This window comes from Phascolarctos cinereus, unplaced genomic scaffold, assembly GCF_003287225.1.
Source record: "Phascolarctos cinereus isolate Bilbo 61053 unplaced genomic scaffold, phaCin_HiC Scaffold_726;HRSCAF=1367, whole genome shotgun sequence".
NCBI lineage: Eukaryota > Metazoa > Chordata > Mammalia > Diprotodontia > Phascolarctidae > Phascolarctos > Phascolarctos cinereus.
This window is the reverse complement of record NW_027556098.1, coordinates 356009481-356081569: the sequence shown is the minus strand read 5'-3', so window position 1 is coordinate 356081569 and position 72089 is coordinate 356009481. Positions and strand designations below refer to the sequence as shown.

The window sequence follows — 72089 nt, the reverse complement described above, 5'->3', positions numbered from 1 at the left end:
TGCTATGATGTACCAGGCACTGTGCTAAATGCTTCACAAATATCTCATTTGATCCTCACGACAACTCTGAGAGGCAGGTACCATTATTATCCTCATTTTACAGCTATGGCAGCTGAGGCAGACAGAGGTTAAGTGACTTGCCTAGGGTCACACAACTAGGAAGTGTCTGAGGCTGGATTTATTATATTATTTTATTATATTCATATAATATAAGTGTAGTAGCACACGTATATCCTTTATAAATAGGTAGGTGAGGGTAAGGGTATGCCAGACTTGATTCATGGAATCACAGAAAGCCTAGACATTTTGATTGAATCAATCAAAAGCAAACTAGGTCTGAACAAATCCTTAATAAATCTGAAGGAATCATAGGGCCTTTGAAGCAAACTAGGGATTCTAAGAAGCACAGAAATGGAAGAGGGAATGTTGTGTGTAAGGAAGAAGGCTGCAGGACAGCTAGGTGGAGCAGTGGATAGAGCACCAGAGTCAGGAAGACCCGAGTTCAAATCTGGCCTCAGACACTTACTAGCTGTGTGAATCTGGGCAAGTCACTTACCCCCAATTGTGTCTCCCTCAAAAAATAAATAAATCCAGGAAGAAGGCCACTTTGGCTGGACTATAGAGTGAGTGAAGGCTACTAATGTATGAAAAGGCTGAAAAGGTAGGTCAAGTATAGCCTGTAAACAGTTTCAGATACCAGAGTGGAGTGGTGCTATAGATAGAATACTGGGCTGCAGTAGGAAGCTTGGCCTTAGATGCCTATTAATTTTATGGCCTTAGTCAAGTCATTTAATCTGAATCTGACTCAGTTTCCTCATTTATAAAATGGAGATAATAATAGCATTTACCTTGTAGATAAGGATAAAATGCGATAATATTTGTAAAGTACTTTGCAAACCTTAAAATGCTAAATGTGTGCAATAATAATGATGATGACAATTACTATCATTATCCTACAAGGAAAAAAGCCACTTTGGGTAGACTATAAAGTGAGTCAAGGGAACAAATGTATAATAAGGTTGAAAAAGACCTCAAGTGTATGTCGTAAAGGACTTTAAAAATACCAAACAGATGAGATTGTACTTGATCCTAGAGGTTATAGGAAACTTCTAGAGGTTACTGAATAAAAGAGTGATGGGTTGAGAAAAATACTTTAGGAAAAATTCCTTTGGGAGCTGAAGAGGGGGTGGATTGGAAAGGGGAGATGTGTTGGGGCAGCTAGGTGGTGCAGTGCATAGAGCACCGGCCCTGAAATCAGGAGGACCTGAGTTCAAATCTGGCCTCAGACCAAACACTTGACACGTACTAGCTGTGTGACCCTGGGCAAGTCACTTAATCCCAATTGCCTAAAAATAAAAAAAAAAATTAAATTATTAAAAAAAAAAAGGAAATGGGAGATGTGTGAGGCAGGAAAACCAATTCAGAAGCTCTATCAGTAGTCCCATTGAGAGATGATGAGGCCATAAACTTGGATGGGAATTGTGTAAGTGGGGAGAAGGGGTCAACTGTGAGATGTGATGGAAGGAGAGAGGACAAAACTTCTAAACTTCTTGGAAATGGAAGCTGGATGAGGCTGAGGAGTCAAGGAGGACTCCAAACTTGTGAATCTAGGTGACTGGAAGGTTGGTGATACCTTTGGTAGAAATAGTGAAAATTCAGAAAATGGATGGATTTGGGGGAAATATGGGTCCTGTTTTAGATATGTCAAGTTTGAGATGTCTCTGAAATGTCCATGTCCAAGTGGCAGTTGGTGCTAGGGGAGCTGGGAGAGTGTCTAGGGATGGATATATAGACCTAGAAGTTATCTGCATTTCAACTGGGCTCAATCAGCATATCAGTGTATTTGTTCCAGGAAAACCTTTCTGAATTTGAGCCTACATTGTGTCATTGATGAATCCAAGGTTGAGATCAAGGTCTTTCTGATTCTCAGATGACCTCTGGTGCCTCATCAGAACCTTATCACTGAAGTGTGTCTGTCTTTGAGCAAGAGGTCTGAGAAATAGGAACCTTTTTCCATTCTCTGTAATAAGCCAGGGAACTGTTTCTGTTGAAACAGTTTTGAAGTTGGAATCAGGAGACCTGCAATCAAAACCTAAACCTGCTATTAGCTATCTGTGTGACCTTTGGAAAGTCCCCTCATTTTTCTGGGACCTTTGTCAATCTGAAGGGCCCCCATACCAGTTTTTCTCTGATATCTCACCATGGCCTTGGAGATAGATTGGCATTATGAGAAAGGTCTGCCCAAATCCTCTTTATACATTTCCACTATAATCATATCTTAACAAACAGGAAGCTACTGGTTCTTATTGGCACAGGAGCCATTTGTGATTCTGAAGACTGTAAAGTGAAGCAGGATCTACCAAGTAGAAAGAACTTTGAGTATGATCTCTATGACAGGTTGTGCTTACTGTGTGTGAACTAAGTTGGCTTGGTTTTCAAAAAGGGGAAGAGAATAGAATCTGATCTGTAAACTATAGGCCAGTGGTCTTGACTCCAGTGGTCTTGATTTCAGTTCCTGGCAAAACCTTAGAACAGATTGTTAAAAGAGCTGGCTAGTTAAAGAGAAAGTGATGATAGCCAAGAAACAGAGTGGCTTCATTAAGAACAGGCCATGCCAGACTAAATTAATCTGCCTTTTTCCAGTTACAAAATTGGATGACTAGATATATGGCATATATGTAGTTTACCCAGATTTTTAGCAAAGTATTTGGTAATGGCACTCATGTGATTCTTGGGAAAGAACATGGAGAGATGTGGGCTACGAGATAGTTCAAAATGGATTTGCAACTGGTTGAGTGGCCAGATTCAGAAAGTAGTCATTACTGATTTGATGTTGACTTGGAAAGAGGTCTCCAGTGGTGCATCCCAGGAATCTGTACTTAACATTTTTATCAGCAATTTGGATAAAGTCACAGATGGCAAGCTCATCAACTTTGCAGATGATATAAACCTGAGAGAACTACCCAACATAATGGATGAATGAGTTAGAGTCCAAAAGAATCTTTCCAGGCTAGAACATTGGACAGAATTCAATATCATGTCTAGAAGCAATAAGAAATATCATTTCACTGGGTTCTTGCTCATCTCACATGAGGAGAGGGGGGGCTTGTAATGAACAAAGCAAAAAAAAAAAAGAAAAATAAAGAGAAGAAAAGGGGAAAATCATAATAGTGATTGCCATTTGAGTTCCAACATCTGTTGTGAAGAGAAATTCTATGAAGAACTTGACAAAATTGTCTAAACTAAGTTAATATATGCAGATACTCAGTTCCTTCAACACAAAGGTGGCCACTTACGAGATGGCTGAAATTGTATTGGAAAATATAGTTTGGGATTAGGAAATGAAATACATCAAAATAAATCGTGTCTGTGTAAGATGGATACCTTATTCAAGAAGACTCAGAGGGCATAGGACATAACTGAAGAATGAACAACAAAACAAAAAAATGAAATTGATAATTGATCCTCTGGCTCAGGACCATAGTTCTGAGCTCACATGAACCAGGTCCAATATTGATGGCTTCTCAATAATGGCTCAGCCCACTTACTCTCTCATGCTCATGGGCTTAGTACCTGAAGTCATCTGAATTTGACTCATTTCTAGTTTTCCAATAAGGAGGTCTTCAGTTCCCCTGGAAGCATCAGACTAACAATCAGCACCTACACATAGAAAATGTTTCTTAAAAAGCATTTCAGGAATAGAAAAGGGATTCACATCTAATCCTTGTTACCAAGGAAATAGTTATGGTTTACTTTCTAATTATTTACTTCCTTCCTGACACCAGAGGTTTAATTACCATGCCTGTGAAAAAAAAAGATTATTTCTTTCCTATGTTAATAACCAATTATTGAATTAGGACTAAAGGGTTTTCCACTTCCTCATCCAGAAATCAACTATTGTGGGAAATCTTGAACAAGACTTACCCAGCCAGGAAGGATAAGATCTAATCAAAGACAGTAAAACAATTCTAAGTTTAGGTGAATTGGTGGATTTCTGCTCATTATGTTTACTCAGACAGATCTGGGAAAATGTGGATTCTTCCTTAGGGATAGCAAAGTCTCTTTGACCAAGACTAGGTGTTCAGTGCCACTTACACCAAGACTTTCACTGGAATAAGCCTATTTCTCATTATAAAATTCATTCTCTTATTTCTTGTTAACCAATGAGAGTTGCTTTCTACCCTCAGGTACACTCCTTTTTCTTTTCTTTTTTCTTTTCTTTTGTTTTTGCAAGATAATCGGGAGTAAATGACTTGCTCAGGGTCACACAGCTAGTAAGTGTCAAGTGTCTGAGGCTGAATTTGACCTCAGATCCTCCTGACCCCAGGGCCAGTGCTCTATCCACTACACCATCTAGCTGTCCCCCTTTTCAAAAAGACTTTATATGTATTGAAGGCTTGACAGGCTCTGCCTCTTTGCTCGCTGAGGGGAACAATGAAACTATTTTGTTGACTGCTTTCTAGACGTAGTTAATAAAATTGATTACAATTTGCCCAGAAACGCTGTCTCTCAGAAATTTTCAATCATTGAAGCTGCAAACTCACAGCATTAATATGTGCAGTCTCAATATGAGGTTGAGGACCTTGCTGAAGAACAGATTCTGTACAGTGCCATATTTTTGCTTCCCTTTTAGACATACTTGTCCTCTCGATATGGCTTCCATTGCCTTCAACCTGGCTTCAATCTACTGTTACCATCCTTTTGCAAGATTCCATAGTCTACCTGGCTTCTTCAGCTCTTGATTTGTTCCGGGAAATCATGAGTACTTGACTGGAAACTGCTGCTTTCTGCAGTCTTTTATAGCCATTCAACCCAGAAGCTCCTTTTTTTTCCTTTCTGTGCACTTTCCTATGCTCTTCAAATGCTGTGTGAAATAACTCCCCAAATCTTTTCATAACTACTGCGTCCCTTTTGGTTACAAATATTTGGCATTTGGGGAAATGGATTCCCTAGTTATTTTTGGCATGTGACCACTATAATATCTGAACAGACAGGAAATTGCTGGTTATTGATGTGGTAGACATTTCTGAATCAACTGTGTGCAGTCAGACTTTTGACTAGTTAGAATAAAGATCAAAATCAACCCCAAATTTGAAAAGATAAAGAAAGAAGAAGACTGCTTTCCAGCCTGACCTATCCAAATAAGCTCCCAATGCCAAAAATAGGAAAGCTATCAAGGAAGAGATATTAACCAAACTGATCACCATTTCCCACAGAAATTTAACTAATGTAAAATAATTGCTACTAAGAAGAGGCCATGGAACCTTCAAAGACTTGATAGCCTTGCCAAGTAGAAGATATGACAGCCAGCAGCAGCACTGATTTAAAGTGTACAATAATTTACAAGTCACTTCAGGGGAGGATGATGGAATAATTAGCAATATTATTTCACAAAATAGTAAAGAGCAGTAGTGAGGAAAAGGAGTCTGAAGAAAGTAGAGGGTGAAATTCAATTAAGTGAGGTCATTGTCTTTCCCTCTAAACCTTGCCCTCTTCCAAACTGTCCTCTTTCTTTTGAAGGTACCACTATCCTTCCAGTGTCTTAAGTTTGTGATCTTGGCATTATCCTTGACTCTTCACTCTTCATCATTCAGATCTATGTGAAGCCAGCTTCAATGGGCTCTTCAAAACCAATTATTAAATTTTCAGTGTGGGCATTTGCACCTCAGAAGTTGGCAAATGCTATGAATCAGCTCTTGATTTATTGTTTTGTTCATAATCTAGACTTAAGAAAGTGAAGGAGAAAATGTTAATAATGCAAATTAAACTCAAAAGTGTATTGGGTGAACATTGTTTTGGGGGGAAAGGAGGTTGTTAGACATTCACCAGAACACTGCTACCTCACCCCACTTATCCAATCAGTTGCCAAATCTCACCATTTCTACCTTCACGACAACTCTGGCATCTCATTCTCTCTCTCTCTCTCTCTCTCTCTCTCTCTCTCTCTCTCTCTCTCTCTCTCTCTCTCTCTCTCTTTCTCTCTCTCTCTCTCTCTCTCTCTCTCTCTCTCTCTCTCTCTCTCTCTCACTGACTTAAGTGATTTGCCCAGAGTCTAGTAAGTGTCTGAGGCCAGATTTGAATTCAGGTCCTCCTGACTCCAGGGCGGGTGCTTTCTCCACTGTGCTACCTAGCTTCCCCTTGATCCCTTCAATTCCCATAGACATCACCTTAGTTTAGTCCCTTATCACATTCTTGCTTAGACCATAACAAAGGCCTCCTACTTGGTCTCCCTGCATCAAGTTACTTACCAATCTAGTCCATACTATACTCTGCAGCCAAAATAATTTTTCTTAAACACAAATCTCACAATGTAACTTTCCTATTCAACCAAATTCTAATGGCTTCCTAGGTCTCCGAGTATCAAATGTGAACTCATCTATATGGCTTTTAAATCTGCTCATGCCCTGGCCCCATCCCATCTCTCTAGCCTCATTGGAAATGACTTCCCTTCTCTCAATCTGATCCAGCCCAAATGGCTTTGCCTTTATTCCTCACACATGATGCTCCTGTATCTTTGCACATGCCTGGAATATACTCCCTCTTCTTATGTTTCACAGACTCTCTCCCTTCCTTTAATACATGGCTCAGGTTATCATATTCTGCATGAAGCCTTTTGTAAATTTCCCAATTTCTAGCTTCCACTATTACTTCCTTCCAAACTATCTTGGACTTAACTACTTTGTATATATTTGTATTTATTAGCTTTATATTTATGTTGTACATATTCTTATATCTACTTGTTACTTCTCCCATTAGGGTTTATTTTGTTCTTTATACTTGTATTCCTAGTGCTGGGTACACATTAGAGTAGGTACTTAATAAATAGTTGTAGATCGATCCCAATAGCCTGTAGAGCTAGAAGGGATTTTAGAAGCCATTGAGATCAACCCTTTCATTTTACATATGAAGAAACTGAGGCACATAAGGTGAAATTGCTTGTCCAGGGTCACAAGCTTGTAAATGTCTAGGTGGTTTTTGAACCCAGGTCTTTAGGACCACAAGTTCATCTCTCTGTCTACCACTCTATGTTGCCACTGGTGAAACAAGAAGGAGAACAGCAGATAGATTAGAACTGGGGCAGATCTGTCCATGTTTCTATAGGGATCTATTTTCATCATCAATGACAGCAGAACTAACACATTTGGGCTTTTAGCACCCAAGTTCCTGAGAACTGTGAAAAAGGCACTTAAGAAAATGAAGATGAGAAAGGCGGATGAGACAGACCACGTATACACAGAAGAAATATATGCGAGAGCCACATAATTTTGAAGGCACTGAAGCATCAATTTTCAAGATATCTCACAGAGGAAAAGATACTGAACAACCAGACAAAAAAGTAAAACTGTTACCAAAAAAAGGTGATCAAGAAGACTGGAGTAACTCCTGGTCCATGTGCCTATTTTCTCATCTCTAAAATTTTTACGAGAATGATATACATACCTAGCAAGGGAGAGATTCTTTGATGAAGGAGAACAGGTAAGTTTTTCTCAGAGAATTCCTTATAGTTAACCACATCCACACCATCACAAAACTTACTGAAAGGTACAGAGAATAAAAGATCCCATGTCTACTGTTTGCTTATTACAAGAAAGCACTGGATTTGGTAAAGTATAGCCATGCCTTCGAGGCTCTCCTACATTTCTCCCACTCATATGTGAAGATCACACAGAATTTCTTGATAGATGTCAACACAGAAATAACTTTTTCAACAATCCTCTGATTATCAATATCAAGTGAGGTATAAAACAGGGAGCCATTTGCTTGCCGAAGGCATTCACCACATGGAGGTTGACATACACAGAGTACAAAGCAAAGAGGAAATCTTAGTAGATGCTCCCCCTTTGTGGATCAGGTAGTGTTGATTGCATTGTCTCATCATATTATAAAGCTTCCTCATTGCTATCCAGAACCATACAAGAGAATTTGACCTAACTGTCTACATGAAAGCATACTTTTGCCCTTCCCTGAAACAGTCCAGGATAGTTCTCATTCATTGAGAAGCAGTCTATTAAAGGAGAAAGAACACTGGAATAAGAATTTTGGAGATCTAACTTCAGCTTCCAGTTCTGATGTGTAACTTTGGACAAATGTCTTCCTCTATTGGAGACTCAGTTTCCTTGACTGTAAAGGTGACATGGTTGGTCTCCAAGGATCCTTTCTAGTTCTGATAATGTATGAATCATTCCTAATATATGATTTTGTTTCCTCATGATGGCATCCAAGAATATAGGAGTGGGATGAAAGGTGGAGTGGGGAGGGGAGGGGAAGCGTGGTGAAGAGTATCTAGATAAAAATCCATGTATGGGTGATGTCTTTTGATTTGTGCATAAATTGGATTTAAGTGAGGCAGAGTTGCATGAAGTCATCAGCCTCACTTTCTTCTACAGATTCACCACAGTCCAGTGGCAGGATAGAATCAAGATGACTGGTGATGGCTCAAGATGCTGTGGATGACCTTGGTATATTCGATGTTAACCAAGCTCTAAGTGCTCCATAGCTCCAGCTTCAGCTGCCTTCACGGCCATTGGTACAAATTGTTCTCATCTGCCCATTCCACCAGAGGAACTCTTCACATGCTTGGGGTAGACACCTCCCTAACTCACCAACTAGTGTGAGACCCCTTGGTTATGATCAACCTGGGTTAGCCTGTCTGCCAAAATGGTTTACCAAGATGTGGCCACTGTGCATGCTACAGCTTCTTGGAGCCATAGGTGAAAGTTAGATGGAACAGGTGGACACCAAGGGTGGAAAGCAGCCCTGAAAAGGGCCCGGCAACCTTCACACCAGAGGCACTAGTCTTCCCTGAACACACAGACTTGGATTGATATTACTGTAATGGTGTGATACAGACCACCTGGACAGAGAGAGGAAATAAATACACCATCTGGAAACAGGTCATAAATGTGGCACAGAGACATGAAATATTAATGATGGGGAACTTCAATTATCCAGGCATCTTTTGGACCTCTCATTCTCTCTGCAAAAGCTGAAGAACCAAGGTATTCATGGCCTGTTTAACGACAATCTCCTTCTCCAAACAATGGAGGAACCAATGAAGGGACATTCTATTCTGAATCTAATTTTCACTAACAAGGAGGAACTGTCTCCTGGTGTACAAGTGATGGGACTGTTTTTAAGGAAGTGACCTTTCCATTTTAGAATTTGTGTTAAAGAAGGAGAAAACATTGGGCACAATCTGACATGCTGTCTAGATTTGGGGAGACACATATTTCCAAGGGATCAGAGAAAGGATAAGTTGGATCTCAGGCTCTAAAACAGAGCAGGCAGTGAAGCCATACTCCTGGGTGTGGCTGAGCCAGATTAAAATGTAATTAGGAAAAATTTAACAAAATAAATAAAAATATAATAAAACATGCATAACATCAAAATTTAACATTAAGTCAATATTCAGCCTGCAGATAGTTTATGTATAGATTACTGGCACCTTGAGTTTGATGCCACTGATTGAAAAGTCTACAGGGGATGTCAGCCCAGGTAGAACAGGAATCTGTCAAGAATAAAATTCCAAAGACAAAAACAAATAAATAGGATGGAAAGTGAAATAATTACTGATATTTATGTAGCGCGTTATAGTTTTCAAAGTACTTTACTTATATTCTCAGTTGAAGCTATCAACAACGTAGTGTGATACGTAGTATTTAGTGTTACTATCCCAATTTTACAAATGAGGCAATTGAGGCTAGGTAAGAAGTTAAGTGAATGGGTATGCATCTAGTAAGCATTAAAGAAGGGGATCTGAACCCAAATTCTCTGACTCCAGGTCAGGTATGCTTTCTATTATTCTACACTGTCTTACAGAAGGAACTCTTTGACCAACTTAGATTAAAAAAAAAAAGAAAGAAAGAAAAGATATATACCAAATGTGACAGGTCAGGTAAAAAGGATGAGTAAGAAAGCTTGGAATGGCCCTATAAAAATAATGTCAGAAATCATTCTGAAAGATTGGAATGCCAAGAATGACAATATATTTTTTAAATAGCTAAATTGGGAAACAAAGAGGATCAGAGAAGGGATAGGACTTCTGCTACTCAAGAGCCATTGCTAATCATCTTGACTTCTGTCTTGCTACTAGACTCCAATGACTGGAGGAGAGAATGAGGCTGATGACTTTACACAGTTCTGCCTCACTTAAATCCAATTCATGAGCAAGTCAAGACATCACCCTGCTGATGTCTTTAGTCCTCTTTGACAACAAATGGTGAACAACAGGATTTCTATTCAGAGTGTATTGGATGATAACAGAAGATATCAAGAAGGCAGAACCACTCAAATCCTGTATTTTCTGCAGAGAATAATCTTTGTTTTGGAAAAAATATAATATACATGATGCATAGGGAGCTGAAACCCAGGTTACATAAAGAGATAGCAAGAAAGCACCTGACTTCCCTTGACAAATTCAAGTTACTAGGCTTAGATAAACTATATTCTGTAGTAAGTTGAGCTACTGTGAGTGATCTATGAGAGACTGAGGAGAAGGCAAATGAACTGATCTTCAAAGAATGGAAGAGAGTAGAGTCTGTAAACTAAAGGTCAGTGAGTTTGATTTTGATTCCTGGCAAAATGCTAAAATCCATTATTAAAGGAGTGGTTAGGGAACACCTAAAAAAAAAAAGGAGTGATCACAAAGAGCCAAGGCGGCTTCATTCAAACAGGTGATGCCAAAGGACACCTGGAACAACTCCCAACTCACAATGAAGGTCCCTCAGATATGGCTACTCTCAGGTTCAAGGTACTCTATGAGTCACTAAAACCATAGATTACAAGCCCCAACCACCAGACAGCTAGGTGGCGCCATGGTGCATAGAGTACAGGGCCTGGAGTCAGGAAGACTTCCTGAGTTCAAATCTGGTCTCAGCCCCTTACTAGCTGTGTGACCTTGGGCAAGTCATTTCACCCCATTTTCCTCAGTTCCTCATCCATAAAATGAGCTGGAGAAGGTATTGGCAAACCATTCTAGTATCTTTGCCAAGAAAACCCCATATGGGGTCATGAAGAGTTGGACACAACTGAAATGCCTGAACAACAATAAATTTATATATTTGTTCTTGCTATATATCTTTGAAGTAAATATCCCTTTGTAAAATTACTGTATTAATTAGTTAAATGAAACTGGGGGCGCTAGTCACTAGGCCCCTAATATATGAGAGGGGGGACGTAGCTAGTAGAGGCTTGGGCCAATGGCAAGGAAGAAAAACAACCCCTAACCCCTCTAGCCCCAGATTCCCAGATGGGAGAGATGTAACACGTCTGGTCGGGAGGAAATGGGGTCAGAGTCAATCATGTAGCACAAGAAAAACTTCCTACCAGAGCTCTCCAAAAGTGGAATGTACTTTGTCTCAGGATTGCAGGTTTCCCCTTCTTTGGGGTCATTGAGGAAAAGGTAGATGATCTCTCGCCAAGGACAACGTAGAGGGGCCTTGTTCAGGTGGCAGTTGGATGAGATGACCTCTGCAGTACCTTCCAGTTCTGAAACTCTGCTCTTCTTTGTCCTGTTTGCCTACACTACCTAGCGGGCCACGGCTGTTTGTTTTGGCAAAAATCTGAGCCTGCCATCGAAGAAGCAGATTTTCAGAGAGCCACTGCCCAAAGCTCCCGTGGCTTCTTGGATGTTGGAGGGCCCTTTTGCACTGCCATATGGATGAGTTAAGTGTAAATGAATCTGGAACATGCAGATTACATTCCCCCTGGAGTTCCTAGGGGTCACAAAATGAGAAGAAATATTATACTGGGTAAGACTCTCTAAGTTCAGCCAAGCCTGTGCCCTGACGGACTGAGGAGAGAGGGAGACAGGGGGTTTGTTTGTTGTTCGTGCCTAACTCTTGTCACCCTGACGTTGACAAGCTTGGACAATTCTGTTCTCCTACACCCACACTCCCCACTCCCCTTTGAAAACAACGGTTGGTAAGTCATCCACAGATGTGTGGCATGTGGGCACTCATTCAGATGCTCCTGGAACAGCCGGGATGCAGGGCCTGAAAATGAAGGCATTTAAAGAACAGCATTTTCACTAATCAGCCAGGCAGGTAGTGAGCAGGCTGCCTAATTATCTCTGCCACTGTTCGACAACCGTGCAGGGCTGCAAATCCCCGCCATCTGATATGCATTGGCAACGGTTTGTAAGGAGAGAGGATTGGGGAAATAGGGATATGTAGTGGGGTGGGGAATGGCTTCGGAGATGTGAGGGAGCTCAATGCTGCATGGTGAGTTCCTGAAAACAGGAATTGTAAGAAAACCACACTGAGCTCTGACAGTTCTAAAACTATATGCATGTATTCCTCCCCCCTCCCCCCCCTTACTTTATTCTGTTGACATGGGAAAAACCAGTCATTTGCAACAGGCCAATCTTCTAGTGGTCAGATGGAATCATTTAGAGGCATTGAAAACCAGCCATTGTGTCGACATGCGTTGAAAGAAGGCGGCTGATAACAACGCAAGTTTTCTTCCAGCAGGATAAACAAAACAATTTTAGAATCTTGGAGTGCAGGGCTGGCCTACATGTAGCACTCTCCTAATTGCCTTTTTGTCCAGGAGGGAGTGAGGGAGGCTCACTGAGAACTGTAACTAGAGTGGGGTGACTACAGCTTTGCCAAATGATGGTAAAACCTGAGGGCTGGAGTGGGAGAGGGAGAGAGGCTTGTTTCTCTTTTTGCTACTGTCCTTGTGCCTTGACATCCTTCCTTCCTCGGTCCTGGACTCTCATTCTCATGGTCCTGTTGCCGTGGACCCTTTCTTTCACTTCCTGCTTCTACCTCTCATTCCCCCCTTCGCCTTGCTAACTTCCTCATGGTGGGGGAGTTGATGGGTTGGGGAATCACTGATCATTCCATGAATGCATGGGGATAAGCATTTATCAAGTGCCTCCTATGTGCCATGCACTGTGCTAAGCACTTCACAAATATCATCTAATTGATCCTCACAATAACCCTGTGACGTAGGTGCTATTATTATCTCCATTTTCCAGTTGAGGAAGTTGAGTCAGACAGAGGTCAAGTGATTTGCCCATTGATACACAGCCAGTAAGTATCTGAAGTAGGGTTTGAGGACAAGTCTTCCTGACTTCCAGGTCTAGCCTTCCCTTCACTGTGCCACCTGGCTACCCCCTTTCCTGGTGCACAACTCCAATTTACTTTATACCATCCATGAGCTTTCCTAGTTAAAGCTCTAGGCCCTGTGAAAATCACAGGGGTCAGGCAGAAGACATTTCCCTCCCCCCTCATAGCTGAAGATTGGTCTTCTCTGTGATATCATTTATTTGCTGTTTTTTTTTTTTTTTGGTAAAGGTATTGGAGTGGTTTGCCATTTCCTTCTTTAGCTCATTTTATAGATGAGGAACTGAGGCAAACATAATGAAGTGACTTCCCCAGGGTCACCCAGCTAGTAAGTGTCTGAGGCCAAATTTGAACTCCAGAAGAAGAGTCTTCCTGATTCCAGGCTCTATCCACTGTGTCACTTAGCTGCCCTACATGGAGCCATTATGGAGAGGTAGCTGGCAGGTCTGAGTGGTATCTACACAAAGATGAGCAGGGTAAGCAGGCAACATTGGAGACAAACTCAGCCCCTTGAAGTCTTCAGCCCTCAGGGCCCTCCAGGAGTCTCTTCTAGTTATAATTTGAGATGGAGCCCAAATCTTTCTCTATTGGAGTCCAAGATTTGGAGTTTATTTGTCCAGCTGTAATGTGAAGGAAAAGGGAAGGACCCTATATTCTCTTGGGAATGTGTGCTGATTCTTTATGGTTGCTTTAATATTTATATCTGTCCTGATTAAATGTTTTATTGTTAATTGGACTTTTGAGCTCTCTCCACTCTGTATCTGTAGCTCTACCAGGTTTCAACTCCATGGAGCAAGATGCCTTTCCCAGATTAAACTCATCACCATTAATTTCATCACCATGCTGATAACTCATGCTGACCCCACCTTTCCTCCCCTCTGATTGGAGGGCAAGAGGCTGGAGTACCAACCTCCTCCCTATGTCTTCCTTTATAGAGGGCAGAAACTAGAATTTTGGGTTCCCTCCACTCTGCGTCTACTGCTCTGCCATGTTTCAACTTTATGGAACAAGATTCTCCTGTGCCAGGTACTCCCTGGTGTCCCTCCCCACCCCACTGCTTTCCTGTCTCTTTTTGTAAGTCTTCTCCCCCATTTGACTATAAGCTCCCTGAGGGCCAGGGACTGTCTTTCTTTTTCTTAATTATGGGATATTGTCTCAAAGAAGACCAAAATGACATCACTATGTTGGGGTCAAGGTACAGTGTATCTGACTGTGGCTGATCAGACCAATATGAACTCAGAAGGCTCTATCAGAGGTCGGGCACAAATACTCCACATGAACATTTGGAGTGGAGATGCCTCTAAATCTGTGCATCTCACATTTCTTTTGAGCTATTGCAATTCTGCCTTTTTATTGATAGTATCACTAGCATTTAGCACAGTGCTTGGCACAAAGTAGGAACTTAATAAATGTTTATTGGAATGGGTTATTGGATTGGATTCAATGGTGTTTAGCATCATAGATTTTGAGCTGGAAGGGACCTCAGAAGCCATGTCATTTAACTTCTTCACTAATTGATTTTTCCCAAGGTCAGTCAAGTAGAAAGCATGATAGGCCAGATTTGAATCCAAGTCCTTTGATACCAAAGTCAGTATTCTTTCTGCTATATGCTCTTTGTTAGCATGAGTAGGTAGGCCTGAACTAATTTAATGTTTTTTTTTTCTAAATGAGTACAGGCAAATGAGGCAGGATGACAGAATGGCTTGAGGTCCACAGAGGTGGTGGAATCCACAGGTTACACAGTGAAGTCATCACAAAGTACTTGAGAGACAATCAGGCTGAAATCAATCATTGCAGATACATTTGGAGCCTCCTCCACATGACCCCACTCTCTGGTACTCTTCACCCTATCAGAAACCTGGACTCTGCCCTTGCCTCCCTTGGGCTTTAACAGGTGAGCCTTTTGCCTTACCTTGCTGGGATCTTGCTGGGAACAAGCCAGCAAGCCATTGCCCCATCCTGTAGCCTCCTCTATAAACCCCAGCACAGGTACCCTGTCTTTTTCCAACACTGTTAAGTGTGGCCTGCTTCCATTAGAATGTAAGCTCCTGGAGGGGAAGGACTGTCTTCTTTGATTGTATGTGCATCTTCAGCATTTACCTTAGTACCCAGAACAAAGTAAGTACTTAATAAATGCTTTGCCTTTCTCTTTGGGTTCTGCTTCTCTGTCTTTCTGTCTTAATGAGCTCTACCTACTCATGTCTCTGTTTATCTCATACACTATATAATTTTAAGTTATTATTATTGCTGAAGCTCTAATCCAGGGATGGGGAACCTTTGGCCTGAACACGAGGCTGAAGCTTCCCCACCCCTGCAGTCTAATGTACTGGTAGTGCAAAGGCAGTGCAAAATACTGGACCAGGACCTGGGTTTGAATTCTGGTTCTACCTGCTTGATCTTAGGAAAGTTACTTCTCTGTATTTCTTTCCTTTGCTACAGACTAGAGATAATAACTTTTTTGATTGCCTCCCAGGGCAGAAACAAGGTTCAAATGAGATAATGTGAATAAAAAAATGAGATCATCTAGTCCAGAGTTTCTTAACCTTTTATAGTATCCTAGACTTAACCACGACCCTTGGCAGTTTGGGCAAACCTACGGGCCCTTCTCAGGAAAATGTTTTTAAATGAATAAAATAAAATATATGGGATTATAAAAAAAACCAAATTATATTGAAATGAGTCATCAAAATATAAAAATGAGTTCATGGGCCCCAGGTTAAAAACTCGTGGTCTAGTCCAATCCTCATTTATATTATTCCCAAAATGCAGAGCTCTATCTCCCAACCCTGTACCTTTTCACCGACTAGTTACTATTCCTGGAGTGCATCCCACCCTTACCTCTGCCTCTCAGAATCTCCACCTTCCTCGAAGGCTCACACGCCACTGCCTACAGGAAGTCTTTTATTGATTCCCCTAATTCTTAGTATGCTCTCCTTCCTGTTTACGTGTTATTTCCTCAGTCCCAGAAGCACATACATTTGGTGATCCTGCTTCTGGTAGTGCCTACTGATATGGGAATAGAAGGCCCCTGTTTTCCACTTCAGACCAGATGGAGGTATTCTATGGCTGTTTCTGTTTTGCTCAGGAAGTGGTGAAGAAATGGATTTTTGATTGGTTGCTGAGCTGGAACTGGATGCAAATTAAAAAGACACTAACCAGCCAAAAATAATCGCTATTTCCTGCCTGGTTGTGTTTGAGTGAGGAGTCTAGGACTGTTGTAAACCTCTAGGTAGAAAGAGAAAGAAAGAGAGGGAGAGAGAGAGGAAAAAGGAGAGAGAGAGAGAGAGAGAGAGAGAGAGAGAGAGAGAGAGAGAGAGAGAGAGAGAGAGAGAGAGAAAGAGAAGGGGGGAGTGCACCAGTGGCCTATTTCCCCTACCAGTGTGAAGCCTTGAGCATAGGGCCATCCTGTTGATTCTGTCCCTGATGTATCTATTTTTTTCTGCCTTCAGTGAAAGAGTATTGGAAACAGAAAGGACAAAGCTACAAACTTAAAGGTTTTGAAAGGTTGGAATTGCATGCTGCCCAAGGTTCAGTGTGGGAGCACATGCCAAAATTTATGGGCGGCTGAGCTTGATGAGATGGAAACCCACAAATGACTTGTGAGTGACCTGCTTGATCAAGTGTAACACTAGATCAAAGACAGCCCGAAGGGGAAGTAAGTGACAAGTAGCCCTTCTAAAACTCTGGGGTTCTTTCTCCCAACTCACACTCATGCTGATGAGTAGGGTTCTGAAACCGAATAGAAAGAAAGCTCTTTGAAAGATGACTTTTTAATTTGCTTTCATATCCTCAGCCTGTAGCAGAATGCTTTGCACAAAGTAGGCGCTTAATGAATGCTGGTTGGATTGGTTTGGATTTGTAGCCATAGAAAAGCACAGCATACATACAAAGGATGATTGCTATTACCTGTTGCCAGTGTATGAGCTACTGCTAGTGAACCATTTCTACCTCAGGGCTCCCATATCCAGTTGAAAGCCTAAACTAAGCCTGGGGATATAGCCACATTGTAGAAACACATCAAAAAGCATTTTGAAGCTTCACCCATCAACTCCCCCCACCCCTTCATCAGGAGAAGCTGATGCAGCCAACTGCAGTGTCCTCTGGGAAGTTGGCCAGGCCACTGGGCAGAGGCGCTCAGCCTCTTCTTGAGAGGAAGTCGATTCTGGAAGCCTCCACCTAGCCCCAGTTCCAGTCTCAGCCTCGGTTTCCTGGGGGAATTTTCTTCTTTTCACAGTTGATCTTTCCTGGCCACCCCTGCCATGACGTGCTGTGAAGTGGCCGTTTCTGTCCCTCTCTCCAGATGCCACAAATCTCCATGTGAAGGCAACTGGGTTCCCTTCCTCCTGCCTTAAATTATGGAGAGAGATGAGGGTTTGTAAAGCAACTTTACTAGTGATTAAGAGAAAGAAGGTGAAATGGAACAGAGCCCACAACTGTAGTCACAGAGCTCAGGGATCTAATTCAATTCAATGAAGTTAAATTTCACAGTCACTTGTTAAGAGCCTATAGGCAGCTAGGCAGGGGAGTGGTTCCAGTGCTGGACCTGGAGTCAGGAAGACCTGAGTTCAAAAGTGGCCTCAGATACTGATAAGTGTGACCCTAGGGAAGTCACTTAACCTCTGCTTTCTTCAGGTTCCTCAACTGTACAAGGGGGATAATAATAGTACCTATCCCCCAGGGTTATTGTGAGGATCAAGTAAGCTAATATTTGTAAAGCACTTATCATAGTGCTGGCACATAGCAGGTGCTTAATAAATGTGTGTTTCTTTCCTTCCTACAATGTGCCGAGCACTGTACCAGGAACTGCAGATAAAAGACAAAAAAAAAAAGTAGCTCATGCCCTCAGGGAGCTTCAATTCTTCTGAAGCTTGGATTGGGCTGGGACAACCTTGTATTCTCTTTCAATTCCCTGATATCCACTAGGAGTCTAGCATGGTTTCCCAGCTGGCCCTGTTCCCATCCAGCTTTCTTCTCCATCAGACTCTGCTGTGAGACCACCTCCTCCTTGTCCCAGGGATTCACCCCCATGTGTCCTTTCCCTTCCTGGGACCCTTTGCCCTCCGTTAAGCTGAGCTGCTAGTACTCTTTACCTTCAGTGCTGGAGTCCCTTCCAGCTATCCCTTCCAACTCCAGAGATCATCAGGAGCAGTGGTTGTTAGGGCTGAAAGGGAGCATGTCATCCAGTGCCATTAGTTTACAGAGGACACGACTGATTTGGCTTGGTTGCTGTCCTTCATTCTTGGACAAGACCAAAATGACATCACTGTGTGGGTGTCGAGGTACAGTGTGTCCAGTTAAGACTCAGAAAGAGGAAAGGTCTACACCAAGTACTCATCTTGAGAGTGAAAGGGTTGGGGTAGAAGATTTTAAGGCCTCTTGTCTCTAAATCCATGAGGCTGGGGAGGAGGGGCTAGGGCTCATGCCCATCCAGGCAGGGAAAGTGCTTACCCCAAGCCCACACAGATTTATAGTGTCTTACAGAGAACAGACCAAATTTCTCTTTGAACACAAAGAGAAATCAGAAGTTTTCCCCTTTCTAATCATGCACTCCTCATCCCATATGTCTGCTTTCCCTTCATGTCCAGCCTGACAGTGGCATCTGTAGATCAGGGCCAGGGAAAATGGATAAAGGTCAATTGTGGGAGAGAACATGCTCCTGCCTGAGAGATGGAATTTGGAGCCTTGAGCAAGCAGGAATACCATTCTCAGATTCAGTCCAGGCTACCCTATATTCAAATCTCCCTGGGAAATATGGTTTTGTTTTTGCAGAGGTTTCAGGATATTTAACCATTCTGTTCATGGCACTTCTGAGGTTAGCTGTAGCTCGTTTCCTCCTACCTAGGACATGCAAGCACAGAGGTGATGGGTACCCAGAGTTGTACAGATGCAAATAACACTAGGAGATCTGAGCAGCAAGGTCCTAAAAAGCCACAAGGTGGAGTGTGAATCTGGGAATGCAGAGGGCTTTCTCCTGTGCCAGGAGAGGTCACGCTCACTTGCTCACTTTCCAGAGTGTGTATCCTAGGATGAGGAGGCAGAGAGGATTTCAAGGGTGTTTGGGTTGCCAAATGTTAGGTGAGATTTAAAGACCTTTGTAGAACAAATTCTGCCTGTGTTTGCTGCTCTCTCCACCCCTCCCATCTAGAAGCCTGAATTTTGTTTCAGAAGATCAGGAAATAAGCCAGATCATCATTCAGGACGCTGGCCATTATGGAGGTCTAGTTTCTGTAACTCTCAGAGCGCTGTGATGGAGACCCCTGATTTCTAAGTATATTTGCATAAAACTAATTAGCTTCTCTATTTTCCTCTTTCAGGCACTCCATCTTTCTGTTGTCTGCCCATCCCCTCTCTTTTTCTTTTTCTGTCTGCTTGTATCTGCCTGTTTGTGCCTGTGCCTCTGTATCTCTTCCTCTGTTGTCTCATCCTATTCTATATTTTTTCATGTCTCTGTGCATCTCTCTTTTTTTCTATGTCGCTATCTCTTTGTGCTTTATGTCTTTCTTTCTCCCTCAAATTTTCTATGCCTTTCTTTTTCATTCCTTCTCACTTCTTCCTTCCTTCTTTCCTTTCTTCATTTCCTGGCTCTGGAGTCAGGAAGACCTGAATTCACTTCCAGAGACACTTATTATCTGTGTGACCCTTGGCAAGTCATTTAACCTCTGTTTGCCTCAGTTTCCTCAACTGTAAAACAGGGATGATAATAGCACCTACCTCTCAGGGGTGTCATGAAAATCAAATGAGATGAAATTTTAAAGTGTTTAGTACAGGGACTGGCACATAATAAGCTCTACATAAATGCTAGCTATTATTATTATAAATACTAGTTATTAATATATTTATTTTGTCTGTCTGAACCTTCTTCTGTGTTTGCATTCCTGTATCTCTTTCTATGTCCATATTTCTTCACATCTGTCTTTTTCATGTTGTGTTCTCTGTTTATCTCTCTTTCTCCTTTGTTTCTATCTCTATATGTCACTATGTTTCTGCCTAGTTCTCTGTGATTTTCTCTCCATGTCTCTCTCTATATGCCTGCCTCATCTGGGTCTCCCTCTGTGTCTGGATACCTTAGTGTCTTTCTTTGTCTATACGACTCTCTGTTTTAAATTTTTCTTTCTCTTTCTATCATAATCATGATCATGATCATGCTCATCTTTGTCTCTCTATGTGTCTGTATTTCTTCATGTCTTTCTCTGTCTTGAGGTATCCATGTCCCTCTATGTCTGTCTCTCTCTCTGTCTCAATGCCTCTCTCTTCATGTTTCTCTTTCTCTGTGAGAATAGGAGGCTATACTGACTGTAGTTGTCATGGAAACACACCAGCCTTCTCTGCAACCTTTTCCTGTAACAGGGCTGGGCCCAGGACCAAGAAGTGAAATGGGATGAATCAGCCCCAGCATCCCCTGTTCTATTCTCTCCTTAGCTTTCCCCGAAGTGTTAGGCAACAATAACTATACCAGTAATAACTAGACTTCACCTTTACAGGTGAACTTCAGAACCCAACCTGAACCCAAACCTAGGTCTTCTGATTCAAAGTCTAATCCTCTTTCAGTTTACACTGGGGTTTTGGGTTTCATTAGCATCCACTTTGCCCCCAGGTTGGCCACTTACTAGCTTTGATATTTGATCTCTCCAAGTTTCATCTGTTCCTTGGAAAAAAAAAAATACTTGTTCTATCTACATCACAGGGTTGTGATAAAAATGCTTTGAACTCCTTCAAGGGCTTTGGGTGTCTTCCACCTGTCCTGGACATCTACAACCAATTGGAGATGGCCGCAGTTGGTTCCACTAGAGTCATCGTCTTTACTTTCTCCCCACTGGAAAATTTCTCTCTGCCCTTGGAATGACCCTAGGTTTGGCAGGCCAGCTTTGGCCTTCCTCTTGCTTGGATGGTCATCCTAGCCTTCCTGGACATCTCCCACCATGCCACTGAATGTATAGCACTCCTTCCTTTCTACATGTGTGTGTATCTATATATCTATATACACTATCTTCCTTCATTAAAATGGAAGCTCTTTGAGGACAAGGACTGCCTTGCTTGTTATTTTTTCTTTTTTTTCTTTTGGAGGCAATGGGGGTTAAGTAACTTGCCCAGGATCACACAGCTAGCTAGGAAGTGTCTGAGGCCAGATTTGAACTCAGGTCCTCTTGACTCTGGGGCTGGTGCTCTATCCACCGTACCACCTAGCTGCCCCCTGCTTGTCATTTTTTCTCCAGCTCTTAGCACAGTACATAGTAAGCACTCAATGAATATTCTGTCTATCTATCTATCTGCCTATGAATATGGAAGACATCCTCATCATCATTTCTAGTTCTCATCTCCATCATCCTTTTGCTTTTTCAGCCAGATGCTGAATGATTTGGGTATTGATTACACAATGTTATGGGTGAGAGTTGTTCCTAATCTAGAGTTGAAGAAGTCTCACTATAATGCCAACACAATGCTCTAGAACAGAATTCTGCATGAGCCTAGACCCTGTTTAAGGCTGGTACACAACCATGGCAATTTAATATTAAAATGTCTCCCAAGCCCTTTTTATAGGGGTATGTTGATGGAGTACAAAATTCAAATGTAAACTTCTCTCTTTGGCACTCAAAGCCCTTTATAGCCTGGAACTCCCTTACCTTTGCAATCTTCTTAAGTCTTTTACCCATCATGTACTTCTGTTCAGTGACATTCTGCCTGGCTCCTGGAACAAAACACTCCATCTCCCAACTCTGGACATTTTCACCAGCCGTACTCAATGTTTGAAGAGAACTCTTCCTCCTCATCTCCACCTGCTGGCTTCCTTGGCTTCCTTTAAGACCCAGCTAAAATCCCTTCTTACACAGGAAACCTTTCCTAATCCCCCTTAATTCTAGTGCCTTCCCTCTGTTGGTTTTCCCCAGCTTGTCCTATATGTTGCCTTTTTGTACATAGTTGTTTGCATACCATCTCCCCCATTAGACTATGAGCTCCTTGACAGCAGGGACTGTCTGCCTTTCTTTGCTTTTTCTTTTTATTATGTTATTACATATCGATTGAATAAAACAAGCATTTCCAAAACACAGTACAATAAAAAGATTGTACATGAAACTGAAAATCTGCTATGCACAACTTGCTATTCCTTTCGAATACACAACAAAATTATCATGTAAATTTCTTTTTTCCCCTCTTTTTTCCCCTACCCTCTCCCTTCCCCTCCCTAGAGATGGCTACCATTAGACAGAAATAGCTATACACACACATGTGTATGTATATATATATATATATATATATATATATATATATATATATATATATATATAATATATGTATATATACACACACACACACACACACATGCACACACATATATATACGCACAATATACACACATACATACATACATATGTAAAATTATTCTATACATACTTCCGTTTATCTGTTCTTCCTCTGGATGCAGATAGTGTCTTTCTTCATATGTCCTTTATAGTTAAATTGGGTATTTATAATAGTCATCATAACTTATTCACTCAAAATCATTCTTACAACAATATTGCTGTTACTGTATACAACATTTTCTTGGTTCTTCTTATTTCCCTCTTCATTATTTCATGCAAGCCTTTTTCTAAGGTCACCGAGCTCATCTTTTCTTACAGCACAGTAGTATTCCATCACAATCATGTACCACAACTTGTTCAGTCATTCCCCAATTGATGGGCATCCTTGCAATTTCTAGTTCTTTGCCACCACAAGGAGAGCTGCTATAAACATTCTTGAACATACAGGTTCTTTTCCTTTCTCTGTGTTCATCTTTGGAAATAGACCTTCGTATCATCGGCACTTTGCACAGTGCCTGGCATATAGTGGGTGCTTAAAAGATGCTTATTGATTGACTGACTGATATCAACTAGGAGCCCAAACACCTGGGGTTGAATCCTGGCTATGTCAATTTACTTGCTTTTTAAATATATCTCTCTAGTCTCAGTTTCCCCAACTAGAAAAAGGCAATGGCACATCCTAGAACCCCGGGCTGCTCTGAGGATCACATAAAGGCAGGGATAGGAGAGGGATTTAGAAAGAATAATGTCTATAAATAGAAGATTCTGGTAGAACCCTAGACAGGAAGCAAGGCACTGATGCCCACTGTCCTCATCTGGCTCCATCCCTGTGCCTTCAGTGTGCTATAGTATGAACTACCCTGTTCCCTACCTTCTTAGGAACCTGGCCTTGATGTTATTACTCCTGTTTTTTTTTCTTTTTCCCCCCTACATTTTAATACAGGTAGAACATTGAATGATTCCTTCACTTCAGCTCCTTCACAGCCAAACTAGGAGGCAGGGACTGTTTAAGTTTCTCTGCCTTCTCTGTGTCTGTGATGACCAATGTGTGTAGGTACCTGCTGCAGCGAACCTTAAATTTCACATTGTCCTTGTTTTCCTTGATCTTGACAGATTTGGTATCTTTTCACCTGGTTGTGAACAGGAAGTCTTATTTCCTCAATTGTTCAGGGCATGGCGGTGGTGGCAATGGGCTGAGGGGCAGTGTGTGGCCTAAGATGTGGTGCAACTGCCAAGGGGCCGATGAAGACGGAAAAGGTGCTCCTGTTTTCAATCTGTTTTCTGATTGATGCTTGCAGAATATGAAACCTTTGACTTTTTCTTCTCTCCATTTGAGTACTTCTAGATATGGGGAGATCAGCACAGGAAGAAACATTCTGTCTTGTCACCTTCTGTCTTGTCTAGATTCTAATGGAGTCTCAATATGATCCCTGCTTCTCTGAACATGGATGTTTAGCATGTTCCAGCCTGGAATCCTGGAATCCCATCTTCTGTTCTTGTACTCTTTTAGCCTGAGCATGAGTATATTTTGTGTAGTTGTGCCTTTATGTACTTTAGAACAGAGAATATAGATTGTCAGAGATGGAAGGAACCTTAAAGCTTAGTATGAGCTGGGAGGGCCCTTAGAACACAGAATGTCAGAACTAAGATGGCCCTTAGAACGCAAAATGTCAGAGCTGAGAGGGTCCTTGGAAGATAGACTCTTTGAGCTGGAAAGGGCCTTAGAACATAGAACGGTAGAGTTGGAAAGTAGCTTAGTACTTAAAACATCAGAGCTGGGAGATTTTTTTTTTTAAACATGGAACTGAAAATGTCAGACCTGAAAGAGATACAGACCATAGAATACAGAGTATCAGAGCTGAAAGTGACCTTAGCATGTGGAACTTAGAATCACATAAAATCTTAGAGCTAAAAGGACCTCAACATACACAGCATAGACTGGCAGAATTGGAACGAATCTTAATGATCATTGAATCTAATTTCCTCATTTCACAGAGAAGAAACGTGAGGTTCAGAGGAGTTGAGGGACTTTCCCAAGGATGCTTTTGACAAGCTTTCTTAGCTGCTGGTACGTCTCTAGTCTTCTTTCTCCGGTGTCCTGGTTTTCACAATGGTGAGTATCTCCCTTACCTAAGCTGTCCCCATCTGGTGGAAAATTCCCCTTCTTTTTCTAGAAGGGACCAGTCCCTTCTGCTTCCTTCCCTTGATAGGGCCAGTGAGTTGCTCTCTAGAAGCTGGAATTGTTGCCTCTTCTGTACAGGAAGGCACTGATCAGTGTGTGCCATCTTGCTAGGTGTGACAGATGCTGCCTGCTGGCCTCTGGAATGTCCTCCCAGGACATTCCCTAGAACCTACTCCTCTACTCCAACACAAGCTCTTCAAGACAGTCATTAAAGGAAAAAGTCAGTATCCCCTGAAGAATCCAAGAGGGCTTTATTCAGAGCAGGGTTAACCTTTGTGTGTGTGTGTGTGTGTGTGTGTGTGTGTGTGTGTGTGTGTGTGTGTTTATCAAGTAACCCTTTGGCAATCTGGTGATGCCTATGGATCCCTTCTTAGAATAATTCTTTTAAAAACACAAAATAAAATTCATAAAGCTACCAAGGAAACCAGTTATATGGAAATCAAGATGAATTTTTCCTATCCAGATGCACAGACTTCTGAAATATAGCCATGAACTCCTTAGGGTTCCATGGACCCCATCATTTAGAGGCCTGATGACCACTCATCTGGAATAGTCACATAGGTGGAGCACTTCCAAGGGGGGTGGTCACGTTCTCTGGCCTCTTTTGTTGAGACTTGTGCTCTACCTCCTTGCTAAAGGACATGGGCAACACAGAATGTTTTGATTAGTCTTATAGTCCCAATAGCTGGGGTGGTGGGGGGGAATTGCCTTAAAGATGATTGGTCCAGTGTCAGGAGCAGCCACTCACTCTGTATACTGGTTATTAAAGGAGTGAGGAGCTGGGCACTCATTATGGACATGATTGCTTTGGGATGACTCAGTGCTTCTTTTCCCTTTGGTTTCCAAGATTTTTCTCCTCCTCTCCTACCCTTCCTCCAGTAGCAATGACAGCTATAAGCACCTGGCAGGGAGAAAGTGCACTTGCCTAGGTGAGCCTGAGAGCTACCCTGACTAGCCCTAGGATACTTAAATTTGCATAGCACTTTAGATACATGATTATATTTGAGCTTCATATCAGTGAGTAAATCAAGTAGGTAGGTGGGTACTCCAGGCATTATCCCATTTTACAGATGAAGAAACTCAAGCTGCCCCCCTTAAGTGCACAACCTAGAGGAGATTAGGTCATGCAGGAGATAGAGTTCTGGGCCCAGAGTGAGGAAGACTTGAGTTCAAATCCAACCTTTGACACTTACTAGCTCTGTGACCTTGGGCAAGTCACCCAGTCTGCCTCAGTTTCTTCAGCTGTAAAATAGGAATAGCAATAACACTTATCTCACAGGGTAAGTGTGATCCTGTGGGAGGATCAATTGAGCTAGTATTGATATGGTGCTTAGCACAGAGACTGACTTATAGCAAGCACTTAATAAATGTTTATTAACTCAGACTCTGACTCTCAGTGTTTGTTCATTGACTTGCCCAGGATTACACAACTAGTTAAAGTCTCAGAGGTGGGATTTGAACCCAGGTTTTTCTGACTCCAAGTCCAGTGCTCCAGCCACTATGCCATATTGCCTGTCTGGGATGAAATCTTCCTTCAGCCAGGGGGTCCAGGTCAGTTCAGCAAGGGTTAACCAAATGCCAGGTATGGTCTATGCCAGGGGTGGGGAACCTGTGGCCTCGAGGCCATATGTGGCCCTTTAGAACTGGATTCAGTCAAAGGGCAACACTTGAGGATCTAGAGGGCCTCGAGGCCACAGGTTCCTCACCCCTGGTCTATGATATGGTGGGAGGTGCAAGAGGAGATGGGCATGTCCCTCCCAATGGCGCTGTCCTGAAGCCTCCTTCCCTGAATCGTCTCCTAAGTGCCTGGTCTCTCTGTTGCAAATGCTGCATTTATACTCATTAACAGTTCACACTTAACACTCTTAATGATAAGAGATGAATTGTAACATTGCTAGGATTTTGTGATCATTCACCTGCTTGGCTGACCTTTCATTTCCTCCATGTTCTCTTACTTTGCTTATAGTGGAGGCATGGAGAATGCCCGGAGCAAGCTTCACAGAATGTGCTTGGTCCAAACAGCCCAAATTACATCCTCAAATAAAATTTTAAAGACAAATTCAGTTAGGAAAGGGAATGGGAGGGCAAGACTCTAGGACATCAGCCTCTGTTGACAGTTACTGCTGGGCATTGTGAAACTGCAGTTCTAGGCAGGACCCCTTAGGGTGGGGGTGGGGCATAAAGGAGCAGATTGCAGACAGGTCAGGCAGCTCCCCTGGAGCCACCACCACCACCATCATCATCATCATCATCAATCATTTTGTTGTTCAATCTTCAGTCGTGTCCTACTCTCCATGACCCCATTTGGGGTTTTCTTGGCAAAGATGCTGGAGTGGTCTGCCATTTCCTTCTCCAGCTCATTTGACAGGTAAGGAAACTGAGGCAAACAGGGTGAAGTGACTTGCCCAGGGTCACATAGCTAGTCAGTGTCTGAGGCTGGATTTGAACTCAGATCTTCCCAATTCCAGGTCTGGCATTCTATCCATAGCACCAAGCGCACTAGCTGTATCATCACAGCCAGCATTTTGTAGTGCTTTAAAGTTTGTCAGGTGCTTTGAATGTTAGTTCATTTGGTCCTTACAACAACCCTGGAAGGCAGGTACTGTAATTATCCCTATTTTACAGATGAGGAAACTGAGGGTGAGAGAGATTAAGTAATTTGTCCAGGGTCACAGAGAAAGAGTCTGAGATAGGATTGAAATCAGGTTTCCCTGCCTTACAGTCTAGCTGTCCATCCACTGAACCACCTCCCTGCACTTTTGAAGAATGATTGGCGGCTTGATATTCGTGCTAACTAGGTGCTAAGAGCAGTGTTTCCAGATGTATACACGATGTCAGTGCCCTGGGTCAGAGTCTCAGTAGCACCATCCAAGTTATAACTCTAGCTCGGAGTATATATTTTTGCAGGGGATTCCTTTAAAACTGACATTTTTTCCTGCCAAGGAGAAGGGGGCAAGTCCACTTAGATCGTTGCTTTGCACATGAAATGTCTTTCTTAGCATATAGTGAGAGAGAAGACAGCTTCCCACCTCCTCCACCGTGGGGCTTGTCATATTCAAGCTTCATTATTTTATCTGAAAGGAGATGCTATTCAGTTCAATTCAATTCAATTCAAGAAATTTTCCTTCCTTCCTCTGTGCAGGACCCTAGACAAGATGGCTTTCTCCCTTATCTTTCATCCCAAAGAATACTCACAAGACAGTATAATACAATGGAAAGGCACTGCCTCTTAAGTCAGAGGACCTGAGCTCAAGTCTTTACCTGTGTGACCCTGGGCAAGTCAAATCACCTTCCAAGGGCTAGCTTGGCCTCTGAGGTCCCTTCCAGCTCTAAATCTATGATACTATGATCCCATGTAAGTTCCTTGAGGCCAGGGACTATTTTGTTTTTGATTTTGTTACCCCCATGCCTAGCCCTGTGCAAGGTACCTAGATAAACACTTCAGGTAGGTGGTAAAGTGAGTAGAGTGCTGGGCCTGGAGTCAAGAAGACCTGATTCAAACGAGACTACTAGCTGTTGACGTAAAGCAAGTCACTTAACCTCTGTTTGCCTCAACTTCCTCAACTGTAAAATGGGGATAATAACAGCATCTACCTCACAGTGTTTTTGTGAGGATCACATGATGTAATATTTGTAAAGCTTTTAGTAGTACAGTGCTTGGCAGATAGGAGGTGTGTGTGTGTGTGTATGTGTGTGTGTGTGTGTGTGTGTGTGTGTGTGTGTGTGAGTGTGCGTGTATATGGGGCTTATGGGGTCTTGAAGACATGTGAGTCAAGACCGCTCTATGATGACGCTGGTCCTCTTTGGAAATGCAGGACAAACATTAAACTAATTATGTTTATATTATATATAATAACATAATATATAATAGCTATAATATGTAATAGATATAATATGTATGTATATATATATTATATACACAATATATGCAATAGTGAATATATAGACATATACAATAGTGTATATATACTATTGTTGTTATAATTAACTAATGCTTATTGAATTGAACTGCTCTTTGATACAAGGGCTGAGCAGGGTTGTCAGAGGCCAGCTAGTGGAACCTTTGCCTGGATGGGGATCCCCTCTACCATGATCTAACTGGAGCAGAGTCAAGCAGGTGTCTCACCTCCTTTATTCTGGGCAGTAAGCCTCTTCTAGTGTAACCCAAGATTGTACTCACTTTTTTGGTGGCCGTGTGGTAATATAGACACAGGTTGAATCTGCAGGCCACCTAAACCCCCAGTTTCTTTTTTTTCCACATAAACTATGTCTCCTTTAGTGCCAAGTACAGGACCTTGTACAGGCAACTAATTGTTTGTTGTACCATTAACATACTTTATACTTTCCTATCTCCATGCTTTGGCTCACTGTTCCCTATGGCTGGAATGCTTTCCCTTCTACCTATCATGCTTAATTCCTCACTCTTCTTTAGAACCAACTCAAATTTGGTTTTCAACTCCTTCCTGAAACCTCCTCTGGTTCCCTGATTGGGAAAGACTTTTCTCTCTTTCCTGTCACATAGTCCTTTGCTTGTATTTCTCTCTCACATGTACCATATTATGTTACATAATAATGCTAATAACTGGAATTTTGCATACACATATTATCTCATTTGAACCTCAGAACAACTCTGGGAGGTAGGTTCTATGGGCAATAGCTTCCCCATTTTACAGGTGAGGTGACTGAGGCTCAGAGAGATTAAATGAACTGTTCTTGATTACAGTTATCTGGACTGGGATTGTTTTCCTCTCCTGAAATGTTTTTGTTTAAACTTTTCAAGACTCCAAGCACAGTGCTTTGCATACAGTAGGCATTTAATAAATATTTGTTGATTTGAAATGCAATTGTTAGGCAAAGAGCAAGAACTTTGATAGTTTAAAAAAATGATATGAAATATTAAGCCTTAGCCTGACAGGGAAAGAGAAAGATTTTTTTTTGTCATCTTGGTGACTGCTTGAGCCTTCCCTCCCTGGCTCTACCCTGTAGTAAGATGACGCTCAAGTACACAATCTGTTCTGTAGTTAAACTCACACTTTATTAAAATTGCTCTGAATAACTCTGGGGGAAATCGTATCCCTCTCCATTTATCTTAAATGGCTTTAACACCTCACTCCACAGTCTCTTTTGATTAAATCTGCATTAGGGCTCCCATCCACATGCCGTAGGTCTCTAAGCCAATTAACCCACTGTTTCACAGGTTAGGACAAAGTGCACTACTTTTATAAAAAAGAGAGAGAGAAGGAGAGAGAGAGAGAGAGAGAGAGAGAGAAGAGAGAGAAGAGAGAGAGAGAGAAGAGAGAGAGAGAGAGAGAAGAGGGAGAGAGGAAATGCAGAGAAAAGAGGGGCAAAAGAAAAGAAGATAGGGAAAGAGGTAGAGAGAAAAAGAAAAGAGGGAAGGAGAAAATGGAAAGAGGGAGGAGAGGAAAATAATAGAAGGAAGAGAAGAAAGGAAGAGAGGAGAAAATGATAAGAAGAGGGAAGGAGAGAGAAGGGAAGGAGAAATAAGAGGAGAGGAATGAGGAAAAGGGAGGAGAGGAGAGAAGAGCGACTGAAGAATAGAAAAGAGCAGAGAAGAAGAAAGAGCAGGGGGGAGAAGAAGGGAGGGGTAAGGAAAGGGAGGAGGAGGGAAGAGAAAGGGAGAGAGAGATGGAAGGAGGGAGGGGGTGGGAAACAGACAGAGATAGGGATGCAGAGACAGACAGATCCAGGAGTCACTTTTTCTCTTGTCATCCTGGCCACATTTTGTCTGGCTCCTGGGAGGGGATAGAAAGAGAAAATGGATTCTGGAGCCAGTTGAGATAATTCCATAGCGGTTAATTGCTACTGCAATTAACCTCAACACTTCCCTCCCCTTCCAATGCCTGACTGGCCAGGGCTGCCCCACAGCTCAACCACCCCCTCACTACTACCACTGCCAGGTCCTGTAGCCTAATTCTAGCTTTGTCCCTACTGTAGCTGGGCGGCCAGCTTATTCCTGGGACTCAGCCCCTCTCCAAATTTGAGTCCTCAGGAACAAGGTGTGAGGGCGATTGACATGGTGTAGGGAGGTGAGATAGTGGACCTTTGTGCCACCCCTTCTCCATTGTCATTTGTTCAGGTAAATCTTTCTGATGGAGGAAGGTGGTTTTACTTGTTCTTGAAAGGCAACTAGATGGTACAGTGGATACGTTGCTGGATTTGGAGTCAAGAAGACCTCCACTGAATCCTGCCTCAGACATTAACTAGCTGTGCTGCTCCTGGCAAGACAATTAACCTCTCTCAGCCTCAGTTTTCTTATCTGAAAAAATGGGGAGAGTAACAGGAGCTACCTCACAGAGTTGTCATGTGTATCATATTACACACACACACACACACGCACACACACACACACACACACATACACACACACATACACACACACACGCCACATGAGGGAGCTGGCTTTGGTATCAGGAGAACCTGTATGATATGATAATGGGCAAAAAACACAAACCAAAACAAAACCCCCAACCTTTCTGAATCTCAATTTCCTTCTTTATAAAATTGGTGATAATATTTGTAATAATTACTACATAGGGTTGTTGTGAAGAAAACTCTTTGAAAATATTAAATCACTTTAGAAATATGAGTTGTTGTTGTTATTATCATATGTTTCATGCTGGGGATACAAAGACCTATCAAACATAGCCCCTGCTCCCAGTGCTTATACCACTTGATATGGTTAAGTGCCAAGGGAGCTTGGAGAAGGTCAAGGTGATTGCTTAAAGTAAAAAGCATGATAGCTGACATTTACATAGGATTTTACATACAGTATGTCATTAGAACCTCACAACAACCATGTGAGGTAATCGCCACACGTTTTTGCTACCTCCATCTTATTGAGAAGAAAACTAAGGCTAAGAGGTTAAGTCACTTACCCAAGGGTCATATATACATCTATTAAATGTCCCTGATGGGATCTGAACCCGGCTCTTCCTGATTCCCAGTCCAGAGCCCTCGGCATTAGATCACTCAGTTATATCACCCTTCTACAGGTCATTTGGAAGACAACTCCATTGTCACTGAGGTGGCTCCCACCCTCAGTTCTAACCAAAAGGGAGGGGAGAGACATAGCAATGTTATCAGAGGAAGCTTCCCAGTAGAAGTGAGTGAATAAAAGCACCCTTGGCCTATCTCACTCTGCCTGGAGGGTAATTTCTGGCTATTGCTGTCCTGGTCCATTTGTTGGGTCTTCAGCCAGGAAAGCTCTTGGCTGCTCCCCGGATTACTTATTTTCTCCTTAAGCTGCACGATAAATCAAGCTGACAGATTGCCCCCATCGTAAAGTCTGCTGGGCAGGGAGAGTGGCTGAGCGAACGCTGAAGCTGGCCATCTCCCCTCTCCCTCACCCTCTCGAGTTCCCTATATATTTGAAGGTGAAACCCCAAACCTTTTGAATCAAATGCCTCCTTACTGAGAATCTTTCCAAGATTCATTGTCTACTTTGCTGCCTTGGAGTAGAAGCTTGTGACCATGAGCTGATCTTTCCTTAGTGATCATTTGGCATGAGCTCATGGCTGTCACTCTGACCCTGATGGCTCATGTCCAAACTCGTAGGTGGATATGGAAGAGATGCAGGGGGTTAGGCCAAGTACAGCCTGATCTCAGTATGTCCTATGTTAGATTTATTGTGATTGTGATGAAGTATAACAAATAACATAGGATCAAAGAATCCCAGGTTCTCAGGGCTGGACAGGAACTCAACAGGACAGTTGCACCAACCCACAACTAAACAGGACTCTGGTCTAACACCTGCCTCTGCCCCTTAATAAGGATAACCTACTCCCTTTGGAGGCAGCCTACCGCCCTAATTAGTAACGCATTTTCTCTGATCTTAGCTCTACCTACATTCTCCTTTTTGAGGCTTCTTTCCTAGTTCTGCCCTCTGGAGCCAAGCAGAACAAGTCTGTCCAATTGATCTTCATAAAGAACTGGTTCGAACATGTCACTCATCTGCTCAATAAACTCTAGTAACTCCCTACTCCTGCTAGAATAAAATATAAAACAATCTGTTCAGCTTTTAAAGCCTTTGATAACCTGGCCCCTTCCTATCATCCCATCTTTCTTACTCCTACCACCCCTCACATACTCTGCTATCTATTGACACTGGTCTCTTTGTTCTGGGTGTTTTCACTTGCCATACTGCCTTGTAGTTCCCCTTATTCCTTCAAGTCTCAGCTGAAGTCCTGCCTTCTGCAAGGAATTTAAAGTGTACGGACTACTTTACAAGTACTATCTTACTTTATCCTTGTGGCAACTCTAGGAAATACCTGCTACTATTACCCCATTTTGTAGAAGGGAAAACTGAGGTAAACAGAGGTTAAGTGACTTGCCCAGGATCATACAGCTGATCACACAGTAATTTTGAGGAAGGATTTGAACTCAGGTCTTTCTGACTCCATGTCCATCACTCTATCTGCTTCACTGCCTAGCTGCACGGGAAAGAAACCTTTTCAGATCCCCCTTAATGTTAGTGCCTTCCTTGTAAGCTCCTTGAGAGCAGTGACCCGTCATTTATCGTTCTTTGTATTGTTCCCTATGCTTGGCATAGTGCCTGGCTCATAGTAAGCATTTAATAAATGTTTTCTGACTAACTGATATTATCCAAGAAAACTATATGTACATCACTTCCCTGATGTACCTGTCTGCTAATCCTGCCAAAAAAAAAAAAAAAGAAAGAAAGAAAGAAATGAGGTTAGCCTGGTATGATCTGTTCTTTTTAAAACTTTTTTAAAAAATTAATTAATTGTTTGTTTTCAACATTCACTTCCTAAGATTTCAAGTTTTAAAATTTCTCTCCCTCCCCAAGACAGTATGTAGTCTGCTACAGGCTCTACATATACATTCATATTAAATATATTTTCACATCAGTCATGTTGTAAAGAAGAATTAAGACCAATGGGAGGAACCATGAGAAAGAAGAAATGAAACAAAATAGCAAAAAAGAAAGCAAATAGTATTGCTTCAATCTGTATGCAGATGCCACAGTTCTTTCTCTGGATGTGGATAGCATTTTCCCTCATGAGTCTTCTGGAGTTGTCTTAAATCCTTGCATTGCTGAGAAGAGCTAAGTCTATCAAAGTTAGTCATAGTGCAACGTGGCTGTTACTGTGTACAATGTTCTCCTGGTTCTGCTCACTTCACTCAGCATGAGTTCGTATAAGTCTTTCCAGGTTTTCCTGAAGTCTGCTTGCTCATCATTTCTCATAGCACAATAGTATTCCATTACATTCATTTACCACAACTTGTTCAGCCATTCCCCAATTGATGGCCATTCCCTCAGTTTCCAATTCTCTGCCACCACAAAAAGAGCGGCTATAAATATTTTTTGCACATGTGAGATCTTTTCCCATTTGTACGATCTCCTTGGGATATAGATATAGAAGTGGTATTGCTGGGTCAAAGGGTATGCACAGTTTTATAGCCCGTTGGGCATAGTTCCAAATTGCTCTCCAGAATGGTTGGATCAGTTTATAACTCCACCAACAATGTATTAGTGTTCTAATTTTCCCACATCTCCTCCAACATTTATCATTTTCCTGTGTTGTCTTGTTAGCCAATCTGATAGGTGTGGTGTGGTACCTCAGAGTGGTTTTGATTTGCATTTCTCTAATCAATAGTGACTTGGAACATTTTTTCATATGACCATAGATAGCTTTAATTTCTTCATCTGAAAACTGCCTGTTTTGTCCTTTGACCACTTATCAATTGGGGAACGACTTGCAGTCTTATAAATTTGACTCAGTTTTCTATATATTTTAGAAATGAGGCCTTTATCAGAGACATTGGCTGTAAAAATTGTTTTCCAGCTTTCTGCTTCCCTTCTAATCTTGGTCGCGTTGGCTTTGTTTATGCAAAAACTTTCTGATTTCAAAATCATCCATTTTTTGTTGCATAATGTTCTCTAGCTGTTGTCTGGTCATAAATTCTTCTCTTATCCACAAATCTGAAAGGTAAACAATTCCTTGCTCTCTTGTTTGCTTATGGTATCTGACTTTATATATAAATTGTGTACCTATTTTGACTTTATCTTGGTCTAGAGTATAAGATGTTGGTCTATGTCTAGTTTCTGCCATACTGTTTTCCAGTTTTCCCAGCAGTTTTTGTTAAATAGTGGATTCTTATCCTAGAAGCTGGAGTCTTTGGGTTTATCAAACAGTAGATTACTATAGTTATTGACTATTGTGTTTTGTCTACCTAACCTATTCCACTGATCCACCACTCCATTTCTTAGCCAGTACCAAGCAGTTTTGATGATTGCTGCTTTATAATACAATTTAAGACCTGGTGCAGCTAGGCCACCTTCCCTTGCATTTCTTTTCTTTAATTCCCTTGATATTTTGGACCTTTTGTTCTTCCAGATGAATTTTGTTATTGTTTTGTCTAGTTCTATAAAATATTTTTTTTTGCTAGTTTGATTGGTATGGCACTGAATAAGTAAATTAATTTAGGTAGAATTGTCATTTTTATTATATTAGTTCAGTCTACCCATGAGCAACTGATATTTTCCCAAGTATTTAGATCTGACTTTATTTCTGTGAAAAGTGTTTTGTAATTGTATTCATATAGTTCCTGGTTTTGTTTTGGCAGATAGACTCCCAGATATTTTCCAATGTCTACAGTAAATTTAAATGAAATTTCTCCTTCTATCTCTTGCTGTTGGGCTTTGTTAGTAATACATAGAAATGGCATGATCTGTTCTTGATGAAGCTCTGCTTCCTCTTCTAGCTGTTCATTAACCACCCCTTTACCAACATGCTCTAGGATTTTGCCAGGATACTGAGGCCCAAAGGAAGGGAAATGACTTGCCCAAGGTCACTTAGCTGGACAGTAGCAAAGCCAGGATCCTAGGCCAGGTTTGCTTCCTCCTAATCCAGGGTTCTTTTCATGGCTCAACTTCTGTCTCTCTATCACAATCATCAGGGGCTCTCTTCAGATTTCCTGGAAGGGTCTTGGAAAATGGAGAAGAACTCGGAAACCATCCTCTTTTCTTTCTCCCAGCATCCTGTGTTTGGATATAGAGGAGTAAAGGGAGGAAAATTCCAGAGATTAAGCATGCTTGATGATATCGGGTCCCAACAATTTGGGAAGGTAAGTCACAAGCCTCAATGTCCTGCTTTCTGTAAACACCCTATGAGAGGACCCCATCCTCTTCCAGCCAAGGAACATTTTGAACAGATTAGATTTTCAGCAGGTAAAGGTAAGATTGGTTTTTCTTTCCACACTTCTTTTTACAATGAGGGCAGACTCTGGCTATTAAATTGTCCCCCAGGAATAAATGTGTCCATGGAGGGAAAAGAGACCTCTCAGTCTTCCTTATACAGACCAGGACAGAGGCTGAAGCTTAACCTGTTCCTGGTGAGGCTGTAGCTGTGGGCATGGATATACTAGGTCAGTGCCTCCCAAGAGTCCCCCATGACAACCTTGGCATTTGTCAGCTTGGCCCTTTTTAACAAAGGCCATATCAAAGTTCTTCCTTTTTTGCCCCTCCCCCCGCTCCCACCCCCTCCCAGGAGCAGTCCAGTGGAAGAAACCATGAGAGACAGCATTCTTTGTAATTTTGCAACATTCACTTTGCATTGTTCTGTAGGGGTAATTTCCTTTTACACTGTTATAGTCATTTTGTATATTGTTTCCTTGGCTCTGCTTACCTCATTCTTCATCAGATCAGGCAAATATGTCCGTGTTTTTCTGTTTTCATCATATTTGTTGTGGTTTTTTTTTTCAGGGCAGTAATATTCCATTGCATTCATGTGCTACAATTGATTTAGTTATTTTTCAACTGGTGGGTATCTCTTTTGTTTCCAAGTCTGCTGTCACAAAAAAGTACTTTTACAAATATTTTGTTGTATATGGGGACTTTTTTCTATCAACAGTTTTTGGTAATTTCTGAGAACATTCCAGATTCATACCGGCTAGACTACTTTTGAACCTAGAGCTTTAATAAGGAAACCAGCCTTTGAGTGGAGAGACGTGGAGATCGATTTCATTGTCTCTCAGCATACTTAGTATAACTGCTGGCACCCAGACTTTCATAGCATTGGACAAAATTTAGCATATATCCCCTCCCATATCCACTTTTCACATGGGGATCGCTTAACAGTAGAATTTAAATGTCTTTGTTCCTTCTTCCAAATCTTGTCTTCCAAGCTAGCTAGATCAGTCCTGTATGGTTTAAATGCTAGATAAACCAGTCAATAAACCAGTCAGTCAATGAACATTTATTAAGTACCTACTTTCCAGGGTTTCAGAGCTAGTCAGTGTCTGAGACAGAATTCAAACTCAAGTCTTCCTGACTCCAAGTCCAACACTCTATCAGTGTTCCACCTTGTTATGTCTAGGTGAAGTTAAATCCATGACGGTACTGCTGGTAAGCATGTAAGAAGCAGGCTTTAAACTTAGGCTTTCCTGATTCCATGTTTAGTGTCCTTTGACTGCACAATATTGTCTTTGTAGGTATGGGTCAAGCAATTACCCAATTAGTCAAACAAATAAGCATATATTAAGTACTTACTATGTTACAAGTAGGTACTTGTGATACAGAGACAAAAATGAAACAGTCTCTTATCTCAAGAAGGTCATCCACATTAAGCATGTAAGTATGATTGACATAGGGTAAGGGGGTCTAGAGGATGTATTGAACATACATATGATGGCAGGGAGAATAAGTGAGCGGCAAATAGAGGAACCTCTTAATGAGCCAGTATGGGGGTGGTTCACACTGAGGGAGATAAAGGCATACTGAATAATATGGCAAAGTGGTAAGAAGGGAGATAGAGGATTTATGGAATATGTAGCTGGGAAAGAGAGAAGTGAAGGAGTGTGTGTTGAATGGCAGGGGCATTTTCTAGCTAACTGGGGGGATATGACTCACTGGGGTCTGGATCTCAAAAAGAGATGATGTAACCTGAAGTCATAGCCTCTAAGGATCATACACTTAGAACCGGAAGAGACTTTTAAATTCAAGATACTATGAAGCTGTTAACTTTTCGGAGCAAGACCTATCGCTGAAAAGCTAAGCAAAGAAGCCACACTTCAGTTGAAGTAGAAGATGGCAGCAGAAAACAGAAGCAGCTTAGTGGAATGCCCAAGAGGGTGAAGACACACAACAGAAGCAGCTCAGTGGAAACTGTCCAGCAGAAAACAACAGAGAGCAGTTGTTGAAACATGAGCATCAGAGGAGATCAATGAATCCACAACATTTAAAAATGGGGAGACTGATTTTTCTGCCTTGGTTTGCAATGGCTATTCCCCATTCTTGGAATGTGCTCTCTCCTCTCTGACACTTCCTGGAAGCCCTGGTTTCCTCCAACATTCAATTCAAGTGCCATCTTCTATATGAAGCCTTTCTCAGTGCCTACAGAGGCTAATGCCCTCAATCCCAGAGCTAAAATATGTCGATTTTGCATATGTTCTGTATATATTTGTATGCATTCATGCTATCTCCCCCATTAGAATATAAACTTTTTGAGGGCAAGGACTGCCTCACTTTTGTCTTCAAATCCCCAATGCCTACCACAGTGCCTAGTACATAACAAGTGGCTAATAAATGCTTGTTGATTACTTCATTGATTGATTGATTGGACACACTCTGAATGTAGAGGTATAGAGTGAAGTGAAGAAATCAGAGACACACTGAACCCTTGTGCCCATGCCTATTTATGAATTCCAGAGGTGCCCACTTCTGGGCCATTATTTTGACCACTCAGATATTTGAAATCCTACAAGTTTTGACCTGCAGGGTTCACATTTTCAGGACTATTTAACTCTGTGATCTATAATTCTATCTTCTGGGTACTCCTGCCAACTTTCCTCATCTTCCCCAATCTCTCTGACCAGGCACCTCAGCAGAATATCTGAGACCCTGTCACAGAGGATAGGTCTTGGAAAGATTGCTGTTTAGGGTAAAAGCAGGGGAGGGAGGACAATATCATGGTCCCTGGGGAGGAGATGGGGCCTAACATTTGCCAGCCACTGGGGTGCAATCATTGCTAGTTAAATCAGAGTTTACCATGTAGTCAAACCAAAAAGTCTTGGCAGGGGGAAGGAAAAGGAGTTCTCAAGCTGAAGTTGCTGTCAAGAAAGTCAGCATAGAATTAGAAATATACAATGAAAGAAAATAGCAGATGTTGCAAATGGGGTATCTGTCTCATATACCCTCACCCTCCTGAGTTCTTATATATCAGCAGTATGATAGTTGTGGCATTGTCCTTCGGACAATCCTGAGGAAGCTAGGATTCTGAGCAGTTCCTCTGTCCTGGAGGAAAATATCTGGGTGCTGAGTTTAAAGTCCTCTCTTACTACACTACCCCAGCATAGAATACTGGCTAGAACTGCCTAGAACACTGTAAAACACTGCAAAAGAGGCCCTTCTCTCTCTCTCTCTCTCTCTCTCTCTCTCTCTCTCTCTCTCTCTCTCTCTCTCTCTCTCTCTCTCTCTCTCTCTCTCTCTCTCTCTCTCTCTCTCTCTCTCTCTCCCTTTTGACCTCTCTCCCATTTCTGTGTCTGTTGCTTTCTCTCAGTTTCAGGGGCTATATTGAAGTCAGGGAGAAAAGCTCCTGTGGTTGTTAATCAACGGGAACCCCAACACTGGGGCACCTCCTGATCTGTCCCCTAAAAATCCTTAGGAGAGAAGAGGTGTTGGAGGGAGGTGGAGAAGGCATGGTGTTCTCAGATTTCCTGAATGCTGGAAGCACCTGAATCCTGTCCAAGGACCGGCTTGTAATACTCATTACTCATCACTTTTCTCTGATTTCCCTCCAAGCTCTGTTGTTTGCTTTCCCCCTAACATGATGAATTACACTCCAGGCAGAGCAAAGATTGTGTTATACGCAACCAACACAAATTACGACTAATGGCCAGCTTTAGTCTCAGTTCCAAGGCTGGCTGTGGTTGGTGGCAGCACTGAAGAATTCTTTTTCTATCTACTTCATCCAAGCTTTCAGAAGTCATGCCCCCATCTTCAGAGGATCATGATGTATTTCACTGAGTGGAAGAAGGACCTCATATGACTCTATTTTCCTTCCAAACAATACGGTAGAGTTATTGGGACAAAAGCTAGAAAGATGCTTGAGAGGTCAGAGAATCAGAGAATGTTAAAGCTAGAAAAGCAGAGATAACTTAGTCCAACCTGTACCCGGGCAGGAATCCCTTCTATTCCATCCCTGACAAGTGGTAACTAGACTCAGCTCACTACGTGATGGTGAAGACTATTCTACTTTTGAACAGTTCTAATTGTTGGGAAGTTTTTCTTTACATCTCTTAATATTTTTTTTATATTTTTCTTTACATTGCACTAAAATCTGCCTCCCTTAACTTCTACCCATTGTTGTGCTTCCTAAGGCTAAGCAGAACAAGTCCATTCCCTTTTCTCCATGGCAGCCCTTCAAATCCTTTAAGATGGCTATGTGATTTTCCATTTTCTTTCTTCTTCTATAGTTCTTCTAACTTTTGCTAGTAGGTCATGGCCAATAAGTCAGTCAATTAACAAGCATTCTGAGTTGACTAATATGTGCTAGCCACTATAGAAAGAGGAAAGATGTGCCAGGCACAATGCTAAACCCTTTGAAAAATATTATCTCATTTGATCCTCACAACAACCTTACCCCTGCAAGGTAGGTGCTATTATTATCATCCCCATTTTACTACTGAGGAAACTGAGGCAAGCAGAGGTTAAGCTTGCTGAAGGTCATATAGCTAGTAAGTGTCTGAGGCTGGATTTGAACTCAGGTATCTTCCTGACTCCATGCTTAGCACTCTATCCACTGTCCCATCCCTGAGGTATGAGTGTAAGTTCCTTAAGGGCAGAGATTGCTTGGTTTTTGTTTTTAAAACCCTAACACCTGGAAAGGTGCCAGGTTCATAGCAAATATTTAACAATTGCTTATTGAGTTGAACCAGTTTGACTGCTGGTACCGGGCACAATTTAGTTAATCAACCAACCAATGAATAATCATTTATTGATCACCTACTTTGTTCCTGGTATCATGTCTGGTGCTAGAGATACAAATGAAATAATTTCAAGAACCTTATCTTCTGAGAGGGCAACAAGAATGTACATATGCATCCATACATATGTACATACATACATGTGTATGAAATGTGTGTATGAAATATAATGAGAATAAATCAACAAATACAAAGTCATTAAATACATGGAAGTTGGGGGAGTTAGGGAGACCAGGAAAGGCTTCTTGTTGCTTGATTGTATGAAGTGATGGAGGGGTTTTATGAGATGGAGGTGAGAAGGGAGAACACTCCAGACTTGGCAATAATTAGTACAAAAGCAAGTGTGTGACAAACAGAAGGAAGGATGGATTGGGGACAGCAGAACAGATAGATCGGGGGTAAGGTTGTGTAGGGTTGAAAAAGCTGATGACAGTAGGTTATATGTAATCCTGGAGGTGACAGGGAGTCATGAAATTTATCATGTAGAAGAATGACATGGTCACATCTGTGCTTAAGCAAAATCACTTTGGCGACAGTATAGAGGATGGAGTGAAGTGGGAAGAGATGTGAGGCAGGAAAACTGAGTCGTAGGCTGTTGCAATAATCTAGTCGGAAGATGATGAAGGCCTAGACTAAAGTGGTTATTTTGTATGAACAGAGAGAAAGGTTGGATGTGAGAGACGCTGGGGAAGAAGATTTGACAATAGATTGGATTTGTGGGGCTGGGAGAGTGAGGAATTGAGGATGACACTGAGGTTACAACCTCAGAGACTAGAAGAATGGTGATCTTTGATGGAAGTAGAGATGTTTGGAAGAGGGGAAGGGTTAATGAGCTTTACATTGGCTATATTGAGTTTGAACTGTCTCAAGGATGTCCAGTGTGAAATGTCTAATAGGAAATTTTTAATATGAGATAGAAGCTCAGGGGAGAAACTGAGGCTGGATATGCCTGTGAGTCGTTATGTGAGTCATTTGCATAGAAATGAAAATTACATCCATGGATGCTGATGAGGTCACCAAAAAGAGTAGCTAAGGGGCTTAGGACAGTGCATTGGAGGAACGTATACAGTTACAGGGCATGATATGGATAATGAATCGGTAAAGAAGAGTGAGAAGGAGCAGGTCTACAAGTTGCAGGTAGGAGACAGCCGAGGAGAGAACAGCACCACAAAAGCCCAGAGAGGAGAGAGTGTTCAGAAGGAGAAGGTCATCAACTGTGTCAAATGCAGTAGAGAAGTTGATAAAGAGAGAACAACAACAACAAAGATGATTATATCTGGCAATTTAGCAATCACTGGTTGGTTTGGATAGAATAGTTTCAGGGAACAAGCATTGACAGAATGCCTATTGGGCCAGGTGCTGTTCTAGGTCCTGAGAATACAAAAGCAAAATGGTGGTAGTTCTTGCCATCAGTGAGTAAAATAGGAGGGGCAAGGAAGAATGGAATAGGCACACTTTAGGGATTAGGCCAATATTGGCAGGGAAGCTAGAAGCGAGGAGCCAAGCAAGGGAATGCCAGTCTGGCCAGCCTATGACTCAGAAGCCACAATACTCAAGGAGTAGTCTGACCAGGGCAGAAGACAATGTGACTATCACCTCTGCCGATCTTTTACCCAGGGATAATGAACCTCCTTGACTTTTTCAGACCTTCAGAGGAAAAGATTCTACAATCTCTCAGTTGCTCATTCTGCTGATCAGCAGCCCTCAAGATTCTTCCTATAATCCAGCCTAAATGTCTGCTGCTTCTGATTCACTTTGACTGTTTCCTCATGAAAATGAATTAAGTGTGTGTGTGTGGGGGGGGTGAGTGGGTGGAACCCTGGATATTGCCTCTGGGTGGTGTAGAAGCTGGAGCAGCCCTCAGGACTCAGTGCCTAGTCTTCATAAATTGCTGGCCTGTCAGAGAATACCAAGAATAGTAAAGGAGGCCCTTTGACACACTGAATAGGGCTTTAGGGGGCCAATTCTTTACAGCCAAGGAGATGCAGTCAGAGAGAAACCAATTATGTTCATTTATCTCTAAATACAAAGCTTAGGGCAAACAGAGGGCTGCAAGCACCTGGAACTGAGCTCCTGACTGTCCATAGAACACCAGGTTCCAGACACTTTGTCCTTTCTTTGCATTGGGTCAAAAGCTACAGACAAGAGGATTTTTCTTTTCTGGTCCATTGACCCACCTCCCTACCCCCTTAACCTCTTTTTCATAATAACTTGAAGGAGGATTTGTAATTTATGTCCAAACACATAATTAAAGACTGCTGTTTTAAGAGAGCTCTACATTAAGAAAGGAGGCAGAAGGATAGTGTAGCTCAGATAAACTTATCCCACTTCCATTAGCACTGATGAGTTGGGTTCTCCAGAGCAAGGCAAACTATTTCCTTCTTCCTGGGGTTATAGGGGTACCCCTGAGAGGTTGGGGTGTGTTTCTCTAATGCCATCAACTTGAGCCCCCATTAGTTTGCTCTCCTTAATGTCCCTCACCAGTAATTAAGGTCCCAGTATCATTCAATGAGATAATATATATTAGCATTTTTCAAAAGGATTTTTACTGAGAAGAGAGAGGAAGAACAGAAGCACAAAAACACTTACCCTTGGCCCCCCCCCCCCAACTGGAGGCATAGTCTCTCCTATACCACCTTTGTCCCTGGTGAGAGTGAGATCAGACTTAAAGGGGTTGCTTGATAGCATTCACTTCATCAAATTCATAGTCCAGTTGATGGATGAAGTGACTCCCTTGTTTATAGAAGCCAATGCCTCAGCTGCTGGGTACTCTTCATTGATAGGACGGATCCCACAGTTCACTCCTCAGGGCAGCACTGGTGCCTCACATGAATAAGCTGTGGGCAGCTCAGGCATAGACTAGCATTCCTAGATGTCTGGTCCTTTGACCTTTTGGATTTCAGGTGTGTATGGTGTGTGTGTGTCCTCATTCTCAAAGAGGACCTTGATATCAGAGAGATGATGACATGACTTGCAATTGACTTTGATTTGAGTGAGGGAAGGCTATGCAGTCATCACCCTCACTTTCTCCACTGGATTTCTTTCTGAAAGACCAAACCTTAAACCCAATTCACTCTTGATCTCATGGTTTGCACAACAATAGGTCCCTGGATTTCAGGTAATTTTGTCTCCAATACCTAAGGCAGGAAATATATATATACACACACACACACACACATATGCATGCATACATGCATACACATGTATACACATACATACATTCATACACACACACACACACACACACACACACACACACACACACACACACACACCCAGAAACAGAAGGAACAGCAGGGCACATGCTCAGGGCTTCATGCCAACCAAGATGAGAAGCATAGGCAAATGATTCTCTCTCCCCACCTGGAAGCTTATGTTCTCACTCAAACTCAACTAGGCTAGAAAAAGGCTGAGTTGTCCCTAAGGGATTCTTTTGTCTGCACACCCAGTACCAACTCAGCAGACAATAGAAAAATTCACATAGGAAGAGGACCAGACACGGTCATAGAATACCTGCGCATGCTCCTAAATTCCAGTGCGTGGGGTTGCATCCTGCCAAAGTCTCTATACATACTCCAAAGGGCTAGGCTTTCATTGACCAGTCCTCCATACAATAAGAAAGAGGAATGTAAAAAAAGGAAGGAGGGAAGAACTTTGAATACAATAGGCATTTAATATATGTTCAGTTGAATTAAGCCGAGGGAAAAAGAAAAGCAAGGAGGAGGGAAAGAAGAAATAATTGCCCCACTTAATAGAGCTTTACCATTTTCAAGCACTTTCCTGATAGCACCCTTATGAAGTTAGTACTTATTAGTATTATACTTTCCAATTAACAGATCAGTAAACTGAGGTTCAGTGAAATGACTTTCCCAGGGAAGTGACAGCTAGGAAATGTTGAACTTGAGAGTTGAATCTAAGTCTTCCAACTCTCAGTCCATTTTCCTTTCTAAGGCACAGTGCTGCCTGTGTTAGAAGAAGAATCTCTATGAGGATGGAAGGGAGGTAGGGAAGTAGATAGGGTAGCCACAAGTGCATAGCTGCTGTTTTGATTCTGAAAGGGATCCAGGAGTCCAAAGCTTTGCTCTGGGGAGGCAGAGCTACCCCAGGCACTAGACAGCTGAGGTCATAGCAGAGGAGACAGAGGAGATTCTAGGAAATGTCTCAGCCATAGCCATAGCCAGATATTCTGAAGTCAAGGACAAATTCAGTTGAAAGGAAGGGGGATGGGTAGGCACAAAAGACAGTTTTCCTTATGTACAGTCTCACTTCAGGAAAGAATAGCTTGTCTCCCAGAAAGTCAGGCCCTAGTCTTCACAAAATGACTGATTAACCCTGACTCTCACCAACCTTCCTTTCTTGCCTTCCCTCACCCCCTCCCACCCTCACTCTAGGACAAGGTTGGCCCTCGAGGCCCAGGAGAGCAATGGGAAGCAGCAGGTGGGGGCCTGTGAGTAGGGAAGGACTCCATGATATGAAGTAGATGGGTGGGGTCACTCAGGGGTGTGCCATGCTGTGCAGGGTGGGGGACGACTATGAGGCATGGGGATAGCAATCCAGAGGTGTGTGCAGAGAACATTCTATCTTCTCTACCTCCAGGACAAAACCCTGTTCATCCTGCCTTAGTCATACTCTGCTCTCTGCCCATCCTTTCCCAGGCTTTAATGTAAAGGCCACAGTGGGCCCTATGCAATTAGCTGAAACTGAGCATTCCTTTGGAGCTCTGTCTCAATCCCAGCAACAGCCTCCACTGGCCCATTAGAGCTGGATTGGATTGGGAGGGGGGGAGGAGGAGGGAGAAGGGAACAGGCTAATGCAATGGATAGAGCCTCCCCCTGGTGCATTAGGGCTAACCAGTAACGCTTTATGGAATGATTACTGCTCTGGGTTTGGCAATAACGAGTTAAGTTACTGGTTGCTGAATGGTCACCTAGGGAAATGGTGGGAGCCCTATTCTGCCTTGCACAATAGATTCCAAGTAGAGAAGAGAGATGGAAGTGACGGGGGAAGTGTGCACCATGGGCTGACAAAGCCAGCTGGGGACAGGAAAAGGCCCCCAGGCCCAGCACAAACAAAAACCTTTGTTTCCTTTCACTGGCAGAATCTATCACGTAAACGACTCTCGAGGAAGCTGAATGTTCCCTTTCCCGACAGCAGAAAAGTTACATAAAGTCCATTTGTACTGATTTCCTACATCAGGTAAATAACCCAGCTTACTAGGCAGGAGTTGATAAGGTTACAAGAGGAGGAGAAGAATAAGGAGCCCGTTGTGTGCTATTAATCACATGGGGACTATTCTCACCTTGGGTGGGAGGGGGGAAGGAGGGGAAGGGTAGGAGTCAAGGCTGATAATGAGATTTTTTCTTGGTACCTTCAGGTTTGTCATCACACACTTATTTCTTAAGCCACAGATAAAATTCACATTCACATCTCGCTAAAGTTGAACTTTAAAGAATAATAAACACACACCAAACGATGAATTCATTAAATGGAAAAAAAAATCAACAATGCTGGCTTAGGCTCAGAGATAAGTCTGTGCTAAAGATGAATAAGATTCATCCTTGCGACAAACACGTATTAAACACATACTATGTGATGCTGGGGTGGGGGGAATTATAATGAATGCATGTGTGAATGAAAAAGAAAACTCATTATTAGAAACCTAGTGTGTGCCAGGCAGATAGATGCCTGAAGTGTAACAATACAGTAATAATTATAATAATAATAATAACACTATTAATACTAACAACTAACATATATATAGCACTTACTGTGTGGGAGGCATCATCCTGAGCACTTTACAATATTATCTCATTTGATCATCATTAACAACACGGGGAGGTAGGTACTGTTGTTATCTCCATTTTATAGATTAGAAAACTGAAGGAAACAGAAGTTAAGTAACTTGCGGGGTCATTCAACTAGTATGTGTCTGAGGCTGGATTTGAACTCAGGTCTTCCTGACTCTAGAGTGAGGGCTTGATTGATTGTACCATCTGGAGACCCAAAGTGAGATAGTCCCTTATCTCAGGGAGATTACATTCTCAAAGGAAAACAACACAGAGAGGACAGTGGTGTCCGATGAAGACACTTTTGGTCCGGAGGTCATTAGGAAAGTCAGCAGAGCCAAAGGGCTCATGACTCAATGTTTCCAGAAACAACACTAGTGTGGAATTGATTATTATTCCCAGAATGAGAGGTGTAAAGTGAGAGGGTAGATATCAGATTACATGTGCAAGAGCAAGGCTGATATCAAGCTGCCCTTGGGGAACTGGTGGTAGTAGTGAGTTTGACGAGTTTGCCCTCAACTCACCCACCAACCAGGACAGCTTATTCCCAGGCAAGAGTCTCAAAGCCAAAAGGATTAACAGGAAATCTGGGAAAGGAGGGTTGGTGAAGGAGGACGGAGGATCATCGGAAATTTGGTCTGTTCCAAAATTTGAGCTGTTCCAGTTCGGGAAAGGGGTGGAGACATTGGCAAAGTAGATGGCAAGATGCCTGAGGTTGATGGCTAGAAGGGATGTGAATATATATGGGTGTGTGTGTGTCTCTGTGTGTGTGTGTGTGTGAGATATTATATGTAAGGGTGGGAATTGACTGAGTAAATCAAATCACCCACTCTCATTTAAAGTAAGTGATATTGTGCCACTGCTCTGAAACATATCAGGTGAGAACAGACCTAAGTCAATCAATCAGACTTTCAATTAAGTATGAAAATTCCTTGGATGAATTGGAGAAATGTTGACAGGAAGAATGTTCAGATTCTCTAAGGAAACTCAATCATGCCCTGAGGGACTTCCATAAAATAGGAGACCAGGTTGATATTGGCCTCAGCCTAGGTTTCCTTTCAAAAACACCCCATTGGCCTGAGAAGGAGCCGGTGAAATTTGAAGTGTCTGGAGAATCTTGGACTTAACATTTTCCCATCAGTCAGTGACCTAGCATCATTCCCCAGGGGATAGCATTGGCTGGTGGCAATGTCTGCACTGGAAGCCAAGAGCAGATTGAATGCTGTGTGGAAAGGCAGATTCATGTTCCCACAAGGAGCCAAGAAGAGAAGCTATGCCACACCTAAGGGGAGCTTCTTGAATACCCTACCAAGGGGAGAAATGGCTATCCAGCAACTAGGATCTGGGAGCTACTCCTTTGCCACATGTACTCTCTAAGCTGGAATCCACTTTAGCCTAGACTAGGGGTGGGGAGCCTGCAGCCTCGAGGCCACATGTGGCCCTCGCCTCACTTGAGGACCTAGAGGGCCACATGCGGCCTCGAGGTTGCAGGTTCCCCACCCCTGGTAGACTATGCACATACTGAAGGGAAAGTGTATCATGGACATTTTTGGGGGGTGGGATTGTCGAGAGATGTTTGTACTAACTATACATAGTAAATATCCCTTTCTAAAAGCTGATGGGGCAGCTAGGTGGCACAGTGGATAGAATGCCAGGTCTGAAGTCAGGAAGACTCATCTTCCTGAGTTCAAATCTAGCCTCAGTCATTTACTAGCTATGTGACCTTAAGCAAGACACTTAGCTGTGCTTGCCTCAGTTACTTCATCTGCAAAATGAGCTGGAGAAAGAAATGACAAACCACTCCAGCATCATTGCCAAGAAAATCCCAAATGGGGTGACAAAGTGTTGCATGGAACTGAACAACAACAAGAACAACAAAAGCTGATTATGTCTGGCTGACTGATCAACTGATAATCATTGGGAAAACACAGCGGAATGGGAGCTTGAGATGATAGCATTAGAAAGATACTCCAACCCCTCTGGACCACCTCTAGAACCCTTAGGAAAGTTATAATAGCTATGCTCTGAGGACTGGACTCATCAATAGGAGTTGGGATAAAGACCCCTATAGATAGATGCAGAACAGGTTATATCCTTAAGGAGCTTATAGTCTAATAGGAGAAAGGAAAAAGTAGCCAAATGACAAGGTAGTTGAGACAATGAGACAAGTGTGAAGGAGAGGTCCCAGAAAGGTGGTGAGAAACTTGAGGGAAAAATCACTTTAACCTGGGAAAGCTTCTTAGAGGAAGTAGATGAAACCTGAAGGAAGGGAAGGACATTAATGGACATAGATCATAGAATAATAGATTTAGAGCTGCAAGGGATTTTAGAAGTCATCAAGTCCAACCCCAGCATTTGACAAATGAGGAACTCAGGCACAGAGAGATTAATTGGGTTGTCCAAGATCACACAACTATTAAGTGTCTGAGGGGGATTTGAACCATCATTCCCTTGATTCCAAAGTCAATGCCCTCTCCATTATGTCATGCTGATTCTTCATGGTGGATGGAATCCATTCCAGACATAGGGGATGATGTGCTCAAGGGACCTAAGAAAGAGGAAGACAAGGAGAAAATAGGGGAATGGGTTTATTTTGGCTGCAACCAAAAGGGTACAGTTAGAGATAAAACTAGACAAGTAGCTTGGAACCAGGTTGTAGAGGGCCTTGAATGCCAGGATCAGGCATTTTCACTTTCTTTGGCTAATTGAGTATGGAAATGGCATTATTGGAGCTATGCCTTACCAGGATTACTCAGGCAGCTGTGTGAAGGATGGACTGGAGATGGAAACACTGCATTATACATGGTAAAATGGGAAGTGGGTTGGGTTCAGAACGAGTTTAAATCTCGTTCAAATCCCGTTTCTGCCAAGAACTAACTGGTGAGATCTTGGGCAAATTACTTAACCTCTTTCCCTCAGTTTCTTCATCTGTAAAATGAGAGGGTTGAACTAGATGGTGTCTGAAATCTCTTCCTGGTCTAGATTAATGAGCTTTCAGGCATTGAGAGCCCAGTTAGGTCTGCATAGTCCAGGTGAGAAGGAGAAGGCATGAGCCTTCACACGTGAAGGTGTGGCAGTGAGAGTGAAGGGGAGGGAACAGATGTGATGGATATTGCAGAAAGTCCACTTCTATGATTTGGTAATCTATTGGATATGGGGGGTGGGGTGGTAAGCAAGAAGGAAGTGTCAAAATAGAGTCTGAAGTTTGAAGCTTGGTGATTGGGTCAGTGACTAGAGCACTGGGCTTGGAGTTAGGAAGATGGGAATTCCAATCCAGTCTCACATGCTTGCCAGCTGTGTAACTCTGGGCAAACCACTTAATTTTGCCTGCCTCAGTTTCCTCATCTCTAAAATGAAGATAATAACAGAACCTACCTCCCAGGGTTGTTGTAAAGATCAAATGAGATACTAATTATAAGGTGTTTAGCCCCCAGGGAGTTCTATATAAATGTTAGGTATGGAGGATTAGTGTTGCCAACAGTGGATAGGATAAAACTAATCTACACCCCCCCACACACACTACACTTCAGGAATTCTGTCAACAAATCTACCTTCATCAGAAATTCATACGTTTGGTCCCAAAGAATAGAAATCAAAAGAACCCCACTCCCCTTTGCATAGATAGAGCTCTGTCAGTATGGAAATTGTACAAGATATCAGATTTTTAAAAAATATGTTGCTTTGCTTTGTTGATTTTTTCTCTTTCTTTTTCTATAAAAATTACATGTTAAAATGGATAGCTTTCCTGGAAAGACATGGGGAAATACAGATGATGTAAAAACAAAATATCAACAAACACCTATTTTTTGAAAATTAGAAAGAGAAATTCAACTTGATTTTTAATCTTTCCTACCATTCAAGACCTAGCCTAAGCTTTTTCTCCTCTAAGGTTCTGTGGGATTGACCTTCTGCACCTCTGATATTTGGACATGTACTATTTGTTCTCTCCTCCTGGGTATGTGTTTCCTCTTCAGTCCTGGACCGTGTGCTTCTTGAGGTCAGACACTCTCTCTTGTAGCTCTTCAAGAAGAGTCGGGATGACCACCTGTTGTGTGTGTTATAACAGGAATTCCTTTCTTAAATAGGTTAGAATAGAAGGTTGCCGAAGTCCCTTCCAACACTCCAATTCTGTGATTCTGTGACCTTGATCTAAGCCATCCTTGTCTATTTCTGGAAAAAAGCTGGTATGTAGTAAGTGACTTTTCCCAGGTCACCCTGGATTTAGCAATAAAGGCAGGATCCAAACTTAGGTCATCTGGTTTCAAACCAAAGGTGCATTTCCCTGCCCCCAAATTATTACAAGAGTCTTCACACATGGCAATCCACTTCTACTTCTGTGCTGTTCCACTGGCCATCCAGCTGCCATCTTTCAATGCCCTCCCTCCTCACCTCTGCTTCATAAAATTCTCTTCAAGATTCAGATTTAATACCACCTTCTACTCTATCTATATCAGTCTATCTATCTATCTATCTATCTATCTATCTATCTATCTATCTATGTATCTATCTATTGATCATCTATCTTGTATGCACATAATTGTTTTCATATTGTCTCCTCTGTTATGATGTGAGGTCCTTGAAGTCAGGGACAATCTTTTTGCCTTTCTTTGCGCTCTTAGAACTTAGCACAGTGCCTGGAACATAGTAACACTTAATAAATGCTTTGTTAACTAGCTGACCTATTGATCTTCTTCAGGAAGTCTTTCCTTATTCCCCACAATGGTTAGGATCCCTCCCTCACTAACTTCCTCATATTTATTCTCTATATACTTATATATGGCCATCTTGTGATCCCTGATTGACACATGTTCCCTGAGGGCAGGGACTGTTTTCATTTTGTCTTTGTATCCTCAGCACGGTGCCTGGCCCATAGTACACTTAATAAAAGTTTCTTGAATGATGGATTGATCCAGTTCCTTCCATCACCGAGGATAACTGAAGAGGTTAAAATTCATCATAGCCCCCAGCTCAGGGCTCAGCACCAAGAAGGGGCTTAATTAACGCCTGTTGATTGATGGAATGGTTAGAAAACCTCACAGTCCCTCTCCACCTTCTCCTCTTCCCAGTGGCATTATGGAAGCAGCTTACTGCTTTTTAAACAACATCCTGAGAAACTGCTGAGATAACCCACATCTGGATTTGTTTCATCCTTTCCTTAAAGGTAAACCCAGGAGAGATTATCATCACATCATCATGGTAATTACAATAATTATAGAATTATGTTAGCTTACCATATCATTATCATTCCTCATACTGGTGCATGGGAAATACATGGGGTCTGTTACGAATGCTGACAATCTGTCCCAAAGGTCTTCCCTGGACCTGTGAGCAATAATGAACAAGAGATCACCACAGGGCTGCCAGTAGAATGGTTGAGATCAGAGAGGGAGGCAGATGCTCTCCCACCCACACAGCAGTCACACACCCACACAGCAGTCACACACACACACACACACACACACACACACACACACACACACAGTGTGTCACTCCCTTCCCTCATATGGCCAGGGGCTGGCTGTAGCAGACTCCTCTGGCACCATTTACTTTCACCCAAGGCTCTCCACCTTCCCCTTGGATAAAGGCAATTTGTATCCTGGTAGCAGATGAGGACTTTACTGACCAGCAAAGTCATGGGGATGCTGCGGTATGCTAGGCTTTGCTCCAGGCTGCCTAGGGTATTTGGCTTGTAGAGGGGGATGAAGGTTTTCTCCCCACAGTGGTCCTCCAGTCCTCCAGCAGTATCACCCTTGGTTCCTGGCCACCCAGGCTGCCACATCAAAAGAATTCCATCACTTTAGAACACTATTTAGCCAATTCCAGACCAAACCATGCTTTACAACCCATCCAGCTGTCTAGATTGGCCATCTGTCCCACTATTACCCCACTTCTCTCCACTTTGTATATCGCCTCCCAGACTGGATCTCCAGAAATCATGCCTCTAGTCCTGGGAGAATTAATGTCCTCAGGTTTGGAACTCCTACCATGGGGATGAGCTGCCTTTATTAGAGAGCGAGTATGTACAAACTCACCTGGCCTACTACCTAGAATTAGTCATGATTGACATCCTGTGCAGCCCATGTTCTACCTGGACCTCATGCCATCTACAGCCAAGAAGCACAGTGGAGAAACATTAGGACTTGGAGTCACAAAGACCTGAGTTTAGATTCTGCCTCAGACACTTCTTAGTTTTATCACTTTGGACAGACCATTTATTCCCTCTGAGCCTCACCTTCCTCATATATAAAATAAGGGAGCTGGATTAGATGGTTTCTAAGGTTACTTCCCTAGGATTTTAAGCTCTTACTCTGGGCCCAGTAATCAAATCAATAGTATCATTGGTCCTACAAAGGGTGTGGCAGTTAATCATTGTATGGATTAACTCATCATTTCCATGACTTCCCAGCCCAAAACTTTCTTTCCTGACCACCACTCTCCTATAGGTGTTGTTACCCCCATTAGACTATAAGCTCTTTGAGGCTGGGGATGGTTTCACTTTTGTATTTGCATCCCCAGTGCTTAGGATAGTGCCTGGCACATAATAAATTATTTTTTCTTCCTCCCTCCTTTTCTCCCTTCTTTCCTTCCTTCCTTCCTTCCTTCCTTCCTTCCTTCCTTCCTTCCTTCCTTCCTTCCTTCCTTCCTTCCTTCCTTCCTTCCTTCCTTCCATCCTTTCTCCTGGGTACCAACTTTCCTCATTGCTATGGGGAAAAGTGTCTCTAACTGCAAGAAAAACTGCACCAACCTGGGGCAGATTGTTCCTCCCTCCTCCCACACCAAATGAATTTTCCCCAAGTGCCAGAGTCTCTATTTAGGCTCTTCTAAATAGGTAACCCCTGGGGGACTTGCAGAGAATTACATAGAATGTCAGGGAGCTAGAAGGATCCTTAGAGACTATCTAGTTAGCCCCCCTCTTTTTTACGGAGGAGTAAACTGAGTGCCAGGGAAGCAGAAATTATTTGCCCAAGATCACTCTGCTGTTTGGCTTCACAGCTGGGCTTAATCATAGCAGGCATTCCTATGGTGCATTGAGGTTGGTGGAACATTGTTCCTTTGAGCCTCTGGGTATTATCATCCTGGTTTTACTGCTGAGGATAGGGATACTAAAGACCAGAGGAGTTCAGGGATTTTGCCATGCTCAAACAGCTGGTTGGTGCCTGAGGTGGGTTTTGAATGTGGGACTTCCAGAATTCAAGCTCAGTATTTTGATTACAATCCTACGCTGCTTCTCCAGGTCTCCTGGCTCCTCAGGCTACTGGTTCTCTATCTATTGTACCACACTGCTTCTTCCCATTGCCTTCTGGCCCATTCTCATAACTCCAAATGCCAGATGAAGGTGATCAAAGGGAATTCCAGGTCCCCTAAGCTAGTCACAATTCTACTTTCTGGCTAAACTGGCTATGTTCCTATGCATGACATTTCTCCTCTTGTTTCCATGTCTTTGCGCTGGCTGTCCTCCACAGCTGGCATGTACACACCCCTTCCTCAGGGCTGCCTCACAAATCTTTCCCTTCTTAATGCAAGTACCGCCTACCTCCTTTCCTGACTCTCATCTCCCACCCTTCTAGTTATTTCCTCTATTCCTTGCATTTAACTGCTTTGTAATATGTGTGTGTGTGTGTGTGTGTGTGTGTGTGTATTCTAGATGCACCTATTTATTCTGTTTCTACTTCTTTATGTCCATGTTTCCTCCCTTGATAGAATGTAAGCCCTTTGATGGCAAGGATTATTTCATTTATCTTGCTATACCCAATGCCTAGCACAATGTCTGGTACTTTTTTATTGGCATCCACAGTGAAACTTTCCTATTGGAGAAAAAATGGTATTCTGATTGGGAAGGACTCGTAGGAAGGAGGATGGTCTTGGTTGGACCACAGGGAGGGGATTCTTAAACAAGGAGGGACACTTTTGCTCTCTGCAGGAATACCTTCTTTGTGGTCTCGCTCCAAGCCAGAGGGACCCAGGATGGGATTCAAACCAGAGGTTAGGATTCAGCCTTTGGAAACCCAAGCATCTTCCTTTTGCCCCTCTCCTGCTTTGGGTTTTACATTTCTTCTTCCTGCTTAACACACCAGTTTTATGGACCCTTCATCTAGGCTTGTGTGGTACAAGAAATAACTTCAAGTGACAATGCAGCATCTTGAAAGCCATTTATCTCATGATTAACCCATCTTGTCCTGGGGCTCATGGCTGGCCTTAGCAGGATGCTAGAAGGTCAGCAAAGAACATGGGAAAACATGGCCACTGGGTTTGGCCTGCTCATCAGACAGACTCCTTGCTTACCTTTGTTGCAAATTCCCATTGGATTAAATGTCTTCTGCCCCAAAGGGAGACTAGTCATAGAGGACACCCCTCCACCCCACCAGAAAAAAGATAATATATTCTTGGAGGCTTTTTGACTCCCTGACAAGGAAATAAATTTGATTTTTATAACACTTTTCCTTTCAAACATTTAGGAAAATTTCTATAAAACTCATGGGTGTGGGCTCTCCAGCTCACCACTGACCACAACCTCTTTCCCTAAGTCTTTGTCAAATCTCCCTAAACAATTTTCTTACTTTTATGCCCTTCTCTCCATTTATATGGCTCCTACACTTATTTAGGTCCTCTCAGTCAATCAATCAATCATTGAATGATCATTGATCTGTGCTAAGCACTCTACAAATATTACCTCATTTGATTCTTACAGCAATCCTGTGAGATAGGTGCTGTTATCATTCTTATTTTACAGTTGAGGAAACTGAGGCTGAGAGGGGTTGAGTGACTTGCTCAGGGTTCTATAGCTAGTAAATGTCTAAGGGAGATTTGAATTCAATTCTTCATGAATACCGGTCCAGCATTTTATCCACCGTATCACCTAGCAGTGGATGGGGTGGAGGATCAGAAATGGCTCCATGTTGAAGGTATCCCTTAGGGTGCATCTTGGAGGAAGAGAAGGATTCTATGGAGTAGAGGTGAGGAGAGAATGCATTCTAGGCATGGAGAATGGACAGTGAAAAGGTATGAAGATGGAGGCAGGAGATGTAGTGCTGAGTAAAAGGAATAGAGAAGGCCAGTTTGGCTGCATCACAGAACGTGGGAGGAAGAGAAATGTATAATGAGGCTGGAATAGAGGTTGGGACCAGTTTACAAAGGTTAATATTTTTATGTTTAAATTATCCTAGAGGTAATAAAGAGGCAGGGACAGTTAGGTGATGCAGTGAATAGAGTACCAGGCCTGTAGTCAGGAAAATCTGAGTTCAAATGTGATCTCAGAAACTTACTAGCTGTGTGACCCTGGGCAAATCACTTAACCCTATTTGCCTCAGTTCCTTATCTGAAAAATGGAAATACACTGGAGAAGGAAATGGGAAACTGCTCCAGTATCTTTGCCACATTCCTGTTTAATCAGGGCATACTTTAACATTTTTTTGATTGAAGCATTGTAGTCTTACATCACAGATCTTTACCACATGCATCACTACTTGTTGAATCTTTCATTATATTAAGGAAAAACAGCTAGGCACAGCCACCCGATGCAGTGATTATTTGTGACAGATCATGCAGAATTCTGTATCCCTAGTCTATGTTTCTGGACTTAGAGGAAGGAAGGATGTTTCTTCATCTATTCTCTGGGACCAAGATTGGCCATCATAATTTATCAGCAGTCAGCTGCTTTTGGGGTGATTTTTGTTTGCCCTATTAGAGTAATGCATATATGCTCCTGATTTTGCTTCTTTAGTTCTGCATTAGTCATGTAAGTCTTCTCAGGCTTCTCTGAATTCCTCATATTTCTTATTTCTGAGATGTAAGAATTTCCCAATATAGTCATATAGCCTGGTTTGTCTAGCCATTCCTTTATCAATTTTATTTCCAGGCTTCTTTTTTTCCATCACAAAAAATGCTACTTCAAATATTTGTGGCACCTTACTTTTTGTCTTTGACCTTGGGGGTATGCTCAACTAGCGGGATTACTGAGTAAAAAGGTATGGACAATTAGTGACTTTCACATAATCCTCATTTGTTTTCTAAAATGATTTTTATCAGTTCACAGCCTCAGGGGCATCATAGGGCACCTACTTTTTCACAGCACCTCTTTCCATCTCTTATCATCTTTGCTAATTTGTGAAGTAGGAGGCAAGACCTCAAAGTTACTTCAATTTGCGTGACATACAAAAATTAATTGACGAAGCTGAGGATGTTTCTTTTTTAGGGGATGGGTGGGGAAGAAGATAGAGTGGGAAAACTGAAGGACTAATATGTAGAAAGGTGGAGTTAAACTTGTTCTTATTGCAGCCTCAGGGGGCAAAACTAAGAATAATTAGTGAAAGTTTGCAGGAAGGGAGATTTGTGGTTGATGTAAAGAAAAACTCAACATTGACAACTATCTAAAACATAGAATGAGCTGTCCCATGTTCTAGGGAAGTCTAGATGATCCTTTTTTAAACTTGTTTTGTTTTTTTAAGTGTATCATTTTCAAAGAACAAAAATCCCACTTCTTCTCTCCCACTGGAAAAAAAATGAAACTCTTCCAACAAATACATAACCTAACAAAACAAATTTCTGCATTAACCATGTCCAAAAAATCTGTCTCAACCCCCCGAGTCCCTCTCTGTCAGGTAGTGGGTGGCACACTTTATCTCTTGTTGTCTGGAATCATGGTAGCTCTTTGAGTTGACTGGAGTTCCTAAGTCTTTCAAAAGTATTTGCCTTTTACACTTTTGTTATTGTATTTCTTGTTTTTCTGGCCCTGTGCATTTCTCTGTGTATCAGTTCATACAAATCTTCGTAATAATAATAGCTTTCATTTATATAACACTGTATGGTTTGCAAAGGGTTTTAGAAATATTATCTCATTTTCATTATTCATATCTCATATTCACAACAGCCCTGGGAGGTAGGTACGATTGTTATTCTCATTTTACAGATGGAAAAAAAAACTGAGGTAGACAAGAGCTTCAGCAACTTGCCCATGGTCACACAGCTAGGAAGTATCTAGAATCAAATTTGAACCCAGGTCTTCAGGACTCCAGGTCCAGTGGTCTATCTATTGCTTGACCTAGCTGCCAGACTTCTCAGGACTCTGAAACTGACCTTTTCGTCCTCCCCTGTGGTGCAATAGTATTCCATTACATTAAAATACCATAATTTGGTCAGCCATTCCTCAACAGATGGGCACTCCCTTAGTTTTCAGTTCTCTGCCACCATAAAAAGAGCTGCTATAAATATTTTTATCTACATGAAAGCAGATATGTTGGCATGTAAGGCCATCTCCAACTCTGTAATTCTGTGGAGTCAGACCTATCTTTGTAGATGCAATCTACACACTATTCTGTGCTCTTTTGTTCTACTCTTGAGACTTGATTCAGATAAGTTTGGGGACCTTAGCTTGCATTTTAATCCTTGCTCTGGTTCTTACCAATTTTTACATTGACACTATCTCTGTTAATTATTGGTTGATTGCAGAATCCCTTTCCATCACTTGTATATATTCTGTAGTAAGATACCTTATCCATCTTTGATCTGTCCCATTTCCAGTGTTGCCACCAATTCAATTAAGCAACCGTATGCTAAAACTCCATGATACAGAGAATAGAGAGTGGGCCTTAAAACTAGGAAGACCTGAGTTCAAGTTCTGCCTATGAAACATACTGGCTGTGTGACCCTGGACAATTCACTTAATATCTTACTGCTCTAGGCAACTGTTCTCTTCAGACTAAGCTGTAAAGAATATGCCAGCTTCCATTGGTAGAGAGAACTTCCTCACTGGAGAGCTCCCTCTGCCAATGAAATCGCAAGTCCAGTCCTTAGTCATCCTTAGCTGGAAAGGTAGAGTGACATTTAGAAGGGTCTTGAATACCAGGCTGAGGACTCTGAATTTTGCTTAGCAGAAAATAGAGAGTCAGAACTTTTTATCAGAGTGGATGACATTCACTAGATCTGAACACAAGGAAGATTACTCTGACAGTAGTATAAAAGATACACAAGAAGCCTATTGTAATTGCCCAGGTAGGAGGTAATATGGGTCTGTGCTAAGATGGTGGCAGTGGGAATAGAAAGATGGGGATGAATTGAAGATATATTTCCCATGGAGGAGCCTATCAGACTAATGTTTCATGGTTCAGTAACAGTAGCTTTGAGGTTATGACCATGGGAGACTTTTGTGAATTGGATAAGTGGCACAAACAAAACTAGATTAGCTAGGTAGCACAATGGATAGGATGCTGGGTCTGGAGTCAAAAAAGACTCATCTTTGAGAGTTCAAATCTGGCCTCAGACACTTATTAGCTGTATGACCCTAAGCAAGTCACTTAACCCCAAATGGGGTCACGAAGAGTTGGACATGAGTGAACCACGAAAACAGACAAAACTATGAAATCAGAAGGAGAGCAGTTTGAGAGAGAAAATACAGTAAACTAGATTTTAGACATGGTAAGTTTGAACTCCTGGTACATTAATGGAGAGATAGCCTGTGGACAACTACAAATACTGGTCTAGATTTCAGAGAATGGTAGTTCTGTCTGGTAGTTGTTCATTTGACACCAGCCAATGTCTGGCTTAGATGAGCTGTGACCATCTCTGAATCCTAGCCCTGGTCCTGGCATCCTTCACCCTGATAGCTAGGCATGTAATTTGCCAATGGCTCTTTACCTGGCCCTATCCCTTTGGCTGTTTCAAAGTGATTGTTCAGGAAGACCACATCTGTTCTGAAAGTTAACCTTTGGGGTACTGGCAACAGTTGATTGGAGCTGAATGGATGAAAGGATGGGAAGGATAACAATTTCTCCCTCCCTTCTGGAAATGTTCACTGGCCAGTTGCAGGGGTGATGAGTGGGTGGAGAGTGTGACTATAGCTGCTGACTGCGTGATTAACAAGGTCATCCTTCATGTTGCACTATTTGGGGATCCCTATTCTCAAATTTCTCATATTATTCTCTAATTCTCTTCTCTCCTCTCAAGTCTTCCTTTGATGCCCCATCGAGGCATAGAGGTGACCCTGGGTGCTCAAAATCTCTGCCAATGGAGTAAAAACACTGGCAGGTGTTATCAAGCTGGAAAGACTTTGAATACAGGCTAAGTGATGGATTATATACTACAGCCTTCCAAGGACCAGCTTACCTAAGCATGGAAAGGCTCATTGCCAGAGAGTTGGATACCAGGGGACAGATTTTTTATTTTTTGCTACAACAACTCATGAAAATGTATATTAAATCATGACAGGGTTATAATTTGCATCTGTGGAGGGAGGCCCCACACTGACGAAATCACAAGTTTTTTTTTCCCCCAGTATCTTCTCCACAGGAGTGTTAAGAATTCCATAAGGGCTGAGAATATGTCCCTTTCTTCTCCAGTATACTCCCCAACTTGGCTTGATATTGGATTGGGCACACAGTAGGCCTTCAGGAAATGTGTTGATTGTGGAAACAAATTCAAAATTCGGTATCAGAACTAAAAAGACGAATCACAAAATATTAGAACTGGGATATCTCTTAGGACATAGCAAGCTAGTGCCAGAAGGGTCCTTAGAACCAATGCGTCAAAACTGGAAGAGATTTTAGTCAGTCAGTAAATAAACATTTATTAAGAGCCTACTACGTGCCAAGCACTGTGTTAAGCACCAGGGACAAAAAAGAGGCAAAAGACAGTTCCTGTCCTCAAGGAGCTCACAATGTAATAAGAGAGGCAACAAGTAAACAAATACGTACAAGCAAGCTATATAGACGATAAACAAGAAAGAATTAAAAGAGGAAAAGAATTAATCCAGATGCCCAGAGCTAAGAGTGATGTTACAGGGTTGCTTCCAAAGTGACCATTGACTATAAAACTGGAGTGGAAAAGACCTGAGAGGTGGAGTTTGAATTCCTTATTTTACAAATGAAGATGATGAGGCCCAGGGAAGTGCAGACACTTGCCTCAGGTCGCATAGATTCTAAGGAGCAGAGATGGGATTCTAACAGAATTCTTATGATTCCAAGTTCAGTAATCTTTCTATTCTAACACATGAGAAGGGGCCTTAGGAAGCATCTCACTCAAATTGCTCATTTTACAGGTGGGAAAACAGAGGCTGAGCGAGATCAAGTGACATGGAGAACAAATTAATTTTCTTTTGGGAGCAGAAATTGCTTCCCATCCAAGGCTAACAGGCTTTATATCTTTTTTTTTGGCTGGGGAGAGGAGCCCATATCTCTGTAGCTGACATGCTCTCATCCCTTCTGTGCTGCTGTCATCTTTCTCTTATTTTGTGAGACAGGAGAACAGCTCATCCCTTCATGCACGAATGCTCCTTGTTCGAGGACCCTCTCTTTTTGCAAAGTGTTTCTTTTTTATTTCTTACTACTGCTTTGGGAGTCAGAGAGATATGTGGCAGTCAGTCCCTAACAGCTCCTGGGCCATCACCTGTGACTGCCCTTCCAGGGGCCAAATGGGGGCAAAATGACAGTCAATGGTGGGTGACATCTTTCTTGGAAACTTCACTGTCATATTCCAGGACATGATATTAGTCACATGAACCAGTGGGCGACCAAAGGGGACTCTTAGTCGTGGTTAAATGCAAACATGATGGATGCTATTGGGAACAGGCGGGGCAGCTACTGGAACAAAGGTTGATTTCCATTTCATTTAGCATCTTTATTGTGTATCATGAGGCAGCTAGGTGGCGCATTGGATAGAGTGTCAGGCCTGGAGTCAGGAAGACCCATCTTCCTGAATTCAAATCTGGCCTCAGAAATGTACTAGCTGTGTGGCTCTGGGCAAGTTCTTTAACCCTGTTTGCCTCGGTTTCGTCAACTGTAAAATGAGCTGGAAAAGGAAATGGCAAATCACTTGAGTATCTCCGCTAAAAAAAAAAACACTAAATGGGGTCACAAAGAGTCAGACACAAATGAAACAACTGAGCGACAACAACAATAAATGAGGTAGGAAGGAAGGAATGGAGGGAGGGAGGGAGGAAAGAAAGACGAAAAGAAGGAAGGAAAAAAGGAAGGGAAAAAGGAAGGAAGAAAAGAAGTTTAGAAGGAAAGAAAGAAGGCAGAAAGGAAGGAAAGAAGGAAGAAAAAAGAAAGAAAAAGGAAGAAAAGGAGGAAGAAAAGAAGAAGGAAAAGAAAGAGAGAAAAAAGAAAGAAGGAAGCAAGGAAGGAAGGAAAGAAGGAATTAAATTAAATTATTGTTTATTACAGAATGCCTATGTTCAAAGCACCGTGCTAGGTACTGGAAATACAAAGACAAAATGAAAGAATCCCTGCTCTCAAAGAGCTTATTACATTCTTCTGGGGCTATATGCAGAGAAGTAAATACAAGGCAATTTGGGAAGGGAGAGAATGTTAAGAACTGGCAGTGAATGGTTTCTTGGACAATTTGGTGACTGAACTGAACCTGGAAAGACACTAAGATCTCTGAGAGGCTGAGTTAAGGAGGGAGTAGATTGCAGGCATGGGGTATAGATAGCCCTGTGAATGTACACAGGCAGGAAAGGGAACACTGAGGATGGGAAGGAGAAAGGAAGGAAGAAGAGAAGGCAGGGGTAAAAGAAAGAAGGAAAGAAGGGAAAAGGAGGAATGGAAGGAAGGAGAGGGGAAAGACATCTCTGGGGCAGAGAGACTTGGGGAAGGGACAAGGAGGGCATGACAGGCAGTAGAGAGGGAAGAAGGGAGGAGGGAGGAAGGAAGCCAGGGGAAGGGGTAAAGGGGAAATGGAAGGAGAATAAAGTACAAAAAGCTGCCTATTTCCAAAGGAAGAGTCTTTTGGTCAGCCCAAGGAGAATAGAAACAATACAAATATTTCAAAGATGAGGAAGCAAGAGCATGCTGAAAGTCAAACGGGGAAGATGAAACCTGAGGTAACATGGTAGAATTAATCTATACACCACCCTCCTGCAGGGACAATAACCTGGAGCCTTCAGTGTTCCTCTCCAATGTTTTAATCATGTTTGTGACTCCTCCGAACTTCTTCCAAGTTCTATGCATCCCTCTTCAGCAGTGAAATGAACAAAGCTCATAGACTTATGATTCAAGGTTGCTAATACTCCTACTAACTCACTTTGTGTCTTTGACTTCTCTAGGCTTCAGTTTCCCCAAATGTACAGTTACAGGGTTAAGCAAGATGGGTTTCAATTCAAATAACATTTCTTAAATGCCTGCTAGGTACAAGGCCCAGTACTTGGCCTTGGGAAGGCAAAGGAGAAAAGCAACATAATTTCTGCCCTTAAGGGGCTCACAGTCTATTAAGAAATAAAGAATTATGATTAAAAGAATATATAATTAAGACCAGGGAGAGAAATTGGGAAAGAACTTGGGAAAGGAGAGCTACAGAGAGAGAGAGAGAGAGAGAGAGAGAGAGAGAGAGAGAGAGAGAGAGAGAGAGAGAGATCCTCTTTTGGCTAGGAGGATCAGGTATAGCTTCATGAAGGAGGCTTCTTTAGCTCAAAAATTCAATGATTCTATGAGGCAAGTGCTAAAAAGGATAGTATTATATAGCCATAATGGAGGTAGACTGTAGGCCCCAGGAAGGGCTTCCCACTGGATGGTTAGACATTAATCAAATAAATTCAAAACAGGTTAATAATAAATAGCATTTATGTAACACTTCTAGGTTGGCAAAACTTTTTCATTTTGTTATTCAGTCTCCAAAAGCAACCTTTGAAGTAGGTGTTATTATCATCCCCATTTTAAAGATGAGGAAACTGAAGCTTAGAACATGGAGGAATCTTGCCCCAGGTCCCACTTCAAGTAAACATCTGAGGAAGGATCCAAACACAGAGCTTCCCAATTCCAAGTTCACCAGTCTATCCACCAAGCTGCCTATTGTATAGCAATAATAATAATAAGAATAATAATGATGATGATAGCAACTAACATTTCTATAGCACTTACTATGTCAGACACTGTGCTAATGTCAGACTTTTTCTATAAATATCTCATTTGATCTTCACAAAAACCTTTCGAGGTAGATGCTAATTATTGTCTTCATTTTACAGTTGAGGAAATGAAGCAAATGAAATTTAAGTGACTTGTCCAGGGTCACATAGTTGGTGTCTGATGTGTGATTTGAACTCAGTACTTCATGAAGCCAGGTCCAGTACTCTATTCACTGTGCCCTCTAGCTGCCATGTAGTACTAACATGAAAAGTGTTTCATTTCTATTCTACTACAGGGATAAGGAATGTGCTAATTACATGGCAGGGGTCAAGCAAAGAGGGAAGGGATGGAGTTGCATTTTTTCCTAAATGGGGTTATCAGAGGAGGCTTCATGGAAGAAGAAGAATCTGAGCTGAGTCAATAATGCCTTCTTCCAGGATATGATTATGAATTGGAAAATTGACTCTATTTAATGAAGGCAATTGATTGGGCAACAATTAAGTATTGAACATGAGCCATACCTGACTCCATGAGGGACACAAATGTTTAAGAAACATGTCCTGCCTTCAAGGGAGTGGACAATCCAGATGGAGAGGCAAATTAAAAATTAAAAAAAACCACCTTATTGATAGCTTTAGTTTTTCAATCATCTACATTTTCTGATATAACAATCCTCTTCCTGCTCCCAGAGATATTTCTTATAACAAAGAATAAAAAATAGGGGGAAATAGCTTATCAAAACTAACCAATATATTGGTGAAGTCTGACATTGTGTCACATACCCATAGATCCCCTACTTCTGCAGAAAGAGGAGTCAGGGATATTCTGTATGTCTTCTTTGGGGACAAGCTTGCTCATTATAATTTCATAGCATTTAGATTAGATTGTATTGTTGTGTTTGTTGCCTCAATTGATACTGTTATAGTTATTGTACATTTGTTTGGCTGGCTCTGCCTTGCATCAGTTCCTATAAATCTTCCTATGCCTCTCTATCTTCATCCTAATCCTAATTTCTTATAATAAAAATCCATTTGAAGAGACAAAGATGAACAAAACCAGAGGACAAAGTTTCATGCTAAGACTAACTCACATGTCTTTAGCGCTCTAAGGTTTACCAAATATTTTCTCCAGAACCACCCTGGGAGGTAGGTAGGATAAGTATCATCCATCATCGCTCAGGTAGCGGCAAAGTCACAATTCACTCCTAGGTCTCCCTACTCCAGTACTTTGTCTGTTGCATTGACCCAACTTTCCTGACTGCAAGTATAATAGGAATCTAGTAAATGAAGAAATCAGTGTCACAGATCAGTCAAGGAAGTCTTCATGGAAATTCTGGGACCTGAACTAAATCTTGATGGATGGGTAGAATTAATAGTGGTATGCAGATAAATATTTAACAATTGGCTCTAAGAGAGAAAAGGCGGGGGGAAGCTAAGTGGCACAGTGGGTAGAGTGCCAGACCTAGACTCAGGAAGACTCTTCTGAGTTCAAATTTGACGTCAGATACTTAATAGCTGTGTGACCCTGGGTGAGTCACTTAACCCTGCCTGCCTCAGTTTCCTCATCTTTAAAATGAATTGGAGAAGGAAATGGTGAACCACCCTAGTATCTTTGCCAAGAAAACCTCAAATGGGATCATGAAGAATTGGACACAAATCAAACTACTGAACAACAACAATCTAAGGGAAAAAATATTCCCATGGCACACTTTTAAGTTTAATCTGCATTATTTACATTTTCTCTGTCACTTTCTTACTGCTAGACTATAAAAAAATAAATCAAGTCCTGATTTGTAATGTTTGCTGATTTCTAAGGTGAAAATGCTAATACTGAAAATATAATAATCTCATTAATAATAATGAGAGCTGGCTCCACCATATCCCTAGATTTTAGATGAGCAGAAAGGCAGAAAAATATCACAGTCAAGAAGCCAGTATAAGCAAAGGCCCTGAGATAGGGATGAACCTGCTACAGGAACAGGAAGTCTATTTGGGGCTGAGAGTATGAGCTAGAAAGCTCTGGGATTCAAAGCTAAACTGGAAGGGTGGGGTCGAGTCATGGAGGATTTTGCAAGCCGAGGTACAATCTTGTCTGGAAGCAGGGGACTAGACCAGACACAATGCTCAATTCCCTCAGGTCGAAGCCAGATGTGAAGTGGCCAAGTACGGCATCACTGTCTCCTCTGCAGGATGGGCCAAGACCAAAGGGAACCTATAAGTAGGGAGGAGAATTTTCCCCTTCAATTCCATTGTGAGAATCAGCAGCTGATTAACATGAGTGAGGAGGGTTATGGTTCTTCCCCGACCCCCTCCATCCTCTGAAAGTTCAGTCCATGATTGCTCATGCCCCAAGTATCCCTTTGGAGTTATGCTCTGCTTAAAGATTGTTCTTTTCAAGTCGTTGTTGGGGAAAGAGTGACAAGCCTTTAATGAAGTGAAGGCATCATTTTTTCATTGGCACAGCCATCACAGGCTACATGGTCCGGGAGAAAGGCTCTTCACTGAATGTCTTTGACTTCCCTCCCAACTTCCCAGGGGGCTTGTTCATGAATGCAAGCAGATACATTGCTGCTATGGGTTTCTGTGAGCTATAGTGTCCATACATTTAAAGGTCACCGAAATCATATGGATGCCCAGCAATGATGGATTCTAAGCTGTGGGTCTCCCTCCCCATCATGAGGGTGCTCTACTGACTGTAGTTCTTGACACAGCTTAAATCACTCAGACTCTCAGTAGTTGGGCCAGGATGGGTTCCCCCCGACCCCAAGCTGGGCAGCTGTATTTCTCTAGGCATACCCTCCATCTAAGTCCAAACTCTGCACCCTTTTGGGAAATAGATTTCAAGTCTAGTTAATAGCTGATTCCCCCCACCTCCTCACACAAGCCTCCATTATTCAACAGTCCTGGAGACAGAGACCCCACTCATCTGTTAGGGATTCACATCACTGAACGGACAAAGCCGGCTCATTTCATTCAGGCAATTGCTTTGGAGAGGACGGTGAAGCCCTCTGAGGCAAACTTGTTTCCTTTACAGCCCTGCACAGGGCAAAGGATTGGAACCTGTCCTCTGGATTGCTGGGGGGATCATGCAAACACCCCTTATCAAAATGACTTTGATTTGTAAGCCCTGAGATTTGGGACAAGAGCATTGCCCTAGAAATCTCAAGGCCTTACTGCAAAATAAACCAAACTTGGTCCTTTCTCTGGCTGTGTCTGGGATTTCTTTTTGAGTTGCACCTACAGCTGTCCGATCCATGCTGGGTGTCATGGTTTGATTCCATTCCTATTCCCACTGATGCTAAACATGCTCCAAGTTCTGGGTCCATTGGCATCTCCTGTCTCAGCCAGTCCTCACATGCTTCCATGATTCTCATTCTCCATGATCTATGAATTGAAGTTTTTTTCCCTACAAAGCAATTTCAAATCCCACCTCCCCCCATCCACCTTACCCAGGGATATCACCAGAGACACTCCAAAAATTGATAGAAATCTATACCTGGCACATCCAACCACTCACTTGTAACATAATTTTACATACTTTGAATCACACCACTGCCCTCAGCACAACTCATTAACTCAAACTATGGCACTGCTTTATTTCCCACATATTGGAACTCTGTTCTCAATATACTCTGTCCAAACATCCAGGGGTTAGCCTACTGAGCAATGAGCTTGGAATCAGGAAGACTTATCTTTGTAAGTTCAAATCCAGCCTCAGACACTTATTAGCTATGTGACCCTGGGCAAGTCACTTTGCCCTGTTTACCTCAGTTCCTCATCTGCAAAATGAGCTGGAAAAGGAAATGGCAAACTACTCTAGTATCTTTGCCAAGAAAATCCCAAATGGGGTCACAAAGAGTCAGAAACGACTGAAAAATGACTCAACAACAAGAATCTCTTCTTTCCCTTCTTCTGTGCTATTTCTCAGATGATGGAAAAATTCCCCAGCCAAAGTGTCCATCTTTTACAGTAATTCTCTCAAGAACCTCTTCCATGCATCCCAAGCCTTGTACATTGGCTGAAAGAGCCGGATTAGTAATTTTATTGACATCCGCCCGACAGGGAGAAGTCCTCCAATGAGAAGAAGTTGGGGGATGGGGATGAGACAGCTCCTGAAGATTGAGTCGGTGGCTTCCAAAGTTGACAAGAACAACAGACTATTTTGCTATCAATAAGAGCTGTCAAGACATTTAGAAAAACTGCTCTTCAAAGAATAGATGAGAAAGTGTCACCTTCTCCACTGGCCTCAGTTGCATTTATACACGCTGTCCATCTCTGACTGATGGAAGCTTGATCTAAAAACTGTGTCAAGATGTGGAAGGGAATCGGCTTACATTGAGGCCCCACAGTCTGGGAACAACACAGTTACCTCTCTGCCAAGAGCATAATTCATCCAGAGCTCAGAATTACAAATCCCAGAAGAACTGGATTCAATCTTTCTGTTTGGTTATTAGAGCAGAGCTGGGACATTGATTAATTCTGGAAAAGATCATTTGATTGACTGGTCAGCCAGCAGAGGGGTGGGTGGGAGTGTGGCTAGGGATGGTAGGTTGGGATGACAAGGTTGTTATAAGCAATTCTAATCACAGTTGACTTAATGCCCTCCCCCACTCCCTGGGTCTGCATTAGGCTCCTGAGAGGATGAAGACCAGTTCCAGACTACAACGGTGGTGCAGGAAAAGCAAGCGGAAGATGGGGGAATGGATGAGTGGGGAAGAGTGTTTATGTAATGAGACATGAGCTTGAGCTCGTGAGCCTGCTGTTTGAGCAGGGAGATTACATCTGCCCTGTTGGTTTGCATTAATGAGATTGTTCTCCTATGCCCAGATACACACAAGAAAGAATGAAAGAGCCTGATTTAGCAAACCGGCTTGGGTGGCTGTGGCCACGATCAGGTTAAGTTAACCCAGGGAGCCCCTCCACTTTGGGTGTTAACAGCCTCTTAACTGCTGCAGCTAAAGAGCCCATCAGAGGCATCCAAGGCCTCCTGCTGAGTGGGGCTGAAGAGGTATTTTTTCCCCTGCTTCTCCTCTCATGGCAGGACTTGGTGAACGCAGATAGAGTTGAAAATAGCCTAACCTGATTCTGCATCATGCTTAATGAGGGCCTTTGCTCTGAAACCCTGGATGCATTGCCATTGTGGGCTGAATAAAGGCTGTGCAGCATCTTAGTGCTTACTAGCAAGTTGTGGGCACAAGGGTCCACAGAGTGAGGGTGACCCCTCTTGGCTCCCAAAGATCAATCTGTCTCCATGAAGGGTGTCTAAATCTGGTCTCTTTCTGCCAAAGGGCTGCCATTCAAGGGCTGACCTGACCTGCAACCCTTTCCTTTGCCTCATCCCTTGGGTGGATTCTACACACACAAACTTATTTGACAACTCGGAGGCTGGTCACCAATCTTCTTTGACATGAGCTCTTCCTTCCTCCCAGCCCCCCACTGCTTTCCCCAATCACAGGGACAAGAGGACCAACCAGGAGCCTCTGTTTTAAATGTACTTTAGTATGTGGCCAGAGTATATATGTTATCAGAAGTAGCTTGCACGTGAGGAACTCCTGTTAACTATGATTCTGTGTGATAGGCAGGACACTAATACACCTGGTTAGACCACATTCAATGGGTATACCACAAATTTATGATACACAATCTCAACTGGACCTTCACTGGGACAAATCATCATTTTATGTTGCTCCCCCTCCCTAATTGACTCACTATTCCATTCACCACAGTTCCTATTCCAAACCTTTTCTTTCCTCTCAAGGCTCCCCTACCACCTTCTCAGCTGAAAACTTTGCCTCATATTTTACTGAAAAAAAATTGAAGCCATTTGCTGAGACCTCCCTCATTTCCATCACCAAGATGCCTTCTGCCACTTTCTCCTTCACTTCTAATATTATGGCCCTGTTCCTTGCCAAGGCAAAGCCCTCTATGTGTACATCTCCCCATCTCATCCTGTCTTCTTTAGCAGGGGAGAACCTTCAGGAGAGAGTGGGGATCTTATCCCCGCTGTCATTAAATTTCAATCTCTTCCTGTCTACTGGCTGTTTCCTTGCCTACAAATGCACATATGTCTTCCCCATCCTCAAAAACCGCTCCTTGATCCATCCATGCCTGTTAGCTATTATCTTGCCCTTTTCTCCTTTTTGTGGCCAAATATCTTGAAAAGGCTTTCTACACTTGTCATCTTCACTTCCTTTCCTCTCACTCTCTTCTTAATTTTCTCCTCTCCTCTCCTCTCCTCTCCTCTCCTCTCCTCTCCTCTCCTCTCCTCTCCTCTCCTCTCCTCTCCTCTCCTCTCCTCTCCTCTCCTCTCCTCTCCTCTCCTCTCCTCTTCTTCCTTCTTCTCTTCTTTCCACTATCTCATTTGGTGATTTCATCAGCTCCCATGGATTCAATTATCACCATTTTGCAGATGATTCTCAGATTTATTTGTCTAGCTTTAACCTCTCTCCAAAACTCCAGTTTCACATCTCCAACTGCCCATTCTTCAACTCGATGTTTTGTAGATTTCTTAAGCTCATTTCTAAAACTGAATTCATTATCTTTCCTCTTCCTAATTTCACTATTGTTGCTGTCCTTCATACTCAAAGATGACCAATGACATTATGATGTTGGGGTCAACGTACAGTATGTCCATCTGTGGCTGATTTGACTAGCATGAGCTCAGAAGGCTCTACCACAGGTTGGCAATAAATAGTCTGTATGAATTTCACTACTATTGTCAAGGGTACCACCATCCTTCCAAGGATTCTTGAATCCTTGGTGTCATCTTTGATCTCTCTCTCTCTCTCTCTCTCTCTCTCTCTCTCTCTCTCTCTCTCTCTCTCTCTCTCCCCATACCAATCAGTGCTGAGTAGTATCATTTCTATCTTTGTAACTTCTCATATACATACACTTTAATGACACTGCCACTATCCTGGTGCAGCTCCTTATCACATTCCTCCTGGACTATTGGAATAGCCTGCTGGTTACTTGCTCTGCCTCAAGTTTCTACCCACTCCAGTCCATCATCTGTTTAGCTGTCAAATTGATCTTCCTGAAGTACAAGCCTGATCACGTCACCTCCTTATTCAGCTCTGGGATTGGAGTTGATCCAATCATTGCCTCCAGGATCAAATATAAAATCCTCTCTTTGGCCTTGAGGGTCTGTTATAACCTGCTCTCTTCTTCCCTTTCTATTCTTCTTATGCCTTACTCACTCCCACTTACTCCATATTCTTACTGGCTAACTCCCATACATGGAAATCTCTTCCTCTTCATTTCTGTTTTCTAGCTTCTCTGGTTTCCTTCAAGTCTCAAGTAAAATCTCATCTTTTATAAGAAGGTTTTCTCAGCCTCTCTTAATTTCAATGCCTTCTTTCTGTTGTTGATTTTAATTTATTCTTTCTTGTTTGTACATAGCTGTTTGCTTGCAGTTTCTTTCTCTGGATGTGAGCTCCTTGAGAGCAGAGACTATATTTTATATATTTTTTTACATGACCAGGCCTTTGCATAGTACCTGTCACTTAATAGGTGCTAGTTGGCTGACTGGCCATATCCTTGAATGTGAGGACATTCAGAGGAGCTCTATGGTACCCAGGTGAGCCAAACAGTGTACTGATCCACAATTTTACCACTGTATAGACCCCACCAGAGTCCTATAGTCTCAGGGGAAACATAGAATTAAAACAATTATCCAAATAATTTGAGTTAAAATCCTACAATTCTGGCTTACTAGAAGGAACAGACCCTGAGCAATTTTTCTGTCTGCCTAGTTTCATTTTATCAATATTGAATTGACAAAGGTCACTTCTGTACCCTTGCTACCACTTAACAGAAATCGCTGCTTGGCTCATTCAGAGGGAAACGTGTCCTTTCCAACTTTTCTGTTTGGCAGTTAATAAAGCCCTCACAACCTGGCTCCAATCTACCTTTCCAGCCTTATTAAACATCACTCCCCTTCATGAACTCTATAAACTAGACAGACTAGCTTTGCTCTTCATCCCATATGAAATCTCACTCCCTATCTTTGTGCCTTTGCATATACCTTTGCTATATACCTGGGATGTACTCCCTCTTTATATCTGCATTTTGGAATCCCTGGTTTCTTTCAAAGCTCAGCTCAAGGACCACCTTCTATATGAGGCCATTTCTAATCTTTCAGGTTGTTAAGTTTCCTCCAAAAATTATCTTGCATTTATCTTGTATACATTATATATGTACATGTTATCTCCCTTTGAAGAACGTAAGCTCCTTGAGCGCAGGCTCTGTTTTGCTTTTGCTTCATAACCCTGGTGCTTGGTACAGAGCCTGGCATATAGGAGATGCTTAATAAATACTAGCTGAGGGAGTGATTCCATTGTGAGGTCCCATAATGGAGGACCTTCCTTCAGCTGAGCTTGGGGGTAGAAGATTATTATTAGGTACCATGTAATAATAATAATATTAGGCACAATCTTGGAAGAAAGCTAACCAGCTCTGGTGGGGGAAATCAAACACTCTCCTTTGATTGATGTTCTATTTTAACCACCTGCTTTGATATATATTTCATTGCCCTAGCTGTGGCACTGACTCTCCTCTTGGCCAACATCACCTACCAGGCTCCAGGACCGTCACCCGCCAGTGTTCAGATCTCTCTCTGCTCAGGTCCCCTCACTTTAGCAGACCCTCTCTATATGCCCAGCAGAGGACCTTTCATGTTTGAAGTCTCTGTCGCATACCCCCACGAGTGAGTAGCCCTCTGAACTCAAAAGCTTTCTTTTGAAGGGGAAAGCTGGGATGGGGGATGAAGTCCCAACATGATTTAATCCCTTTCAGAGAAGCCTAGGCTTTGAGCCTCCTTGTTGTCTCTTGACTGATTGGCAGGCACTTCTCCTCTCTAGGGTCTGAGACTATCTCTGGCATTGACGCTTCATGTGGCAAAGTCAGCTGCTCATGCTGTGGCTGGCTGACATCTGCTCACTCTGGCATTGACAGTAG

General features: G+C 42.3%; 1 pseudogene; it reads right to left on the bottom strand.

Moving 5' to 3' along the window:
• Window positions 1–23297: 23297 nt before the first annotated feature.
• Window positions 23298–26496, bottom strand: LOC110205997 (large ribosomal subunit protein eL38-like; annotated as a pseudogene).
• Window positions 26497–72089: the final 45593 nt, after the last annotated feature.